The sequence below is a fragment of the Crassostrea angulata genome, chromosome 6 (assembly GCF_025612915.1).
Source record: "Crassostrea angulata isolate pt1a10 chromosome 6, ASM2561291v2, whole genome shotgun sequence".
Classification (NCBI taxonomy): Eukaryota; Metazoa; Mollusca; class Bivalvia; order Ostreida; family Ostreidae; genus Magallana; species Magallana angulata.
The window spans coordinates 53062460-53123407 of NC_069116.1; the positions used below are offsets into that span (position 1 = coordinate 53062460).

At 31.7% G+C, this 60948-nt stretch overlaps 3 protein-coding genes, 1 long non-coding RNA gene and 1 pseudogene across 5 annotated transcripts in view; 3 read left to right on the forward strand and 2 right to left on the reverse strand.

The window, feature by feature from the left end:
• The window catches only part of LOC128190534 (sodium- and chloride-dependent taurine transporter-like), a 20248-nt gene extending 19612 nt beyond the window's left edge, over positions 1 to 636 (forward strand). Inside the window, exon 15 of the mRNA XM_052862612.1 lies at positions 1 to 636. This exon is cut by the window's left edge and continues 1 nt beyond it. Coding sequence (XP_052718572.1) covers positions 1 to 101 — 101 coding nt within the window. The 3' untranslated portion in view covers positions 102 to 636.
• A 6253-nt stretch (positions 637 to 6889) lies between these two features.
• On the forward strand, positions 6890 to 7417 carry LOC128187603 (uncharacterized; annotated as a pseudogene).
• Positions 7418 to 27651: 20234 nt separating this feature from the next.
• Positions 27652 to 29156, reverse strand: LOC128188943 (uncharacterized). The gene is made up of 3 exons (XR_008244200.1): positions 29041 to 29156; positions 28666 to 28768; positions 27652 to 28118 (listed from the first exon to the last, which is right to left on the reverse strand). It is a non-coding gene; the product is annotated as an uncharacterized LOC128188943 (long non-coding RNA).
• Positions 29157 to 36891: 7735 nt separating this feature from the next.
• Positions 36892 to 42665, forward strand: LOC128189799 (sialin-like). Its single transcript, XM_052861558.1, has 9 exons — positions 36892 to 37186; positions 37300 to 37387; positions 38254 to 38349; positions 38479 to 38609; positions 38694 to 38855; positions 39134 to 39266; positions 40561 to 40705; positions 41582 to 41672; positions 41784 to 42665. Exons 1-9 carry the CDS (start codon positions 36950 to 36952, stop codon positions 41982 to 41984), a joined length of 1284 nt encoding a protein of 427 aa, XP_052717518.1. The 5' UTR covers positions 36892 to 36949; the 3' UTR covers positions 41985 to 42665.
• Positions 42666 to 44690: 2025 nt separating this feature from the next.
• Positions 44691 to 56114, reverse strand: LOC128189398 (uncharacterized). 2 transcript variants are annotated; one of them, XM_052860994.1, is made up of 2 exons: positions 55818 to 56114; positions 44691 to 45006 (listed from the first exon to the last, which is right to left on the reverse strand). In XM_052860994.1, exons 1-2 carry the CDS (start codon positions 55938 to 55940, stop codon positions 44767 to 44769), a joined length of 363 nt encoding a protein of 120 aa, XP_052716954.1. In that variant the 5' UTR covers positions 55941 to 56114; the 3' UTR covers positions 44691 to 44766. The 2 variants fall into 2 exon arrangements, 1 of the variants encoding a protein (XP_052716954.1); XR_008244233.1 differs by lacking the exon at positions 44691 to 45006 and adding an exon at positions 50951 to 51936 and having other exon boundaries at positions 55818 to 55955.
• Positions 56115 to 60948: the final 4834 nt, after the last annotated feature.

Genomic DNA, 60948 nt, shown 5'->3' on the forward strand with positions numbered 1-60948 from the left:
GAATTAAGAAAGCGATTGTACCAAAACTAACAAAAGATCAAATTTCTAAGAAGTCGAGGAACAAAGATGGTGCCTTATTGCTACAGCAAATCGAGACTTAACCAATATCGATATAAATCATAGTATACATAATATCTTTTGAGTACTGTGGAATCATCATAATTCTTCTTAGCCAAGTGCTAGTGGATTTGGTGGTTTCCGCTTCAAATTTAAATCAACTGGAATTTGGTATTGGCATCAATGTACTAGAATATATTTCTAAGAATAAAATCATATATGTATCATCACCGATTTCGTAAAAATGATTGCAACACGGAACATTTCAAATTTAGTATTATGATTTTTAATTTCAAGTACAGTTGACAATTTTCAGTGATTTTGTCTTACTAGAAAGGTATTGTTTGATATTAATATAATTAATATATTGACGTATTGATTGAGAAAAAATCCTACTGACCCTTGTTTATGTTGGTAAATTACATGTATAACTGTTTCTTAGAGGTAACGCAATTTAAATAATAACAATTAAAAATGGAACTCCTCTGATATTACCCGAGTTCTTTCTCTCTAATTATAAGTTTCACTTGTTGATAACAGTATACATGTATCAACAATAAATATTGGTTATAATCCTTTTTCAGGTATAGGATTCCTTCAATTTAACGACGTTTCGTGTACACCACTACCTGTAAGTAAAGTGTATAGAAGATAGCTGGCAAAGTCAAAATAAATGTTTTGACTGCTCAAACATATGATACTCAAACACTACATATATTTTTTCAACAATAACTTAGTTTAAACTTTATTTCATTTGAATTGTACATCAATATAGACAATAAATAATACAAACAGGATTCGGAAACAAGTTGTTACAACTTATATTAATCTGTTTCCTTAAGTTGACTTTCAACTATTAAAAACAATAATTGCCCTTGCTGAATGGCAAGTATATTAGGAACAACAAATGAAAAAAAGATGAAATAGGTGGAAAAATTTAACCAAAAAAAATGAAAGGGAAAAATATGATAGAAAATATACAGAGAGAGATATCATAACTTGAATCAACATTAAAAGTGACCGAGTAATAAACAGTCGTACGATGCAAAAACAAAAAACAAAATCGACAATACGGTAATAAGTGGAATTAAGTTACAAATCGTTTAGTAGCAGAAATAAATTGAAGTACATGTCTGAAAATGTTTGTATTATAGGAATAATTTCTATCTGGGTCTCCAAATAACAGAATGTTTAAAGTGACCGGTCTTAATGGGTCAATGGATTTTTTCCTTGCATCAGTGTATAGAGGACATTCTAATAAAAAGTGTATTGTTGTTTCAATTTGTCCACAGGCACAATTAGGATTATCTATTATATGTTTTTCAGATAAATGCGAATTAAGTATACTACAATTGAGTCTAAGTCGTGTGTGTAAGATCTGTTCTGTGCGCTTACCAAATAGAAAGTGTCATGGGGTTTTACAACAGTTTGAGTTAAGCACACGTTTCAAATTGGAGACTGAAGGATTTTCTTTGACACTTATCGGAAGATCGTTCCAAAGCTTTGTAGTGGACGGTAGAAAAGATTGTGAATAGTGGTTTGTATTAGACTTTCGTTGAGTAATGCAGTGCGATCTTCTTGTGGGATAATGATGTGTTTCACTGATTCTTAAGGGGATTAGAGAAGATAGATAATCTGGAGCACTTCTATGGACCATGGTGTGGAATTTGATTAGTTTATGTTTTTGTCTACGATTGTGTAGAGTGTCCCATCCAACCTCTCGATACAGATCATTTAAACTTACGAGTTTTGTCGCACCTGAGACTATGCGAGCTGCCTCAATATTGATTTTTTCGAGTTTATCGGCTAAATCGTTTGAGATATTGTCCCAGACTACATCTGCGTATTCAATGACTGGCCTTACAAATGAAAAGTAAAGTTTTTCTAAGGATTTTCTATCTAATAATCATTTGAGTCGTCGTAGAATGTGTAACCTAGACGATGCCTTCGCCACGACAATATTAACGTGATATGACCATTGACCATTGTCAAAAAAATGTAATCCTAAGTGTTTATGATATGACACTTCACTTATCTTTTGTCCATGTAGAGTTCGGTTTCGTTTGGTACTAATTGTTAAGCTTTCAGTTTTCTGAGGATTAAAGGTAACTAACCATTGATTAGACCATTTGTAAATTTTGTCAAGGTTGCTATTTAGCGTCTTACTTGCGATGACCGGGTTATCGACAATAATGTATAAGGTGGTGTCATCTGCAAATAATTTGATAGTGGATCTTATGTCAAACACTATATCATTTATATATACAAGAAATAACAATGGACCCAATATTGAGCCCTGGGGTACACCAGCCTTTACATCGCACCAACCCGATGCTGATGAGTTTATTACAACTCTTTATTTACGACTCTGGAGATAATTTTCGAACCACAGATAAAGTTTACCTCCTATCCCGGCTTGTTGAAGTTTATAAAGCAAACCCTTATGCCAAACCCTGTCGAACGCTTTGCTTATATCACAAAACACTGCACGCACCTCCCTTCCCGAGTCTAAGGCTCTACCTATATCGTTAGATATGTCTAATAATTGATTGACTGTTGAGTCACCGGAGATAAAACCTGACTGATTGTTGCACAAGAATTTTGTTTCTACAAAGTAACTATAAATATGGTTGTGAACGCATCTTTCCATGACTTTCCCAGTAATACACAATAATGAAATCGGTCTGTAATTGTTAATATCATTACGTTTACCCTTTTTGTGAACAGGTGTTACGTTAGCTTGTTTCCATTCCGTAGGAAAATGTGAATTTTGAAGTGATTTGTTGAATAATTTGCGTAATGGAAAACTTAAAATTGACGCAGCTTCCTTAAGAAGTCGAGGATTTATGAGGTCTGACCCAGTAGCCTTAGACGTATCTAATGAAAGAAGAACATTTTTTACTTCGTCGTCAGAAAGTATTATTTCTGTTTATAAATGGTTAGAAGCGTTGTTATTACTAGTATTTGGAAGAGTCGCTGATGAATCGTCGATATTTGACTGATTTGTAAAAAAGATGTTAAAAGCAGTTGCTTTTTCAAAATTGTTATCGACTACATTGCCATTAACCTCCAAGGGAGGTAAGTCATTGCGAATCTGAGTGTTGGATATTTTATTTACCATATTCCACCACTTTCTTGAGTTGTTACACTCGGATATATTTTTGACAGCAACAATAACTTGATCCATAGAGTCGGATCACGTCTAGATGCCAGATGCAGATCGATTACACAAAACGCAAAACGATGAGAGTGTTCTTACACAACTATTAAAGGGGCATGGTCACGATTTTGGTCAAATTCTATTTTTAGGTTTTTATTTTTTACAATGCTTTAGAAATGCGTTTCTAATGCTCTTGAAAATAAAATTTGAGAGTCATTCGTTGAGTTATCTATCTTTTTATTTATTTTAAGCATATATAAACAGTTCCTAACGTTTAGCACATTCATTTTAGGTTTAAACCTGAAATTTGTACTTTAACGTTCAAAATGTAAACAAACGCTTTGTTCACATAGCGAAGAATTTCAAGCTCTGTAACTCGCTTATACATGTAACTCAACAAATGAATTGACATTCAAATTTCCTATTAAAAATGCCTTTCTGAAGCATTGTAAATATTAAAATTGGAAAAATAATTTTTGACCAAAATCGTGACCATACCCTTTTAAATCATTGTTCTTTTCTTAGCTTTAAAAACACATAAGGAAAAGATAATTAATTTGATATTGATGCAAAATCGGCACATTATTAATTCTATAGAAGTTTGTAAATGATGCCATGAAATTGTATTTATTAAGCTTTAAGTAATTAAAAAATGATTTTCGATTCATCTTCAAAATATTTAATGTATGTATCATCAAATGAATTACTCAAATGCATCCAATAATACTAGTAATTGAAACTTACAAAACATTTAGTTAAATCAATATAACAAAATTTAAATAATTATTAATTAAAATTTACTGTACTTGAGTTAATTATAATAATTATAAGATTTGCAGGTGTTGTAAATGAAATTTGAAAAAAAAAGTAAATGGAATAAAACAAGTTATAACATTGTGATAATTAAAAATTGAACTTGAAATTTATTAGGAAAATATTTCAGATTTGCAGGTGTTGATCTCTATAAGATAAGGTGCAGTGGATATGCACTGTTATTTGTGGCTCTATCAATTGAAACAGATGTCCTTGCATTTGAATTGCAGCCATTACATGTACATGCTTAGATAATGATAACACAATTATGACAGAGTTCTGCAAGTTAGTGTTCTTAAACAATCTTAAACATGCATACATAAACATAAATACACACTTTATGCCTTTTCCTAAGTATGGGGCAAAGAAAAATATTTGTTTGGAACATTTGATTTAGAATAATTCAGAATCACCAAAATCCGTCATGGCTCGAACATGAAGTGAATACACCGTGTGCACGAATTCATATCATTATTAACACAGACAGATGGGGGGAGGGGGGGGTGGTCCTCCCACTTTTTCTCGCAGCAAACAATTTTATTCTTAATTTATTCAAATATAAAAAAAGATTTATCATGGAGTCCCCCACCCCGCCAACTTTTTGGACCATTTAAAAAATTGAAGTGAAAATAAGGAAAAAAAGAGTGAAATTGAAGTTAAAGGTACTACGCTACCCTCCCCCCTTCCTCCTCCCCAAATGATTTAGGGAATTTTTTCAAGATTTTTAAAAAGTCAGCCCACCCCTCCCCCACACTTTACAAAAAGGTGCTACCTGCCTGTGATGAGCATGCAGTTCATTTCATTGTCCAAGATCATGACCCAAACAAAATGACATTATACTTCGGTATGAATAAGATAAATTTCAATTAAAAGATAATTTAATTTCATTGTTCAACAATTAAAAATCAAAATTCTTAAGAAAACTGCATTGGCAACAAATTAAACATTAGATGCACCTAAAAATTTCACGTACGATTTGTCCAGCTATAACCCATTATTTAGTGAAGGAATACTCCTAATATTTTTATCCTTTTTAAAGGGACTTAGACACGATTTAAGACCAAAAATTTTATTTTTATTTTTTACGTATAAAATGGTTAACTTGTGCATTTTAAATGATTGACCAAAATATTGAATGTAAAAGTCAAGTTACAAGCGAGATACAGAGGAAGGAATTGGTTGTTATGTAAACAAAGCTCGAGTCTTATAGTTGTTTACAAAAATGTAATGGAGAGAGTTACCATTTCTTAGACAAAATGACATGTAAAAAACAATTTAAACTAATTCAATATCCACATAAATACTATTATCAACAAAAGAAAGATACATTTGATTGAAATTTACACCAATACAACACATATGTAAAAATGACAATATTCGAGCTCTGTTTACAAAACAAAGAATTATGAACTTCGTATCTTGCTTATAACTTGATATTTGACTTTCAAATTTTGACATAGCATTATAAACTTCTATATTTATCAGTATAAACATTGAAATGGAAAAATAAAATTTGAAAGTTTATGTCAAATTGTGTCCAAGTCCCTTTAAAGTTACATGTTTCCCCATATCTTTATATAAAGCTCTCTTCTACAGGAGGTTACTATTAGAACCATTTTAACAAGAGCTTGGACTTTGGGTAGTTGTGTCAAACAGCAATGTGACGTAGGCCTGTCTATTTCATTGCTGGGCTCTCAACCATTGCTCTTTGAAATCAACAAGATTTGTCTGGATTTTGAGCTAAGACTACCCAATCGGTGCATATTTCGCTTGAAACCGCGTCATTTTTAACTTGTTTTGACGCAAGAAATATATAGATACGTCCAACCGAAAGTACAAGGTCTTGTTTAAATGGTTCTATTAATAGTTGTCCATGACCTTCCGGCCTCCTTAAGTACAAACTACGAAGTACATTTACAACGAAATGCCTAGTGTTTTTGGATCATCGATAAAGTGAAGAATTTGAATTTTGAATAAACATAAATAAAAGAACTGAAATAAAAGGAGTCCTTGAGCTACATTGCTTGCCTTAACACCAAAATCAAAGCTTTGATCAATGCATTTAAATAAATTCAAGCTTAAGTACAAAAATATTTGGACAATTTAGTAAAGCATTTCTTAACATTTTTAGTCACAGCTTTGTTTCAACAACTTCAAATCAAAACTTTAACAAGTTGCTTTAATAAAATTCCTCATCATGGCTTTGCAGTTCTTAAAAATATAATCATTTAATAATCCCCCCCCCCCGAATTTGAACAAACTTAAATTTAAATTTACTGCGTTAACTCTTTTTACTAGCTCTGTAATTCTGACAAAGTTCATTAAAGCAGACAAAGAAGTGAAGCATCATGTCATCATGCAAAACGAAATCGATAAACTAATCACGTTTTAAAGATAAAGGTCAAAGTCATTAATATCTAAATAGAAATGTAATTTTCCTAAACATTTTTTTTTCAACTCTAAAAAATTAAATTAACGTGAAAAAGAATTATTATGATTAATTTATACGGAAACATATATTACATAATTATTTATGAGAACAATCGTAATCTTTGTGTGACCTTCACGCGACAATTAGGACAGTCTGTCAGCTGATCAGAACATTAACTGCAGAAAGTGTGCCCACACTGGAAAGCAATGCTCCTGTTTCTGTCGAAACATATTGGACAACATCTATCATCTCCGACGAATAATGCCAAGTTGATATAAATGATAAACATTGAATAGTGTTGGTGTTTGTATTCTTGAACCCATAAACGGACATTACATGTAATATTTGAACAGCAAATGCAGAAGTTGAAAGAATTATCTTTCTTTATAGGCAACAGTCCATATTCTGAATTTTATAAGGACAAAACCATGTTTCTATTTGCTCACCCAGAAGCTGTTATTGGTAAACCAGAGGTCTACAAATTCTTACAAAGTCAATCCAATTACATGTATGTGGCGGTTGACTAGGCTCATTGCATTTTGGACTGGGGACTCGAGTTTCGACCCATCTTCCGTGACATTAAACAATTAAGTGCTGCGAGGCCAGATGCTAGATTTTTAGCCTTCTCAGCAACTGTGTCAATTAATGGAATAGGTGACATCACAATATTCCTTGGAATGGAAAACCCACAAATCGTTAAAACATCACCAAGAAGCAATATATCTTAGATTGTTCTTCCGAGACCAGGTAGAAAAGTTTCTACACATGCCTTATATGATTATGCATTTGAAAATATATTTGGTGACCTCAAAAAAAGAAAAGAGAATTATCCTGTCACTCTAATACACTGTGTTGGTATCAGCAGGGTTAGGTATGGATATCAGGTAGAGTATATGCAAACCATATTTAAACCTTCTTACTCACTCATGCTATTTTCGTCACATTATGACTTCTAGAACAGTCCTGTCAAGAAATACCCATTGCAATTATAGTTTATTAAATTTAGTATGGAGCTATTGATATCACCAGACTGTAATATTTATCAATTTAAATCATTGCTTATTAAATCAATACTACACAGGTCGCACAACGGATACTTGGTGACGACATGTTTGTAGGAAACAGAGATGTTGAGAATGCCATGGTAGTGATGTTTCATTCATCAGTTTACAGATAAGACAAGGTGATGTCAAATGTAATAAGCTAGCATCTTCAATCAAAAAGTGAACTGTTTTATGCCAATTGACAATAATGATTAATTTTAATTTACATTGTAGACAAAGGACATTTTATAAAGAAATATTTTAAAGCGACCGGATGAATCACCTCTCCGCGGTGTGATTTCTACCATTGCTCTGGGTATGGGGACAGACCTTACACATGTGACAACAGATGTCCATGCAGGATCACCACAAAACATTGAAGGTCATTAAATGTATAACCAGTACTGTTGCATTATATAAAAGCTTCTCCGAGGCAGAGTCACATCCACATTATAATTCTTTCAGAAATGCAATCGATGTATGTTATTAATTCTTAAGAAGTAACAAATTCAATACATATCAAAATATCTTTTCTTCAAGCAGCATTTTATGTAAAAAAAAAAAAAAAAAAAACCTTCAGTTAAATTGATAACTTTGTGTTATTGTAATGCATTTTGACAGTATATATTGGAAGGGCTGGCAGAAGTGGCATTGAGGCAGAGGGTGTCCCTTACTTAAACAATTCTGACATACAATGAAGTGGAAGGGGAAAAATTTTGGATGCATAGACTGAAGTCATTCCGCCCTGACGGCATGAACAAATTAAGTGACTTCACCAAAATGTACATCAACTAAGTACCGATTTGTTTTCGTAGCAATATCACCATCATCATCCTTTTGGGTCCATGTGCAAACTATCATTCATGTTAATTATTCAACTTATTAGCTCGTTCCTTAATCGATTTCTTTTTGGGTTTTTTTTAAAAAAAATTTTAAATTGTTTTTGGTTATTTTGTTATTTTTAATTGTTTTTTATCCATTTATTTTCTTTATTTAACTCCCATTAGTTTTTACACTCTTATGTATATTTATGTGGTCTTTTACAGAGTGTATCTTCCCTACAAACCTTAATTACGAATTATCTTACTAGTACAACTTAATTAACAGCAACCCCCAATTAGCAAATTAATTCGTTCGCGTTATCTTTCAGCACTTCTTCACAGACCTTCCGCTGCGTCGGACGGGGTTTTTCTTTCTTGGGCTTGAAATCTTTAATACAAAGATGTAGCTGCCACGTTTCGATCAGGTTTTTATACATTATGTAGTTTTTATATATTATTTAGTTTTTAGTTTAGTTCTAGTTTTGTAGATGTTTTTCTTCTTTCATATGTAGTTTTTATTTTGTTGTCCTGAAGAAGGGACGGGTTGTCCCGAAAATTTGACAATATTTTACTTTATTGTTCGTGTCGTTGGTTATTTTTAGTGCTTTTTTATATCTCAACTTATAACCGTGTATCTTTTATCCGACACTATAGATAACGAGTGTTGTTGGTTTGTTAGTGCTTCTTATATATATATATATATATATATATATATATATATATATATATATATATATATATATATATATATATATATATATATATATATAAACTCGTTGTAATTTTTAATAAGTGATTTCCGCACTAGGATTGCCCACAAAATACTAAAGTTAGGTGTACCTCAATTCTTTTTGTGTATCATTATATCTCTGTACAATTTTATGAAGTGAAGTAAATTACTTTCTGATTGCAAGTTTTTTAATATTAACATGCATCCTAAACATACCAGTGGCTTGCAGAGCTTTAATACCCTATTACAATGTCATTTTTGGGAGTTGATTTTAATCAACTCTCCTATGCAGTTACTCAGACAAACCGAAAGTGAAACAGTGTTTGGACCTTAGCACAAATCATTGCTGCTGACATGACTTAGTTCTTGAAAAACAATTGATAAATTCGATGTAATGTATGCTAGAGCATTGTTTTTCAAGGAAACTTATTTACAAATACCTTAAAAATGGTCAGATTTTAAATGGTACGAACAAATTAAATATTTTTGTAGTCGTATGTATTCCTACGCCAGAGTTCAATATAATCTCGTTCAAATTGACGCTCAGCTGTCTCCGTAAATCCTTGTAGGAGATTTACGGTGTCAGCCGAGCGTTTGGTTGAACGAGACCAGAGTTTAATATTGCTTGGATCCATATAATTTTCGAGAAATATATCTATTACTGATACATAGTTTGATTGAATTCATTTTATCTTTAAATATTATTGAACATGATTCATATGGGGGTTTCTCGACATTCTTTTCGAAAAAGTCCGAAAATTCATATTATAAAAATGTGCATAATTCAAATTAGAAATTGCATGTTATTACATGTAATTGTCATGCAAAATAACATATCATTGATTTTAAAATAAATAAACATTGACAAAATCAACTCCCGTCAGTTCATCAGTACCTTGATTCTTCATTACATGTGCGTAGGGTCAGACAATTTTAACGACGCCATAGAGGTAATGATAGGATACAGAATCAGCAAATGGTTCCATAAATGTTGAAAGTACAGGTCTCACACCTCGTTTATGCACAGTAAGTGTAAAAATTACATAATCAACTTAATTTGATACCTTGCCGATTATTTGTGCACAAATCATTAATATATCGATCTTTGTGGGTTTTTAAAAGGGTATTTTTGTGTTTCAACCGATTTGGTTTAAACCCCCGAAGAACAATAATAAGTACGAGTACCCACCGTGGGCTCAAGGATTCGGACTGATGCTGGTCCTGGTGTCCATGTGCTGTATACCTTTCTACGTGGTGGGCAACCTTTATCACTCAAAGGTCCAATCAAAGAGGTCGGTATCATTAATTTGGTGTATTGATGTATTGATGATAAATTTTGGTGCTTTGAAACGAATACAAGATTACTCTAGGACGCTTGAAAACGGGTGACAAACTTTCTTTGCAAAATGTGTCAAAAAAAAGAACCCACCGTATGAATAAGAAAGATGAATTTGTCGATGATACTTCATATATTTAACATTCTTTAGCTTTATTTTTTAGGTAACACGATGAAAAAATTATGTAATAACCTGTTACTGCAAATGAAAGAAAATAGTTTCATTTCTCATACTTTTCTGAAAGTCAAATTTGAAAAAAAACTGCTATTGGAATATAAATCTCCTGGTGTGTTTTGCTTCAACTCGATAGCAAGAACATTTTGTTTTGTACAAATTTTTCTAAAGCTACAAACATGGAAACAATTTTAAATCAATTATGATATCATAATGGATTTAGAACTTAACATACATCTTAAAACTATTCACTAGATTTTGACTGTTAATTTGAACTTAGGTTCTTTTATGTTTTAGAGAATCAAGAAAGCGATTCTACCAAAACTAACAAAAGATCAAATTCCTAAGCAGTCGAGGGACAAAGGCTGTGCCTTATTGCTACAGCAAACCGAGACTTAACCAAAATCGATACTTATCATAGTATACAATAATATATTTTCAGCATTAACATCATTCTAAAACAAATAGCAACAAATCAGAAACCATTTTCATATCCCATGTAAGTTTTCTTTATATTTAGCTATTTTAATATCTTTTCCAATCTATTGTTTTTTTCTGTTTATTAATCTTCGTTTCTTCACAAATAAAGATACATCTAATAATCTGAAAGGTAACTCTTTTGAGTACTGTGGAATTATCATAAATCTTCTTAGCCCAGTGCTAGTGGATTTGGTGGTTTCCGCTTCAAATTTAAATCAACTGGAATTTGGTATTGGTATCAATGTACTAGAATATATTTCTAAGAATAAAATCATATATGTATCATCACCGATTTTTAAAAAAAATGATTGCAACAGGGAACATTTCAAATTTAGTATTATGATTTTTAATTTCAAGTACGGTTGACAATTTTCAGTGATTTTGTCTTACTAGAAAGGTATTGTTTGAGTTGATGTGAACATAATATATTGAAGTATTGATTGAGAAAAAAGCCTACTGACCCCTGTTTATGTTGGTAAACTACATGTATAACTGTTTCTTAGAGGTAACGCAATTTGAATAATAACTATTAAAAATGGAACTCCTCTGATATTACCTGAGTTCTTTCTATCTAATTATAAGTTTCACTTGTTGATCACAGTATACATGTATCAACAATATATATTGGTTATAATACTTTTTGAGGTATAGGATTCCTTCAATTTAACGACGTTTCGTGTACACCACTACCTGTAAGTAAAGTGGATCGAAGATAGCTGGCAAAGTCAAAATAAATGTTTTGACTGCTCAAACATATGATACTCAAACATAACATAAATTTTTTCAGCATATTATTTACAATGCTTTAGAAATGCGTTTCTAATGATCTTAAAAATAAAATTTAATAGTCATTCGTTAAGTTTTTAGCAAGATACAGGGCTCACAATTTTTTGTCATGTAAACAAGGCTCGGGCCCTGTTTTTGTTTACATAGGTTCAATATACCAGTTAAAATCTTTTTCCAACTTATTTTTCTATCTTTTTATTTATTTTAAGCATATATAAACAGTTCCTAACGTTTAGCACGTTCATTTTAGGTTTAAACCTGAATGTTTTACTTCAACGTTCAAACTTTAAACAAACGCTTTGTTTACATAGAGAAAAATTTCAAGCTCTGTAATTCGCTTAAAACTCAACAAATGAAATGACATTCAAATTTAGGTTGCCTATTCAAAATGCCTTTCTGAAGCATTGTAAATATAAAAATTGGAAATTTTTTTTGACCAAAATCTTGACCATGCACCTTTAAGAAGATAAAGTGAGATAGCTGTTATACATGTAGCAGAGCATTGAAAGTGATAAAACTCAGTAATAAGCTAAGACAAATTCAACTCGAATATACAGTAAAGAGTGTCGAAATTGTTGCTAAATAACTTTTTCAAACGTTAATTTTCGATAAGTGATTGATGCATGCCTAATTGTAATTTTTAAATGAATTGTGCACTGGCGTCGGAAGCAAATTGAAAGTGAGGGGGCTAGACTAATCCTCAGAAATATTGAGAGAAAAAAACAACAAATTCCCAAAATCATGGAAATCTTAAATCGGGGGGGGGGGGGGGGGGGGGGGAGTTTACCTATACTTCAAAATAAAATTTTTTACCTACCAAATTTTTTTCCCCAAATCATGAAATTCCTAATCCGTGGGGGGAGGGGGGGGGGGCTAGTAAAGTATGCCTCTGAATCCAACTTCTCAATCTTTCAATGTAAATTTTGAAACAATATTCTTTCCTGCGAGAAAAAGTGGGGGGGGGGGGGGGAGCTGAACCCTCTATCATGCTTTATGCCTAATGGTTAGGTATAACTTTGCAATAAAAGTTGGGGGGGGGGGGGGGCTCAGCCCCCCTAGCCCCCCCCCCCCCCCCGGTTCCGACGCCTATGTTGTGATAGGAAACCTCATTGGTTGAACTTTAATTTATTTGTCTGACCTATTCCTTTGAATGCAATGTGAAAATATTTCGAAAATAATGAACAAATATGTTTTCCTGTAAATGTCATTATCGGCATCTGAACCGTTCTGTGTTAAAATTATTAATTATGTTGCAAATTTAACATCTAGACGTTTACACAGACCTTACGCCCATATCTACGAATCATGTGCAAGAACAATGTTTTACAAACGTTATAAATTCAACACTAAACGTAAATTAACGCGTAGAAGTAGCTTACGAGTGAAATTTTTCTAAAAGTATAGTGGCAACCAATGCTACGCATGCGCAATACGTACATTCATCTTCGTATTAGAGTTGTGAGTCGTCTGCTGTGACCGAAGATATTAAAAAACAAAAACTCAACTTAGTTCTCTTTTCTGTCCAGTCAATACTGCAAAGTGATTCTTACCTGGTGGATTACTACATTTTTGCCAGTTAAGGGAAGGCATTACCGTGGGGTTCCCCCTCTCCCAATGCCTGTAGAATTCGAATCCAATGGATGTGGAGATTTATGAGATTGTTAAAGGAGTTCTTATCTTATTAGTTGCATCTGAACTAAAACATTACGAATGCGACATATTATTAATGGCACATTGATTATTTGATAATTTAATCTTTGCGTTTTACATGTTTTTGAAATACTTTTACTTTTGAAAATCCATTACATAGGCAATTCCTCTATATAGGCAGTGTATCAAAATATCAAAATAAGACCAAAGTAATATTTGTCGCTATCATGTTTCATAGATTTTAATTTAATTCAAACCAATTAAAACCTTAACTAGAATTACGTGTTCATTTTTGTAGGGCCGTTGATGTATTTGCATTTGCTGCCATGAACTTGTATTTATTAAGCTTTAAGTAATTAAAAAATGATTTTCGATTCATCCTCAAAATAATAATTAATGTATCATCAAAAGAAGAAATACTCAAATACATCCAATAATAATTGAAACTTACAAAACATTTTGGTAAATCAATATTACAAAATTTAAATAATTATGAATTAAAACTACACTTGAGTTTATTATAATAATTATAGAATTTGCAGGTGTTGTAAATGAAATTTGAAAAAAAGTAAATGGAATGAAACAAGTTATAACATTGTAATAATTAAAAATTGAACTTGAAATTTATTATGAAAATATTTAAGATTTGCAGGTGTTGATCTCTATAAGATAAGGTGCAGTGGATATGCACTGTTAAAAAAACATTTGTGGCTCTATCAATTGAAACAGATGTCCTTGCATTTGGATTGCAGCCATTACATGTACATGCTTAGATATTGATAACACAGTTATGACAGATTTCTACAAATTAGTGTTTTCAAGCAATCTTAAACATACATAAACCTAGGTACACACTTTATGCCTGTTCCAAAGTATGGAGCAAAGCAAATTGTTTGTTTTGAACATTTGATTTAGAATCATTAAATAATTCAAAATCATCAAAATCCGTCAAGGGTCAACGCTTGCACATGAAGTGAATACACCGTGTGCATGAATTCATATCATTATGAACACAGACGGATGGGGGGGGGGGTGGTCCTCCCACTTTTTCTCGCAGCCAACAAGTTTCTTCTTAATTAATTCACATATTTAAAAAAAATGTCCCCCACCCCTACCAATTTTTTGGGACCATTTCAAGAATTGAAGTAAAAATAAAGAAATAAACAGTGAATTTGAAGTTAAAGGTACTACGCTACCCCCCCCCCCCCCCTTCCTTCTCTCCGAATAATTTTGGGAAGTTGTTCAATATTTTTGGAATGAGTCAGCCCCCCCCCCTGCTCCCACACTTTACAAACATGTGCTACGTGCCTGTGATGAGCGTGCAGTTCATTTCACTGTCCAATATCATGACCCAAAGAAAATAACAATATACTTCGTCATGAATGAGTTTAATTTCAACTAAACGATAATTTAATATCATTGTTCAACAATTAAAACAGATTAAACATTAGAAACACCTTAAAATGTCAAGTGCGATTTGGCCAGTTATAGCCCATTATTTAGTAAAAGAAAACTCCTAATATTTTTAACTTTTAAAGGTAAATGTTTCCTTATATCTTTATATAAAGCTCTCCTTCTAAAGGAGGTTCTTTTTATTAATAGTTGTCCACGACCATCTAGCCTTGTTAATTACAAACTACGAAGTACTTATACAAGGAAATGCCTAGTGTTTTAGGGTCATCGATTAAGTGAAGAATATGAATTTTGAATAAATATAAATACAAGAACTGAAATAAAAGGGGGTTCATGGGCTGCATTGCCCGCCTCAACACCAATGTCAAAGCTTTGATCAATGTATCTAATAAAGTCAAGTACAAATATATTTGGACAATTCAGTAGAGAATTTCTTTACATTGAACAACCCTTTTTACGAGTTGATGTATATCAACTCAGTATAGTCACTGCTAAGGGGTTTCCATTCACTGGGTTAGATCACATTTTCGTATTGATTGTCAAACTAATACATCAATGATCAAAATGCAATCATATGAATCATAAAAGAATTACTTCTTTTATCGGAGGTAAAATTTGTTATCAACGTTTTTTAATCAACAGAAAATCATGATTTTCTTTTTGTTAATTGATATCAATCCGCACAAGAATATAGGTTCAAGGAAAATCTTCTGACACATTTAATATACTATGGATACTAGTACATCATTGTCGCAATCATTAAATTGTATAAAACATACCAAGTATGTATCTTCATAACTAAGAACATTTTAACTGACTGATAAAAATGTCGCTATAATTATATTTGACGTATGTGCATGTATATGAAACTTCAGTGATACCCGCGCTGTAATCGCATTTATGCAGATGAGCTCAGCTGAGTGTTGGACGTTTAACGTTTTCCTACGCAAGAGTTGAAATTCAAGAACATAAATGCGTTTCATTACTTACACTTTATCAAACGTGGAATGATTTTAGTATGACAAAACAAAGAGTTGAAGCACAAAAGTTGAAAATAACGGGGGGGGGGGGGGGGGCGGGGGTCCATGTGATCTTTCGTCGAGGTGAAGGTCAGTGTGGCCCTGCAACATGCACATCAGGAAAACTGCGCGCCTGTTTAAATACGTCATAGATTAAAAATAGATTAGCGTGGTAGTTACTGTGTGACGATATATAGTTTTGAGCAGCGTTGAATAAGAAATAATATCATAAACATGATGTTTTTTTTTACAAATCGGTTTGATAAACAGAGACAAACTATTTTTCCCAGTCTATAGAATGGCAGCTTGTATTTTATAGTTAATGGTGTGCATTATAAAAACAACGAGAACGAAATCTACACGCCCCGTTTATTATTTGGTCAAACTATGCAGCGACCTAAGAAAAATCACGGACTGGACGCAATATAATCATGTAGACGATTTTGGTGTTTCTTTTAGCTAACGTACTGATGTATATTAACAGTCATTTTGGGAATTTTATTTACTTTTTACAATTAATTTATTAATTTGTTTAAAAAAAGATGTTAATATAAACAATAAAATGCTTCTTTGACCATTCATGTGGGTTATGAAGGTAGCGATTATTGCAGAAAAATTTACATATTTCTGCTATGTCCCAACCTTCATTTAAGTATTGAATCCTTATTTTTTGAAAGATATAGTCTCATAACTGCAACGGTGTGTGCATACAAATTGATCGAGTAACGCGCGTTAGCGCGTTATGAAAATTTGTTTGCACACACCGTTGCAGTTATGAGACTATATCTTTCAAAATATAAGGATTTAATGCTTATATTTACATTTTTTTACCTTCTTGCCTTGTACGCAAATGCGAATTATACCTCAAAATTACTGTACTATCCTATGGGTAAGTTTAAATTGATGGAAGAGCCACTGTAACAGCCAAAAGCGCAAACTTTGATTTTCGCTTGTGACGTTGTATTTATCAGCGTTCAACGTTTGTGCCGTCACAATTAAAACTCGTGATTTAACCTTTTAGTACCCTGTCTGTGTTATGGTGCTATATCTGCAGTAGCTTTACATGCAATATATACGTGGAATGTAAATATATCCCCCATGAATCACCAAAGAAAGCATTTTATTGTTTAAATATAACACAGGCACCTGACGTTTTTAAAAACTTTTTTCTCCAAATGAAAAAAAAAAGAATTTTAAAGAGAAAAGTTTAAAACGTCACGTGCATGTGATTTATAAAACCTAATCTTGTGTCCATATAGTTTTGTAAAAATGGTTTGATAAAAATGGAACAAGGCTCTGAAAGGAAGCATAATAACTTGATGAATGACAGAAAAGAGACCATCATTTGATCATATTGACGGTTTGCTCTCAGTGAAGTAGATACAGATAAATCACAGGCACAGACGTTATGTACATTTCTTTCATAATAAAAAATGTATACCCTCTACCTAATTATAAGGTCCCGGTATAGAGGGTAGATATAATATTATTTAATTAATATGTTTTACGGTGCGACCGTTGGGGCGAGCGCAGCAGGTGATCAAAAATGAATTATGAAAAATCAAGAAAAATAAAAGTAGTGACGTAAAGTAAATGAATTTGAATGCCAAAAAAAAAAAAATATACCTATTTTTCCAGTAAATTTCCTTTTTCATAATTCATAAGATTTTTTATTTATTTATTATACCAATCTGATTAAAATCAGATCTTTGTAACGCTCCGAAATTCTGATAGTCGCTGAACAAAGTATAGCGACATCAGAATTTGATGGAGCGGATCAAAGATCTGATTTTAATTTAGATTGTTTATATACTGGTCGCACGCCAGTATAGAATTTATCTCAGATAAAATGTTGTTGAATAATAAAGATTTTAACATAATGTACATTGCAGTTTATTTCCTCTTTTCTTGCAGCAGACATTTTTCTTAAACTTCCAAATAAAAATTGACTTATCACAGATTCCCCCCTCCCCCGTTTAAAAAAAATCAAATAAACGTATAAAAACAATTTGTTGATCACATAAGGAAAATGGATCCCCCCGGGAGCATGTAATACCGTAAATAGTAGAGAAAATAAAGACACTTTTGAGCAGGCATACAACGCACTCCCCATTCCTCACCCCGATTAGAATTTTCCTGATTTTGAGAATTTTATTTTTCTTTTTGCATGTGAAGATTTTTTGAATGATGTTGCCACGCTCCATTTCAAAAAATTTCCTGGAAATTACCGTAAATATAGTGAATACTAAATGTGAGCATTCATCCAAATGAGAGCAAGTTAATGCTGTTTCCTATCTCTGAAGAAATGTCCCGATTCGTTAGCTCTGCAAGATTTTGAGAAGATTTTGGTATTTATATTTCATCAGATTTACAATAACTACTTAGAGTAGTTCCCCTTATTGTGACGTCAAAGTTCACGTCGGTCAAGTGTAGTCTGTCTCTTTGAAAACACACTAGAAAAAAACTAAGCGAAAAATACTGTTTTGTTCACTTAAAAAGCATGATGTTCTGGAAATTACATTATCTGTTTCTCAAAAGTTTTACTTTGATTCTCGCGAGATGGTATCCAGTCTAGTGAGATCGGCCGACATTGAGGAATTGCATTGTGGGTCGAAATTTACTGACGCCGAAAAATTCTGTCGGATCAATGTGTAAGAAATCCATTGTGACGTCACTCGAAAGGACGATAACTCCGTTAGTCTTTAAAGTAATGGAAATTGGCGTTGTGTTATTTACAGTGCATGTACATAGTATTTTATCTTGTTCTCGTGAGAGTGTGAAATGGGAAACCATAATTACAGGGAACTACTGGGACGATTTAAACAATGCATTACTGGTCCGATTTACTGACGCCAAAAAAATCCGTTGAATGAATATGCAAATAGTTCGAATTTTCTATTCACACACGCCTTGCCGGTAGAGCTCGCTTCGCGCCGGCGAGCTGCGCTCGCTCTGAGAAAGATATATAGTTAAATGTGGCCGATTGAATGTACTTAACATTATTTGTGTTGATCGTCATAACAATACAAACCACCTGTTTAAAGCTGCATTGACTATTTTTTTGGCTATTACAGTATCAAATAATTTTCCATACAAACCAATCTTATTTTTGTGTAGCCAGAACTCACAGTTACACTTGATGTCAAAGTCGTAATACAATCATCCCCGCCACGACTTCAGGGGCGAATTTTAAATTGAGGCAAAATAACGCGATACCCTTTATATGACGTGTTTTGAAGAAGAAAAAAACATAATTTTTTTTTCATTGAAATATGGCTTAATTGACCGGGAAAACTATCGCAATGTCTGCTATTATACACATACTTAGCATAACCATCGTTTTAAAGTGTACAAAAAATTTGATAAAAAATTGGACCATGCAGCTTTAAAAAAGGTTTGTTCTGCTTTCCTGTTTTTGTATGCGTAATTTGCAGACATAAACAATAAGTAAAACTCATATTTATTGCCTTTTTATGTTATGACAACTGTTTTAGTCAGTTTTTGGCAAAAACATACCAGTTCAGTTTATGTTTACATTTTGACCCTCAAATGTACAAGATGGCTGAACATAATAACAAAAATATTATCAACAGAAGACAGCAACATTTGACGGAAATTCATACCAACAAAACACATATGTGAACAATAACAAGACTCGAGTTTTGTTTACAAAACAAAGAAATAAAAACTCTGTATCGTGCCTCTAACTCAATATATGACTTTTAATTTTGGCCAGACATTAAAAATACCCAAATTAACCTTTCTGAACATAAAGAAAAATGAAAAATGAAATTTAAAATGTTCAGTCTAAGTCAATATAAAGAATTTTAGATATGCTCCTCTATATTATTACTTATTTAAAAATGATCTTTCACGATTAATGCTTTTGTTTATCTTTGTTATGTTATGGCCTAGTATGATAAGATACCTATATACTTTATTAATAATTTATTTTTAGTTCTGCTTATTGCAATTGAGAGCAGAAAAGGGCAATAAATGTCTGATTTCTGAAGCATCAACTCGTGTAAGTACTTTCAGTACTTTGATTAGTCACAGCTTTGTTTCAACAACTTAGAATCAAAACTTTAACAAGTTGCTTTGCAGTTCTTGAAAATACAATCTTTTAATAATCCCCACTCCCCCCCCCCCCCCCCCCCCCTTAGATCATGATTTGGACAAACATAAATCTAAATTTTCTACGTTAACTCTTTTCACAAGCTCTGTAATTCTGACAAAGTTTATTAAGCAAACAAAGAAGTAAAGCAACATGTCATAAAACGTTATCGATAAACTAATCACGTTTTCAGGATAAAGGCCAACGTCATTAATATCTAAATAGAAATGTAATTTTCCTGATCAAATTTGTTTTCAACTCTAAATAATTTAATTAAAAAAAGAATTATTATGATTGATTTATACGGAAACTTATTTTATATAATTATTTATGAGAACAATCGTAATCTTCGTGTGACCTTCACGCGACAATTAGGACAGTCTGTCAGCTGATCAGAACATTGACTGCAGAAAGTGTGCCCACACTGGAAAGCAATGCTCTTGGTTCTGTCGAAACATATTGGACAACATCTATCATCTCCGACGATTGATGCCTCGTCTTCATGATCAGATGTAAGAAATAAAAATCCATAAAGGTGTGAGTTAGAATATACCAAATGTGCAATTTGGAACTACATGGAAGAATAATTGAGATATATGCATAATTTGAACGTAATTTTTGGGGTAAATTCAATAGGATTTGGACAACAGGCATGCATAGCCTGAGTGTATCCTCTCCTGATAAAATAGGTCAGATTACATAAATTTCATAATTATACAGTATAGTATACATTTATAACTATAATCATGTATTTTGATAATAGCATAAGTATTTTATTTGTGAATTGTAGAGCTACAAGAATAAATGAGTATCTACTTCATTATATTCTAATCTAGCTAAAATATTGACTGAGGTTGAGGGCACCATTGATTATATTAGTCCCCGATGGACAATTGCAACATATTGCCCGACGCGAAGCGAAGCAATATTTTCGTCCCAAGGGGGCTAATATAATCAAAGTTGCCCGAAAACACAGTCAACATTTGTTCTGTTATATGAAGAAACAAACCAAAATTTAAGAAATTAACTGAAAACAGATCGCCGTAATTTTCCTAGCTCAACAAAGAATTCACGAATTCAATTTTGTGCAAAGTTCATTTCCAAAATATTCTGAGCATCAAACGGTCACTGGTGATATTCTGCCGACCGTAAGAATTAACATACAGATGTTCTACCTGGTTTTACTTCACAGTAATTTGCAAATCCTTATATCCGTTATAATAGCAAACCGTCGCATCGTGCGTCCGTTGTTTACTTGGCCTACTAAAGTTAACTGTCTATTATGACGTCACCTTGTTTTGGAGTCGCAAAGAATTATTTACGTCATCGTTTACGAAGAAACAAATCAGAGGCGATGATTTGAAATAGAGGGAATGTTCTCTAGATATTATTCCTAGCTGGTCAATATCAAAAAAGATTGACCGGTCAATATTTTTTTGGACGAGCTAATGTTACAATTATTGTCTCATACTTTTCTAAAAGTGAAATTTGAAAAAAAAACAAACTATTTGAATATAGATCTCCTGGTGTCTTTTGCTTCAACTCGATAGCAAGAACTTTTTTGTACGTATTTTTCTTAAGCTACAAACAAGGGAACAATTTTAAATCAATTATGATATCATTATGGATGTAGTACTGAACATACATCTTAAAACTATTTACTACATTTTGACTGTTAACTTGAACTTAGGTTCTTTTATGTTTTAGAGAATCAAGAAAGCGAGTGTACCAAAACTAACCAAAGATAAAATTTTTAAGAAGTCGAGGGACAAAGATGGTGCCTTATAGCTACAGCAAACCGAGACTTACAAAAATCGATATTTATCATAGTATACAATAATATATTTTCAGCATTACCATCATTCTAAAACAAATAGCAACAAATCGGAAACCATTTTCATATCCCATATAAATTTTCTTGATATTTAGCTATTTTAATATCCTTTCCAATGTATTGTTTTTTCTGTTTATTAATCTTCGTCTCTTCACAAATAAAGATGCATCTATAATCCAGAAAATTTATGAAAGGTAACTCTTTTGAGTACTGTTGAATCATGATAACTCTTCTTAGCCAAGTACTAGTGGATTTGGTGGTTTCCGCTTCAAATTTAAATCAACTGGAATTTGGTATTGGTATTAATGTTCTAGAATATATTTCTAAGAATTAAATCATATATGTATCATAACCGATTTTGTAAAAATGATTGCAACAGGGAACATTTTAAATTTAGTATTATGATTTTTAGCTCACCTGAGCTGAAAGCTCAAGTGAGCTTTTCTGATCACCTTTTGTCCGTCGTCCGTCTGTCCGTCTGTCTGTCTGTCTGTCCGTCCGTCCGTCTGTCCGTCCGTCTGTAAACTTTACATTTTGAACTTCTTTTCTTAAACCGCTTATCCAATTTCAACCAAATTTGGCACAAAGCATCCTTATGGGAGGGCGAATATAAATTGCAGAAATAAAAGTCCGACCTATATTCAAAGCGGAGAAAACCTTGAAACTGTAGAAAAAGGGGGTGCATTTTTAAAAATCTTCTTCTCAAGAACTACTGATTCCAATTCAACGTAGTTTAGCATAAATTATCCTTATGGGAAGGAAAATATAAATTGCAAAAATTAAGGTCTAATTCTGTTTCAAATCTGAGTTATTACGAAAATAATAATAAAGGAAAGGCGTGTTTCAATCGGGTTCAGCATCCGGTAAAATGGGTAGACAAGACTTGGCCTGGGCAAAACAAAAGATTGGCAGTTATTAATCTGCCAATCTCATTAAAATTTCAGGATATTTGATGGACCTATTTGCTGTAAATATTACTGCAAAATAATGCGTATTTGGAATTGACGATTGCCGATCTGCCCCGGCTTTTATTTTGCCACGGTCCGGGATTGCATACCCATTTTACCAAGACTCGTATTCCATACTTCTAAAACGAGGTTCTTTGTTTAAAGCAGCCATGACATTATACGAAAAAGGGTCGATCTGACTATGATGAATTTGCTTGTTGAGCAACAGTTCGCGAATGAAGGGAAATGTTTGAAACATGCAAAATATATTGGTGCCGATTTTGTGAAGTAAATTGAGGCTAAATATTTCAATGCGCTGACAGTTTTCACACATGACGTTGGTGTTAGCTTGTTCTGATTTTCGTTTCGTTTTCATTATTTATGCTTTGTAACCTGGGAGCTATCGTCTGTATTTCGTGATTTTTACGTATCAAATCAAACAGAGACTTCGGTAAATCAAACAGTTAACTGTTTACCTGCACAAATTAAGCAAAATCTGATGTATCAAAAAAGTACTGAAATACAATTCATTCTATCGGTAATTCGGCATTATCTTTTGCGTAATGGTAGATTAATGCAATAGGTTTTGTTGAAATGCTCGGCATTTTCTCGAGTTTATTCAGTTTAAATAGAGTTTGATATCGCTGTCGGAAATATGTAGGTATATACAAGTATATAACATTTTTGAATAAGTTTTCTCGTTATGTCACAAATGAGATAATTTTATTACTATGCCCTGAAAATTGCTGAATCACACCGGAAACAGTTATATTGCCCTCCCGGAAACAGTTATATTTCACAGGAAATAGTTATATTGCCCCCCCCGAAACTGTAATATCACCATCGCGTGCAAGAATTCTGCATATTAATTACGTCGGGTTCGAAATTCAACGAGTCAGTTGCTAAGCAAACGTAAACAGATCCGCGAATTTTAAACATGTCAGGCCAACGTCTGCGGTTTGTTCATCTAAATTCAGATGTACTCGATAGTTTAATTGATGAAAAAAATTCGGCAAATACGACAAAAGAGAAAAACTCAAGCATTAGTGTTTTAAAAAAATTTCCTCTGCCTTGTGAATTAAATAATATGTTGATAACCCGAGTTTGATTTGTTTAAAAATGTTATATAACATATATCACATGTCTTCTCGGGCGACAATACCAGAATATTTGTCCCTCGGTGACAGGAAAGCCCTGGAGTGTTATGTCGCCCTCTGCCTTCGGCATCGGGCGACATAACACTCCAGGGCTTTCCTGTCACCTCGGGTCAAATATTCTGGTATGTCGCCCTCGAAGCCATGTAATATATGTATAATATATATATGATTCATTTCGAAAAAATAAATTGTGTTCTTTATTTGTTATAGTGCATGTTTCTTGTGTTTAATTGTTTACAATTTCTATTTACTAACCATATTTGAGTGTTAAGCTTCGAATTATAAGCAAGATACAGAGATTTGCTCACAATTCTATGTTTGTACACAGATCTTAAAAAAATAAAGATTAATAAAGTAAAAAAATTGTCAATATTTATTGAGAAAATTTTCAAAGTCTGTTCTTCCAGAAACCAACTTTAACAACTTATTGTATTGTAAACTTAACCTTTTTTCGTCATTATTACTCCTACTGTACATGTGATCCTTGACTGTGTTTGTGTACATTTGTATAAACTGATTTTGAACCTCAAATACCAGTGAACTGGTCTTGAGTGAATAAAAGAATTGAAAATCTTAGGCCATTCTTTTTTTCCATTTTAAATGCTGAATAGGAAATACCAAGAATACATTATCGAAAGTATACATGTATCAACAATATATATTGGTTATAATCCTTTTTCAGGTATAGGATTCCTTCAATTTAACGACGTTTCGTGTACACCACTACCTGTAAGTAAAGTGAATAGAAGAAAGCTGGCAAAGTCAAAATAAATGTTTTGACTGCTCAAACATATATGCGTTTCTAATGATCTTGAAAATAAAATTTGAGAGTCATTCCTTGAGTTATCTATCTTTTTATTTATTTTAAGCATATATCAACAGTTCCTAACGTTTAGCACATTCATTTTAGGTTTAAACCTGAAATTTGTACTTCAACGTTCAAAATGTAAACAAACGCTTTGTTTACATAGCGAAGAATTTCAAGCTTTGTAACTCGCTTATACATGTAACTCAACAAATGAATTGACATTCAAATTTCCTATTAAAAATGCCTTTCTGAAGCATTGTAAATATTAAAATTGGAAAAATAATTTTTGACCAAAATCGTGACCATACCCCTTTAAATCATTGTTCTTTTCTTAGCTTTAAAAAACACATAAGGAAAAGATAATTAATTTGGTATCAAAATCGGCACATTTTTAATTCTATAGAAGTTTGTAAATGATGTCATGAACTTGTATTTATTAAGCTTTAAGTAATTAAAAATTGATTTTCGATTCATCTTCAAAATAGTTAATATATGTATCATCAAATGAAATACTCAGATGCAAAACATTTAGTTAAATCAATAAAACAAAATTTTAAGCTGCTTGGTCCGGTTTTTTTTGTAATTACATTATCAAAATTTTTTCCATACAAATCATTTATCTTAGAAAGTTATGGACTTTCTCCTATTTACACCAGCAGAATCAGTATCCTTTCAAAGTTAGATATATTCAAAGTAAATAAAAATAATTTCTCTTTGGGCAAACGAAAAAACAAACCAAAATGCATCACGGAAATGTTTAGAAAAGGAAACCGCTTGGTTTCGTCCCCCGAATGATTGGGGTTATTCAACCCGCATGCTATGCATCGATTGTAAAGAAAGCAGACTTTGGAAATATTAGCGAACAAAACGTACACATGTTTATTTGTCATTTGTCTGATCATTTCGACCTTTATTTAAAGCGATGTCAAAGTCGTAATACAACTATACCCGTCTCGTCGTCAGGGGTGAAATTTAACATGAGGCGAAATAACGCGGTACCTTTTAATGTCGTTTGTTTTGTTAGCAAATTTTGTACGTATTTTTCTTCATTGAAATTTGGTATAATTGATGGGTAAAACCACTGAAATGTCTATTATTATACATATACTAAGCATAGCCATCGTTTAAAAGCGTGCATAAAATTTGATATAAAATCGGACAAAGCAGCTTTAAATAATTATGAATCAAAATTTACTGTACTTGAGTTAATTATAATAATTATAAAATTTGCAGGTGTTGTAAATGAAATTTGAAAAAAAAGTAAATTGAATAAACAAGTTATAACATTGTGATAATTAAAAATTGAACTTGAAATTTATTAGGAAAATATTTCAGATTTGCAGGTGTTGATCTCTATAAGATAAGGTGCAGTGGATATGCACTTTAAAAAAAAAAAAACATTTGTGGCTCTATCAATTGAAACAGATGTCCTTGCATTTGAATTGCAGCCATTACATGTACATGCTTAGATAATGATAACACAATTATGACAGAGTTCTGCAAATTAGTGTTCTTAAGCAATCTTAAACATGCATACATAAACATAAATACACACTTTATGCCTTTTCCTAAGTATGGGGCAAAGAAAAATATTTGTTTGTTGGATCATTTGATTTAGAATAATTCAGAATCATCAAAATCCGTCATGGCTCGAACATGAAGTGAATACACCGTGTGCACGAATTCATATCATTATGAACACAGACAGATGGGGGGGGGGGGGGGGGGGAGAGGGGGTGGTCCTTCCACTTTTTCTCGCAGCAAACAATTTTCTTCCTAATTAATTCACATATAAAATATGAATTATCATGAAGTCCTCCACCACCAACGTTTTGGGACCATTTGAAAAATTGAAGTGAAAATAAGGAAATAAAAAGTGAAATTGAAGTTAAATGTACTACGCTATCCCCCCCCCTTCCTCCTCCCGAATGATTTTTTTTGAGAAGTTGTTCCAGATTATTTGAATGAGTCAGCCCCCGCCCTCACACTTTACAAAAAGGAGCTACGTGCCTGTAATGAGCGTGCAGTTCATTTCACTGACCAAGATCATGACCCAAACAAAATAACATTATACTTCGGTATGAATGAGTTTAATTTCAACTTAAAGATAATTTAATTTCATTGTTCAACAATAAAAAATCACAATTCTTAAGAAAACTGCATAGGCAACAAATAAAATAAACATTAGATGCACCTTAAAATTTCAAGTGCGATTTGTTCAGCTATAACCCATTATTTAGTAAAGGAAAACTTCTAATATTTTTAGCTTTTCAAAGTTAAATGTTTCCCTAAATCTTTATATAAAGCTCTCCTTCTAAAGGAGGTTACTATTAGAACCATTTTTACAAGAGCTTGGACTTTGGGTAGTCGTGTCAAACAGCAATATGACGTAGGCCTGTCTATTTCATTGCTGGCCACTTAACCATTGCTCTTTGAAATCGACAAGATTTGTCTGGATTTTGAGGTAAGACTACGCAATCGGTGCATATTTCGCTTGAAAACGCGTCATTTTTAACTTGTTTTGACGCAAGAAATACATAGCTACGTCCAACCGGAAGTCCAAGGTCTTGTTAAAATGGTTCTATTAATAGTTGTCCGTGACCATCCAGCCTTCTTAGGTGCAAACTACGAACTACTTTTACAACGAAATGCATCTATATAAAGTCTAGTACCAAATTATTTGGACAATTCAGTAGATAATTTCTTAACATTGAGCCCTTTTTTAGTCACAGCTTTGTTTCAACAACTTAGAATCAAAACTTTAACAAGTTGCTTTAATAAGATTACTCATCGTGGCTTTGTAGTTCTTGAAAATATAATCTTTAAATAATCTCTCTCTCTCTCTCTCTCTCTCTCCCCCCCCCCCCCCCCCCCCCCGATCATGATTTGAACAAACATGAATCTGAATTTTCTACGTTAACTCTTTCCACAAGCATTGTAATTCTGACAAAAGTTCATTAAAGCAGACAAAGAAGTAAAGCATCATGTCATAAAAACGTAATCAATAAACTAATCACGTTTTAAAGATAAAGGTCAAAGTCATTAATATCGAAATAGAAATGTAATTTTCCTGATCAATTTTTTTCAACTTTAAAAAATTGAATTAACGTGAAAAAGAATTATCATGATTAATTTATACGGAAACATATATTACATAATTATTTATGAGAACAATCGTAATCTTTGTGTGACTTTCACGCGACAATTAGGACAGTCTGTCAGCTGATCAGAACATTGACTGCAGAAAGTGTGCCCACACTGGAAAGCAATGCTCCTGTTTCTGTCGTAACATATTGGACAACATCTATCATCTCCGACGAATAATGCCTCGTCTTCATGATCAGCTAAAAGATATAAACATTTATAAAGGTGTGAGTTAGAATATACCAACTGTGCAATTTGGAACTACATGGAAAAATAATTGAGAAATGTGCATAATTTAAACATAATTTATTGGGTAAATTCAATAGCATTGGACAACAGGCATGCATAGCCTGAGTATATCCTCTCCTGATAAAATAGGCCAGATTACATAAATTTTATAAGTATACAGTATAGTAATACATTTATAACTGTAACCATGTATTTCAATAATAACATAAGTTTGTACATCTACAATAATAAATGACTATCTACTTCATTATATTCTAATCTAGCTATGCATAATTATAAATTGATAGTAGTTTGAGTATTATTAGTGAATAGAATATATAAATACATGACTTATGCTTCAATACCATAAGACTTTATAAACATCGAAGAAGTAAATAAAAGTAAAAAAGTAACGAAAGATATACAATCTATAGTTTATCAGATTTCCCCTGCCTTCATAGAATTTACGAATAAAAAAACAACCCAAATATGTTCAGATTTCACATTCAGCTTCCTTACAGTGTGTCTTTCTCTGGAACGGTTGACGAATTGAAAATATTCCAAACAGAAAACCCAGAATCAAAACTATTATGTGAGTTATAATGGTTGCGAATTCCATATCCTGAGAAATATAAGAAAAAAAACCATACATGTACTTTTCCTTTTTTCAAGTATACATGATGCAAGATAAACAAACAAGCAAAATATCTATATAAGAATCAGATAAGAATCAAAATCTCTTTTATATTGTACGAGAGAAACTATACTCAACATCATTTTAAAACCAAAATAAGGCGATGCAATCCTAATTGCTGTATATCGACGAACTTGAACATTCGAAATAAGTTATGGATAATAAATCGATTGCATGACTTCTTAATCATTTCATTCTACCTTTACTGCCAATACCAACGCTGTTCATGATACAGGTACAACTTTTTCCAGACAATTCATTCCACAATTGTCGAAATACAAGGCGAAAAGCTACTTTCACTTTAATCAAAATAAATAAGCCAGTAAGATTTATAAATATATATTAGATATTAATGTAACATGGTTAATCAACATTTTGTTATATACTTAATTTGCTTTATGAAAATTTTATATCAACTATATATCCGTATTGAAATTTTATATAAATCATTATTAAACCATCTTATTTTTACATACGACATAATTAGGTCATGAAGAATAGAGTATATATGTGTATATGAATAGCGACCTTGTTTCGTTTAATCTTAAAAATAAATAACCAAAGTCCAGACAACAGCAGAGAGAGAGAGAGAGAGAGAGAGAGAGAGAGAGAGAGAGAGAGAGAGAGAGAGAGAGAGAGAGAGAGAGAGAGAGAGAGAGAGAGAGAGAGAGGGCATTTTACAGTAGAATGTAATTATCTTGTGTGCTATGATACAATATACTGATTTCTGTTAGTGAAAAAAAACCCCATCATTTTGCAGTCAAAATTATTATTACCATTTATTGGGCCCATATTTACAGAATTTACATTTTACGGCGATAGAAATAAACATGTTTTCCTATTCATTGAGGTGTCGCTAATAATCGAAGGGATGCTCAAATTAAATTGTGAAGCAGTAAGAATATTGGAGGAGCTCGAGGGAACTCATGCCTTCCTGATTGTGGACCATAAACATTTAGGAAATTATAACATAACAGAGAGAGAGAGAGAGAGAGAGAGAGAGAGAGAGAGAGAGAGAGAGAGAGAGAGAGAGAGAGAGATTTTCTAAATAAAACAATGTAACTACATGGCATCATTTTTAGCTAGGCAAAAAAGATAGCTGTATATGATTAAAGTAAAAGTAACACCATGTTTATTTTGATATCAGAGACTTGAGAGGGGGGGGGGGGGGTGGGTTATAAATATTTCATATCCGACTTGATTTAAATATTTAAAAAAAAAAAACACATCAAAAATAACGAATATAAAATTATTTCTTTTTTCTTACATGCAATTTTTTTAAATACTTTATATTTCATTTGGATTTAAAAGTCTAAAGACCACAAATACCCCTATAAAGGTAGTTACATAATATCTTGCACAAGGTTTCAGACAGAAAATTTACTAAGTCGAATATTGCGACGTTCACACTTTTAGATCTACTGAAAGTATATATAATTTACACTGATATTGCCTCGTTGATCTTCCTGTTTAGTAAAACTTCAAAGACATTTGAAGTCCTGGCTAGTTTTCTTTTCTATTGTGAAAAGAAAATCAGTATGATGAGCTAAATGGTGATTTTGGAAGTTGATTTTAATCAACTCTCCTATGCAGTTACTTTGGAAAACCGAAAGTGAAACAGTGTTTGGACCTAAGCACAAATCATCACCGCTGACAAGTCTTAGTTCTTGAATATAATAGAAAAATTCGATGTAATGTATGCTGAAGCATTGTTTTTCAAGGAAACTTATCTATAAACACTTTGAAAATAGTCAGATTTTATATAATACGAACAATTTAGATATTTTTGTAGTCTCATGTATTCCTACGCCAGAGTTTAATATAGTCTCGTTCAACCAAACGCTTGGCTCTCCGTAAATCTCCGACAAACAGAGAGGCTCTCTTGCTTGCCGGAGATTAACGGAGACAGCTGAGCGTCTGGTTGAACGAGACTGGAGTTCAATATCAATAGTGCTTGGATCCATACCATTTTTAGAATTGTTTCGATTACTGATACATAGTTTAAAATCTATCTTTAAATATAACACAACATATCGGGTTTATCTAAATCCTTGTCTGAAAAGTTTAGTTAAAATTCATATTATAAAAAGTGCGTAATTTAAATACAGACTAGAAACTAATTGCCACGCAAGATAAGTTGATTTTAAAATTGCCCCACCCCCATGTACTAGTATTGGCAGTATTGATTAAATAAAATGCATTGTAAAAAAAATAAAATTAAAAAAAAAGATAAACATTTAGTCACTATAACATTGATATTGAAATCGATATAAATATTTTCAACTTTTAATTGAATAAGTTATTATATTTGAATGCTAATTGCAATCTGATGTTAATGCATGTCTATGCGCGGATCGTGGGGGGGGGGGGGGGGGGGGGGGTCAACGGAAAAATAGCTTATGATGATAAATGAGATTAACCAACATTTCAGCATAACAAAAGCGTTTTAACAATAATCTTATTCGAAGCCTGACAAAGTATTTTGAATAAAATCGCGCTAAAATGTTGAAGATAAATAAAAAGAACTAAAACAGTTGACACAATAACCTATCTATCCTTTACAAAAAATTATAAATGATTATCGGATATATATCGGAAATATATATCAAATTGTGTACATGACATTATTTTAAAATTAATTCAGAAATAGATCTAATTATTGATACTCAATGCTTTTTGATGTTCCATAAAGGGCTATGAAAGTCACAATCTTTGCAGGAAATTAAAATTGCGTGTTGATTGTTTCCGTTTGTTTTTTTTTTGCCTCTTGTTTTTTTTTTTACAATGCTAAATATACCGTTATGCTCGCACAAAAATCCAATAAAAAGAAAGAGAGAAAAAGGCATTTTTCATTTGAATAAGTGCCAAAATATTTCGTGACTTACATGTAATTAAGATATTTCTGCTCATTTAATTAAGTATTTAAAACAGGTATTTTTACAATATAAGTTATCCCAAGATCTAAATTTTCATATTGACTAGACGTGTATTAATTGCAATTGATAAGACAAGCTGATTATACCAATTTAAAAAAAAATGCTTGTCAAACATAATTTTCAATTAGAGATGATGTTTAATATACAATCCATTCGTCAACCTTATTTCCTCCCACAGGATATAACTTACATTTGTTTAATATGCATTCCGACAGAAAGATACTCGGGAATCAATCTTTAATCAAATAAACCCCCGGTGATGTTGTTTTTGTTGCAACCTAAACTTTTTGTAAGAGCTGTCTAACGTTATCGATTACTTAGGATAAATAAATGATCAATAAATTTTGAATAATCATCAACATCTATTTTTACAACAATGTGAGTAAATTTGTTTTTTAACATGTTTCAATTATTCTGAAATTAGTGCTATCAAGCTATTTCCTCTCGATGAAAAAATTAGCTGTGTCAAGTCATCATAAATCATATCATTTTACCTCAGACAAATATTTTTGTCAAATCATCATTATTATTTTTATTTGGGGAATTTGAAACTGACTTTACCATAATTAATTTGTGCAGTTCGTGATTTTGCTAAAAATTTCGACGATCGTACTATACTCTGTCGCGAGTTTTTGCTTCCAACACTTTTTGCTTGATATTTCAATAATAGTAAATACCTTTGTGCTCAAACTACGTTCATCCACTAATATAAAAAATGTCCAGATTATCTGTTTTGAAACGCCCCCTCTACCGCTTCATGTTTCAATACACATCCCAAAATTGAAAGTCTACGGAGGTTTTGCATTGCAACAGCCATTAATAAGCCCGGATGATAACGTTAAAAATTGTGCGATGTATTCCGAGTGTATTCCGAATGGAGAAAAGATGTAAACATTCCCCATTATAAATCTCCGTAAGGAATCTGTTTTCGTTCCTGTGAATTTTTCTGAGTGGAAAGGGATAATTGATCAATGAAAATATCTTGGATATATTCCCTTTTAACGATTTCAACTGTATTTCTTTAACATGTATGTGTAATTTTATTAAAAATCATCAAAAAGCGATGGAAGCAATAACTTGGGACAGACTATAATCAATAAACTGGTTAGATCTGGATCGTTTATATTTCAGTTTAGTCAGTTTCTTTTTATCTGTGAAATAAAATCAGCTTCCAAAAAACAAGGTGGAATAAAACGTATTGAATGTAAATATATGTGGATAAAGAAGATGGGTGGATAAGGCGTGTAAAATGCCCATACGCGATCGGACAGGCTACTGAAAAATTAAAGTATCAATAAATCTGATGGTTTTTTTTTAAATCATTTAAAACAATATATATTTAACCTATCATTGATTTTTAACCTAAAGGTATGTTCAATACTTGGAATATGTTGACTCAAACAGGCGTATACGTATCAAAACCTGCAAATACTGTCATTTTTTAGAACTTCAAGGCATATTCTTTTATGGGTCTGTGCTCCATATTTTTCTCATAGTCTAATTAAGGTCTATTGGAAAACAAACTGATTTCAATCAGCAAAAACGTGGAGAGATTACCCACTATACATTAAAAATATCATTCTGTATCCCACCAACTGAACGTTTTGAAAAAATAATACAAGTCCGGTAGTTCGTGACCTTAGTCACACATAAAATTTAAAAAGCCCACTTTGTTGTGTCTGAAATGGCTCAGTGGTTAGAGTACCTGGCATAAGCTAACCTTATATATTTAGGGTTTTTATGTTACGGGTTCGATACCTCCAAATTTCCGACAATATTTTTTTTTCTTATTTATAGTGAAATATATCAAAAACTGACAATAGTTAGAAATTTTGCTTTTGCAAAGTTGTATTATAATATATTTGAATAGATTTAATTGGGGGAAAATAAATTAAAAATTGTATTTCACTACTTAACCGAATGGGCATTTGCGCCATCTTATTCCCCCATCTTCTTTCATCATTTGAGAAATAAGTGACAAGATATCAATCATGAAAATAAAAGATGGACATAAAGATATGACTTTTAAGGATAATTTTTAACTCTGATAAAAATCAGTACTTAAAAGTCTATTAAACTGATATTTACAATATATACTTTTCTTTTGAATCAAAGTCATCCTTGTTCGTAAAAGCTCAAAAACTGAAGATATATACCATGATAGCAATCAGAAACAACTCTCATATCAGAGAAATAACTACATAGTTAATCCCTGATGTATGCTTTACGAAACATTCACAAAATAACAAATAATAGAAAGGTCTTCAAGAAAGGTCACTTATGAGTGGCCAAGCTCGTAAGACAGAGGAAGTTGTTGACAGGAAAACAAGCAGAGCGTTTAAAGACATTAGCCTTAATTGCAAAGAGTGATCATAGCCTGCTATCAATATTCCTCGGGAATCGGCAGATAAATCTTTTATATAAACAAAGCAAAATGACACAATAACAAACAAGTTATTTCCCCGTGTAACTGTAAAAAAAAAAAAAAGAACACATTAATTTTATGTTACATTTAAAAAATGATTGATTAAACATTTTTATTATATTATTTACTGCATCTCATAAGTTTCAAATACGTTTATGAGTATCTGGAAGGTGAAATGAGATAATATTTTTATGCTAAATATAGCAACCCCCCTTCCGATCTATTTTCCTTGAAAGGAAATTTAAGGTCACCAATGTCAATTCTAAATTTGTATTCATATTTTCATCGGTATTGACTTAAACATGCAAATCAGTTATGTTTATGTAAAAAAAATCCTCGTGATATCCTTTTTAGGTAAATACATTAGTCGATAGGTGGTTATATAACTTGGTTTTATAACCTGTAGACAGCGCCATTCATTATAATACAAGCACTATCAAGAGTAACAGCTTATTTACGTCAAGTGCAGTTAAGCTACTTAGACAGAGAGATTAATTTTTTTTTAGTTTCTTTCTCCAGTTTTTAACAAAACTTTTGCGATGCAAATGACCTTTGCTGCGAAGGGTAATTATTTTATTTCAACTTTTCTAAAGTTGGAATGTAATTTTTTGTATAATTATGTCTTTTATCGTTTGTCAAGAAATTGTTAAAAATAAATCATTTTGAATAATGCTATTTTACAATATAATGACATAAATAACTTATAACTCTTTTGTGGAACTTTAAGCAGGGGATTTTTTGGATCGGTATATCTCCAAATTCTGCAAATGTGGAGAGAAAAAGAATTTAGGAGAGGTGAAACAAGAAGAGGAGTATATGGAGAGCGTGCTACAGAAACTAGTGTCTTGGAGGTGGCGAGTAGCTTACATAGCGCTCTTTGGAATGGTCACCCAAATAATGCACAGGAACTGTATCAGTTTTGCTTTAGTGTGCATGTGCAAAGGACAAATTGATAACACAAGTCTTCCACACTCTCACAGTGATAAGGAGGAGATCAATTCAGATGCAGTAAGTGATGATTGACATTTCAGGCATAATATATTAATTTTTTCAAAAAAAAACGAGATGAGGATAAGATTAGAGGGTTTAAAAAACGTGTAAAGTTATGAAATTTATTCTACCACAGAAATTAAGCCTACAGGTTTTAACTTTGATGGATTATAAAGAAAATATTTCGATTCTTTGATAGAAACCTATCATATTATGAATTTCATCAAAATGATCTTAAAATTGCGACAAGAGGAATCTGAGGTTTTAAAAAAAATTCTCATGTATCATTCTCGTACGTGAATTGCTTTTTCTTTCAATTCTTTGCCATTTTCCTCTTTTTGACATTAATAATCAGTAATAACAATAGAAGTATTTAATTATAAAAATACCATAACTGTGATACATTTTATTTTCCAAAAAAAAAACCTCTACATGTTCAATTTTTAATCAATTTTTGTAATACATTTTCGCCCGAAAAGATTTTAAATTTATCGTGTAGGTCAAACATTTTATGATGGTATGAGACACTTCGATATTTCAGTGTCAATAGTTCCACATTTTCAAAATATAATCATCGTTTAAACAAGTTTGAAAAAAATAATTTTGACCATAAAAAGCTGTCTATCAAATTCAGTTTACTCACTCAAACCATGGAAGGGAACATAAGGTCAATCAGTATGTACAGTTCAAAAGTCAGAGGTACATTTTATATAAATAGATAAGTAGTAAATAAATAGTAAATAAGCATAACTATACTATATAAATTATAAAATGAAAATAGAGAAAAGTAGAATTATGGAGGACCGGCTATTTTATAAAACTGTATAATTTGAAAATGAAATAACATTTTTTTTTTCAAATTGTAACATTAGTACAAGACTCAAAGAACTTAATAGTATTTGGCGCTGAACTGTATGTATTCTCAAGATATTTATGTCAAAACGTCGATAACTTTTTACTTTCAAGAATATAATGAAATTCGTCAGTAATTTGACCTGAATTACACAATTTACACACTCTCTGGTTTAAAGGAACATTGTACCATCTCCCAGTCTCCATTGGGAGATGGTGGTTTGAGGTTTTAAAATTCATATAAATCTTTCTGAACTTATGTGGCAATATATAAATGTAATTTCCATGACTAAAAATTTTCTTAAAAACCTTGTATATTTACCCTTTTTACGACTAATAAATTTCACTCGACCATTTTTGGATATATTGGTCTTGTAACCTTAATTTGCTTGACAATTGCATTATTCCACTTTACATTTACAGCATCTTGTTCTAAAACTTCTGCCAATTTCGAACTCATTACTAACAGATCTAAAGCTGACGTTTAATTTAATAATTATAATTAACCAATATCGCTACGCTCTACGCTGTTAGGAAAATAACATATAAATATAATGTTATTAGCAGTGCCTCACATTTAGAAGTGTTCAATGTCTTTTGAAACTTGAATAAATCAATTTTGCAATTTGACAGAGCAAATAAAAAATATCGTCATTAAAAGAACACGTTTCTAGTTCATTTCTTATCACGGAAATGGTAATACATTGCACGTTTTCTGTATAAAATTCTAACACATAATTATTTCTGATTAGGCGGTATATATGTTTTTATATATATATTTTATATTAACGGAAAACAACGAGTCAGTCCAGGAACCATATAATTACAAATAAAAACCACAAATGCTTTTGCCGTATTTTACGATAATTACATAAATGTAAAGACCGTACATCCTGTTCCTTACAGATGTCTGACAATATCTGCTGGGACCGTACCACTCAGAGCCTAGTGCTGTCATCCTATTTCTACGGACAACTTATAGCCCCCTTTATATCCGGATTGGTGACCCAGCGCTTTGGGGTCAAACGCCCAATGGCGCTTTACATGCTGTTATCCTCGATTTTACTGATGGCGACCCCTGAATTGGCGCGAAGGAGCTCCAGTCTGACCATTGCTGTTCGGGCTGTACAGGGATTCCTAGGGGTATGAAGAAAAAGGAATCATGGTTACATTGAACAGTTAAACACATTGAGAACAATTTGGAAATAATTTTAAAAAAGTAGTTCGTCTTATCACGTGTTTTACTTGTTTTACAGTCGGGATGCCTACCAATGTACTCACAGCTGTGGGATGAGTGGGCCCCGACCCCAGAACGGGGTGAACTCCTCGCCTTCACACTCTCAGGTAAACCGACAGGTTTATTGAAGATAAAGCTAAATTTGATTATAACGAACACAGATATGGCAAATTTACGACTGTATTTTATATCCTTAAGATCCTGATATGGAAAACTGTAGTATATATAACGAACACTGGTATAAATAAATCGGGGATATACTACTATGATGTTTAGATATTTGTTTCTTCCAAAATTCGGTCACAGGTAACGAAATCGACCGAGGGTCGACTAGACTGTCAGGCGATTTTTATAAATCTACTGTCGGACGGCTGCCGTATAAGGGTTACTTTAAACATCTAACGTCTCTCCATTGGGGATGTCATACATGTATAAATAATTTTTTTTATTTCGGTTTAGCATGTCCATGAAAAGCTATGAGTCTGTTTTTAATTAGCATACAAAATAAAGTTGATTTTTCAAGATCAAAAGAGGTAAACTATCTAGATTCTGACATCAAGATCAAAAGAGGTAAACTATCTAGATTCTGACATAAACAAAGAGAGCAAAATTTATTAATGGAGACTCGTGCATTTGATGCATTCTGCTTGACGTGTCAACAATTTGAAGGAACCTTGTTCCAAAGTTTGCATTGGAAATTCTCCAAAATGACAAAATGTTCATACATTGTCAAACGTCTCATTGTCACAATTATAATTGTCTTTGGACGAAATAAAAAATGAAGAAAAAAGGGGCTCGTGTTAAGAGACGTTATCACATTATATCAATTAGCATCCGACTAGGGTGAATAAATAACAGATTAATCAAGTGTCCAAAATCAAGATGGCGTTTAAGTGTATTTAAAAGAAGAATAAATTCTCGTATACGTTTAGTATATATTTTACTAAATTATTTTACTTATGTACTACATTAGGACTTGACTTGGGAATACTTGTTGCCTTCGCCAGTTCCGGATATCTGTGCACAATTCCAGTGGACAAGGGATGGCCGTTTATTTTCTACACTTACGGTACCCATTTCACTTTGTTTTGGAGAGTATATAAAGTATGTATAGTTGATAATGGAATAATAGTACTAAAATGTTACATAAATTGATAAAAAAAAAGATTTGATAGAAGCCGTCATATTCACTGTGTAGGTGGCTTGACGTTGATATGGGTGGCGACGTGGCTCTTGTTTGTGACGGATTCACCGAAGACGCACCCCTTTATTAGTCACAAGGAGAGAAAATTCATACGCGGTAATAGACACGACCATGTCAGTGATAAGGTTAGTGAAGCCCTTCAGTTACCACAGATTAATGGGTTTTTTTGCCACCTTTTCATACTAAAAGAATTGCTTTGTGTTCTACAGTCAGAGAATGATCCAGTAAAGACGCCGTGGCTTTTGATTCTGAGGTCGGGACCAGTGTGGGCGATGATGGCTGCCATGGTTTCTGTTGCTTCCGGAATGTCTCTAGTGTTTTCATACCTACCAAAATACATGGATAATGTGCATCATCTTAACACAAGAGAGGTACATTTTAGCAACAAAGAAGAACTTTAACAAAATATTGTCATTTTAAGATAATTTCTTAATCTTACAATTACAATTTCCGTTTGATTCCGTATTGTGTGTGGGAGCATAAACTATTTGAGATGAAAAACAATCTACATGTATATGATAAGACAACATATATATATATATTAAAAACAATATAAATAGAGTGAAATATATTTTACAATAAGGTATTAAAAGATTATGAATTATACATGTATATAATGATAAATTATTGAATTTATCTTTTGAAACAGAATGGACTTTTGTCATCTCTTCCCTTTCTCGGCCGTGGTCTTTCAATCATCTTTATTGGTATCTTAACAGACAAAATCCTACAGCGGAAGTGGATATCTGTTACCAAAATGAGGAAGATAAATCAGTGTTGTTGTAAGAACTTGGCATATATACCTTATCGTAATCATGAAGATTAATTTTTGTGACATATACATATATACTATATATTTCAACACTAAAATAAGGGTTTCGTCGTGTTTATATATTAATTGTATGTTATTATAAGTAAATAAGGTATCTCACTACATAACGACTTACACTTTTTAATACACTACGCCACAAGATGGCGATTTTAATTTCCTGTTTAATTGTTTGTATTAATAAATTTAGTTGTATATTATCATGGCGCATAGCATCACCGCTAGCCAAGGGTTTCCGATACACTACGCTTTGATAAGTTGCAAATCTGTAACTCCCGGCCTCGGGGCCACCAACATGTAAAAATCTCAGCGTCGGTGGCCCAAAGCCCGATCTGAAAAAAATTATCAGACAGATGATATGGAAGTTTTAGTTTCATACGTGTTAAAAAGTTGCAATTTACGTTGCAAAAAATTACGCTAGTTTTGGACTATCTATCATAATCAAGCATTTTTTTTTACTGTTTTGAGAAACTATAGGCAGCAAGGGACAGTTTCGGATAAAGTACCGATTTTTGTAAAATTTGGAGTTGCTGTACTTGAAGGCTTATAAGTGTTTCTAAAATTCATGAAATGATTTTTAATGATTATCATTAGTTAGAGGGGTGTCTCTTGTTGAAATTGATATGCAATATGTAGGCCCCATATGTTAGGTACGTGAGAATCAGAAGTAAAATGCGAAACCTGCGGCTATGACTTGTGTTGACTTTACACAGTGAAATTGCAAGTTACAGACGGGAGGTAAAATAACACGAAAAGCAGGTGGATGGGACATTGTAAACTATACACCTGTAAGTTTCTGACATGTGATAGTGCAACATGCGCGTGGTACGGAAGGTCAACCCTCTGCAGGGAATTAGCTTGGGGGGGGGGTCTAAAAAGCTGAAAAATCATGAAAATTAGCAAAATATGAAAGGGTCAAAATCTCCTAAAAACCAGTATGTAGAGAATTTTACAGGTTTTGACTAGTAATTTTCTTCAGAAATTGGTGATTGGCCTTATAAAGAGTGAATGAAAGGTATTTGTGCTGAATGGGAACTGAGGAAATTCTAGTTACAAAGTTCCGAAGACATGCATCCGTTGGCTACAATGAATTGTATAAAAAAAACTGTCCCGTGCCTCATAAGTTAGGGTACTGAGCCACCTTAAATGATTTTGTTTACTGATCTAGTAATTTGCACTCTAAAAGTGACATTTATACGTATCGACAGTTCTATAATAATGTAATTGTGTCTCTGCTATTATTTTAGCTTCTTTCACGGCGGCCCTGTCCATTTACTTTGTCCAGTATGTACACCGAGCTGATCTGGCAATACTGCTCATAACTTTGTCTACGGCATCACTAGGAGGAACCATGTCAGGAGCATACACCAATTCTTTGGAACTGGCTCCAAGGTGAAATTAAAACATTCCAATTAAACAACAAATTACCTTATATTCGTTTATTTACTAATTACAATTTAAATGGATGCATCTATTTAACAAATACATTTAGTTTACTTAAAGAGACACTAAAGATCGTTTTGCGCATATGCCATAAAATGAAAATTTTCCTGTAACTTAAAAGTTTGAATTTTGCAAAAAAAAAACGCTTTGTGAAATCTTAAAATTTTTAATTTATCGCTAAAATAATTTAAGACTGCCCATACAGGAAATATCTTTAGCTTAGCGCTTTGTTCAACAGTGCATGAACATTGATTGTAAACATTTCAGCATGGCTTTCAACACGCAAAAAAAGACCACGAGTTTCGACAAATGTTATCACCAAAGTGTAGTAAACTTCAAACGCTAATTAATTTAGTTTTTTAAGACATTTTCTTAATTGCCAACATACCACTCACGTATTTTTTCTTGTACCCAAGAAATATATCCGTTATTGCCAGTTATTAGGTCCTCGTGGAGTTTGGTGCAAATACAAATTATACATTAATACTGTAAATTTGAAAGAAACACCTACCCAGTATATTCATAAATTGGAGAATTACATATTGTATGCTTCGTTTTTTTTTCTGCCTTGCAAACTACATGGACATATTAAGATGATACTGTAAAAAATGCACAAGCTTTAGATTCATACTGATAACTTCCTCACTGATAAAAACGTAAGGTTGTCCCAGTAAGAAATTCGTTTTGTACTATCGTCAATTTTTAGATCTCTGAATGAATATAGAAAATGCTTGACACGGGTTTTCATTTAAACAAAAAGTAGCTTATGATAGACTCTACATCTGTAGATGTCAGTCCATATCTATCTTCACTGTTTTCTTTCAGGTACGCGTCGTCTTTATCAGGGCTTGCATTCACTTTGAATGGAGTGGGACAGATCACAGCCCCTATAGCGGGATCTCTTATCATACAAGAGGTATTTATAAAAAGAAAGACAATTCAGATTATAACGTACTAGTACATGTATGTAGATACATTAATGTGTTTACCAGGCTTCAATAATTATTATAATGTTATTCTTTTTAAGGGAACAACTGCCAGTTGGGGGAACATGTTTATGTCCTTGAGTGCTGTATACATATGTGGGGGAGTAGTGTATGTACTATTAGGAAGCAGTGACGAACTCCCTTGGTATTCACAAGCCAAACAAAGTGAAAAAGTACCAGAAATATCTAACATATCACAAATTGTCATCAAAATGAGTGAAAAATCAGAATATGGTCATTGAAATGGTAGGCGTTAACATTGATATCATAGTTTTGTTTTATCTTCAGTTTATATCAACACATATCCAAAATGATACATGATACAAATGATAAATATATACATGTTCATGACCACTGAATCCTTTCATAAAACTCATTGAGTTTTTGAATGAAGTATTGTGGTCAAAATGTGATTATCTTTGAACAATTTATTGCAGGGAGAAATACTAATTCATCAAATGTCGAGTTGAATGTGCCACAATTTTCTCAAAAATTGTGTCGTATATAAACAAAGTCATGGGATTATATTGACAAACGTTTTTGTTGCATTTGTCAAATGAACAGTTTTACAAATCTCCATATATGCAATTTCACATAACTAAGTGTAGATTGTATTTCACACTTTTCTTGAAATGTGTAGATTGTATAAAACACTTTTGTATGTATAATTTATTGAACACTTTTGTTGAAGTGTGTAGAATGTATATAACACTTTTGTATATATATTGTATATCCCACTTTTTTGAAGTGTGTAGATAATATATAACACATTTGTTGATTTGTGTCCCAGTCGAGTGATGATAACTAATTATTTAAGAGAAAAACAATAATTGCAGAAATAATTTTTAAAAGATGTTAATAAAGTAATGTGAGTGATTATCTAATAGTCTGGTAATTCTTTAAGTGATAAAGAATAAAGTATTTTCAAGTGATAATTCATTTGGATTAGTAATTTTTAAACCTATAGTTTTTATTTCTGAGTCGTATTAGAGTTTAAATTTCGGTTGAACGTGTTTCATTCATCTTCGATAAGATTTTCAAATAGTAAAAAATATATCAATGAGAATTATAATCAAACACTTTTAGCTATGATGTATCACAAGGCTCATTCGTTTTATCGTAAAATGTATCATTGACTATTTCAAAAAGGCCACCATTTCATTGCACTAGGTTGGCTTCTCAACACAGTGTTGTTTGCAAGTTTATAATTAATACAGTAAAACGGTTTCTTTTTTTAACTACATGTAGTAAAGCTCAAGATATTGAATTTTCAATTCATTCTATTCATTTATCGTATCAAAAAATTATCATAACACAAGCCCTGGTACAATGTATCATAACAAATTTACACTTGGCTACTGACAAATCAAATTTGGACAACAACGTAAAATGTAAAAATAAATTTTGAAAAATTGTCTGACAATTTTTGATAGATATGTACCGTACATGTATGAAAAAAATTACAATAACAATCTGTCAGCCATCTCAAAAATCCATTAAGCGAAATACAAATTCAAAGCCGAGCAACAGGGACCTCTAAAAGATAGAGGTCGGATCAGGTGCCATTTAGGAGTGAGTATCCTCTGCTGACCGATCACACCCGCCGTGTGCTCTTTGTCGTAATCGGGGAAAAAAAAGGAAAACTCCGTAAACAATTAGGTGATTAATTATGGTCGAACAATTAGTATGAAAAACGTCCGTCAGCATGCGACCCAGTGGAAGATTGTATTTACTGAAAAGGTCGTTGTATCGACCGTAGAATTTACGAAAAGATGACTTCAAACGAGACGATTGATAGTCCTGTTTTATCAACTTGTTTGTCAGTAGTGTATATAACTAAAAGTGTTTAAAATATCTGGTTAATTTAAACAAAATATCTAGATATATTTTTTTTAAAGATCGATGCAGATACTAAACTTATGTTTCTAAGTTTGCTATCTTTCCTGTGAGATATTAATTTGCATTGATTTTTCAATGGGGTTGAGTGTGTTCAAACTGAAAGAATACGTGATGATTGTGTGAAATTCTAACAGTTATCGTCTCAGATATCGGAACGAAAGTGTATAGAAAAAAGGTGAGAATGCTATCATTACTGCCTGGGTTGTCTGGAAAGTTGTAACATTACTCTGTGTAAAATATTTTTTGTTGATAGTATACTGAGTATAACATGACAGCGTATGTGTTTTGATACTATATTTTTTTCTAATTGTTTTGTTTTTTTATATAAAAGCTTTCGTTATACATTGTCTTCTTTACTGCTCGTCGTTATATTTCTTGGAAACATTGATTTTTCTCTTGACCGAATTATTAACCAACGAGAGTTAGCATGGGCCATCTCAAAAACCAAAAAATAATGAAACGTTTTGTTTTCTCTTTGATGACGTCATCAAAATCTATATACATTCAAAGGTACACGTATACTTCAGAGCGGCTGCACTTTGTCGACTGTTGATTTGGTCTAGCTTTTTCGCTTTTTAAAAATTTGAATTGTTTTGGAACTAATGGTTTCCCCTTTTACTTTTTAATGTATCGAGTTCGTGAAGTAACCAAATGCCGCATCTTTCATATAATTTTCCAGGCCTTGATAAATAACCTGCCGTAGGGTGGGAAAATTTCCCTGCCTTTTACACATTTCTGCATGCGCTCAGGAAAGAAGAAAAGTTGGCGTGGATACTGTACATGAATATCTATCATGAAAATCAGATGAGAACTGAAAATTGGAAATATGCTACGGTCAGAAGGACTGAATGAATCGTTTAAGAAATATTCGCAAAACTGTAATATATACATGCATCAGCGCAATCTGTCATAACTTGTACACGACAATACAATGCAAATTTTCCAAATTGAAATACATAAAACAATTTAATGTTATGGAAATTGATAGGCATTGCCTATATTTTGAATAGAAGTGTCAAAAATTACAATAACCAAACAACCCGTTTGTTTTGAGCAACTGTTTATTCCAAACAAAAGCATTATGCAATTGTATATATAATTGCATGACAAGTACATGTATTGAGTTTACTTGTCGGTATAACAAGAAATAATGTTCATAAAGCACCGTAAAGGTGTTCGCTTCATGATTTGATCAGATCTTTTCCTTGCGAACTGTAGATGCTTTAATGGAAATGAGACCCTGTGGATAGGTGTTCGTTGAATTTCGTCCCCTAATAGTACAAACTCTCTGTTTTCCAGTTCACTGTCCTCAATCGGTTCAGCTAAAAGAATAGGTAGTTCCCTTATATTTTCACTGGACATAACCTGCATTAAAAAGATACGTCTAAAATAAAACATTTTCCTAAATATGCAATCAAATATTAAAGAAATTCAATTAATCCGTATTTAAATGAATCTAAATTAAAGATTAATAGAATCATTTATTATTACGAGGCCGTGAATCTTGGACCCAAGGTGGAATTTCACTATCCCACACGAGTATGTAATGAATGGTTATTTTTTTCGCATTATTTTACATAAAAAACGATGTTTGACAACTTTCTCTTTTGACATTTGAAAGTGTACCTTCGGTTTAACCCGACGCGCGCAACAAAGAATAATACACAGTGTAAGACAGAAAAATCTCACACTGCTGTCTCACACTGGACAAACCAATCTCACATTATGCGAGAAAAAAGATTTTCAATGCTGTTTTTAACCTCTTTTTAACCTACATGTATTAAATGCATATTTTCCGTCCTGTAAAAGTATTGCATTCGGCTGTCTATTCTTTTGATAGCGATTTAGGCAGCTTTCGCTTGATCAAGTTCATTGCTAAATGTCATGCGTATAAATAAGGATAGGTACTTAAAAACGCTAATTTAAATCGCCAACATGATGAAAAATTAATTTTTGCTAAATATCGTAAATGCTAAATGTAATAGGTTAAAGATTTACTGTATTATGTATATCGTAAGCAAATTAAATAATTCCTCATTTTATATTCATTTCCTGAAAACAAAATAATCTTAATTTTGATTAACTTCAATAATAAAGGTAGAGTTAAGGTATTTTTTTTACATTGTTTTACTATGTTTAACAGTTGAGCTACCATACAATTACCTTCATAAATCCTGTTGTTTTATTCATCGTAAAAAATGCTTTTACATTTTCAATATCAGAGCAATTACATATCAAATACAACAACTTTATAGTTTTGTTATGTTTATGATAATATTTGTTTTGCTTCTTGATAACTGTAATGTAAAAATATATTTATTATCAAACAGTCATTATGATATAACAATATGTGTGCAATTAAAAACTTACTTTCTAAACTAAACACGGAAAGATACAAGTATGAAAATTGTTGTTACATGTACCTTTTCCATTTGAATACAGTTATATAAAGGGTATATCTTTTTTGCATTAAAAAAGAATTTAAAAAAAACTTTTAAACACAATAGACTTATAACATATTATTTGAATTTGAATTTCACGATCTGTTAAAGTAAGTTCATTCATTGTTAAAAGAGACTAAGAGAACTGGATGGTCGTGAATATTTTAGGATTCTATTGGCAATCCTAAGAAAAGAATTCTGTATAAAGATATACATTGTAAGAAAATACTCATATGTAAAAGCTAACATTTATCGATTTTTTTTCTTGACTAAGTATCAGTTTGGTCAAATTCTATTTTTTCCATTGTTTACAATGTTTTACAATTTCTAATGATCAACAAGAATTTGAGTGTCAGTCGTAGGGTTATAATCAGGATACAGAGCTCACATTTTCCCTCTATATATAAGGCTCGTGACATGTTTTTGTTGACCTTGTTTCAATATTCTGGTAAAATTTCTTTTTTAAACTGAATTTTCCATCTGCTTATTCTATTTAAACACACAAACACAAACCTAGTGTTTGTCAAATTCATTTAAGGTCTACACCTGAACATTTAAAGTGTAAACAAAACTTGACCTAGGCTTTGTTTACATATCACAGCTTTATGAGCTCCATGCTGGGACGTACTATTTATCGAAATAAACAAAAAAATCAAGTGTAATTTTATAAAAAAAAGTCTCTTTCTCAAACTAATCAACAAACAGCGAAGCTGTAAGTCATGAGTTTGAATCCTGCTTGGGGATTTTAAAATCTTTACTTTTTCACATTTTTAATTTTTTTTTAAATAGTGTGAATATTGAAAATTCTGAACCACTGAAAGTCTTTTAATTATGATGTACTTAAATCTACATTGATATCGACATCAATATATCAAATATCAAATCAATTTTAGATATGTGGATAATATTGTAGTGTTATGCCAAAGATCGGCAAAATCATTGTTTTAAGGTGTGTTTACTTATAAAGGTGAACATCAGTGAGGGTTAAATTTATAGCTACAAATTTGCCAATACTCAATTACTTACTTTCTGTCATCTACTGTACTTCACTTAACAAAAATATACAGACAGATCGAAATACAGAGGCATTTGTAGTTCTATCTAAGCAAGTACGTCAAAGTTTCCGACTACAAAATTTTTTGAATAAGAAAAAAGATTCTTCTTAATTCTTCTTAAACACATTACATGGTTAAATACCAAATCCTCCGGATTTCGTTTTAAATTACAGGAAAATATAAAATAATTCAAAAGGTCTGAAAATTTTGAATAACATACTTTGTGATGCACTGTAATTTAATCATGCCCAATCCTTATCTCAAAGTAAGAAGGAAAAAGATGAATGAGATATTGTACCTTCTTACCTTTTCAAAGAGTAGTCACAAATTAAAAAAAACCTCGATGCTTGAAATCATGTTTAAATGAATCTCTACATATATGTAAGGCCTTTTTCTGATCATAGAAAATAAACAAATGTATTTTAAGATGTTTTAAAGATTATGATTGTAATTAGGATCAGAGGCTTTTGTATATTGTCTCGAAATCATTGTCTTTTAATAATATAAACTAGAGTGGTCGTTTGGCCATATGTCTTACAATTGCTACTACTTAATGTGAGGTGTGAAGTATCTCCCTCATTATATCTGCTCAATTTTGAATAACAGGTTAAAAAAACGGGACAGAGGGCTAGGCTTGCTGAACCTTCTTCACGATTTCGACCAGAGCCCAAATATAGCTTATCCTTCGAGACATTTATGTTTATTTCACAATATAATATCAATTTTACGCATCAAACGAGCTATTTTCAACAAATTTCGCTGGATATCTGCAGTTGAAACTATCATGCCAACGTGAACCTCAACCAAGCAAAAAGATGACGTCACAATACAAATGAAACGTTGCGTAAAAGCCTGCATACTCGTTCTGTACTCGGCCTCGTTAATTACGGTTATTACAATATTGCAAACAAATGTGAAGGAGTATATTAAGGTTCTCCGATCCTCAGCCTCAAATTCTTTTTTCATCCTAATATGTTTTATTTATCCTTCAAACTTTATAAATGAAATAAAAATAAAATCCATGCATTTTACGAAGTTATTGCAAATTTGGCCATGATGAATGTAATGGAATAAATAAAAATTAAAAAAAAAATTTTGTATCGGTACAAAGGTGGCTCGAACGCCTTTACCTCTAGGTGGAGAGTCTCCATGAAACCAATCAGCCAAGTAAGTCGTTTTATGACTGTTTGTTATACATGTATTAACACTTCAAGATTAATAAAAGTTGTTTATATATAAAAGGCAATTTATGGTACGTATAAAACAATCCGGATATTTTAGAGTTATCGAACATGACTGAGGGTCGGAGATTGTTAAGAACCTCGTATTGCATGTCTTTGAACACTATATATATTTAGTTATTTTTATATATCTTATAATTACTTTCAAATATAAAAGAATTTTTTTAAAGCGTGAATTAAAATTTCAGGACAAAAGTATTTGAAGTGAAATTCATTTAGTTAATAAGCTAGAAATCTAGAGGGTCTTGCTATTGCTAACAAATAAATTATATAAATACCATCTGGATAAATAGAATACCTGTACAGATTGATAGAGCGTTTGACATGCATTTTCACAACCTTCTCTTCTGAAGGCATTTTTCTGTAGAGGTTAAAGTTGATTCTCTGATGTCAGTACTTGGCATGACTAAAAGAGTACACGATGCTATCAAAGTTTTGAGAACTTTATAAAATTCGGTTTACCTATAACTGCATAATATGTCGGGAAAACGTACACACATATACAGACATATATTTATTTCTTGCAAATTGTATACTTACTTGTTACCATATGCTTAGTCATAGATACAGAATCAATGCATATGCGATGCATTTGACTTTATAATACTAGTACTAGATTCCTAGGCGATTCAGTATGTTTTCTGGCTGATATTGATCTCAGGCTTATACATGGCGGGTTATGATATATAGTGTACATTATTCTCAAAATATCTGCTAGAATGACATTTACTTTTCCCATCTGATAACAAGTCACAATGTATGAACATTTTCCCTAAATAATAATCTATTTTGTCAATATATGCACTACTTTAATACACATACTTATGCATGCCTTATAAATATTCTATTTTTGAAAAAGAAAATTAACCCTGATAAAACTTTATGCATGGTTTAAGTGTTTTCGTGACATACCTCCTCCTAATGGCGCGTTGCATAAGTATAATGTACTAAAAAGGTAAATGATACACATATATCAGCTTTCTACTTATCTCTGAGTACAAAGAACTCCCAGCTAAGAGTACACCTCCACTTATTTTTTTTAATCAGAAAATGCAAGTATCTCACATACAACTGAATATTTTTGCTTTTAATAATTTGGAGCAGAAAAATGTTGGTTCCTTTTTAAAGAATTACAAATTAACAATCATTTGTTAAAGGGGTATTTTCCCATTCAAATAATGTGTATCCATCTTCAAATATTTTAAAGTTTGATTAGAAAGAAATGCAGGGGACTCATTTTATTTCTAACAAACAATATTGTTCAAATAATAACTACATTTTTTTACTATCTATACGTTTTCAATTGTAATGAATATGTTTCTTTTTTAACCATTGATTGTTTATCGTAAATTTCAATACATTTAAATGTCTTATTTACATTTCTTTCTTTCGAAAATACCCAGGGATAATGAGTCTGAAATTTGATAAGACATGATTTTATTTTTATGCCAGTTTTATAAACTTTAAAATATGAATAATGTGTACATGTAATGGCTTTGACACAGCTATATTAAATACATGTACTATTGGAATGAAGTACAAACCCATCTCGATTAGTGTGTCTGTTTGTATTCAAAATTTTCAAAACATCCTTGGAATCATCTTGAAGAACAATTTTTCCACGGTTTCGGTTATTCGCCTAACTGCCATTCATTTTATATATTTTATGCCTCTTACCTGCTAATATTTTAAACCTGTTTGAAAGCTTTGTAACATTTTTATTAAGCAATGTGTTTGGAATAAATTCAATCATTAAACCAAACAGAAGTTTACATTTCCCAAACATTGTCCAAGAGTGTCGGTAATGCTATGGACGATAAACAGGTATGTCCATCTTATATAAAACTACCTTTATTTGACGTGAAAGGTGTTCAATACGAGGGGAATTCAAATTGCTTAAATAAAGGTCACAAAGCTTTTAACAGAAGGATGGTTGAAACATTGGAAAATGAATGTGGTCTGAAAAAAAACCTCTCTTACTATCAAGAACTACAGTAACTGCTCAAGACTTGTCAGTTTATACCATGTAGTTTCTTGATTTACTATACGTATAAATTCATATTTGTTAAGATATGGGGGTTTCAAATGGATAAATTGTATTACATGTATGTATAATACAATCTGAAAACACTTAAAAGTAGAATACAGTTTTAACGCATTTAAAAATTGAATGCTTCCATTTACAAATTTGCCCATACCCTTGCTTTGGAATAGAATTGACGGTATTAATGTTTGGTAGTTGTGTAGTTAGGCACTTACACAAATTAAAAATATTATAAGAAACAAACATAAAAGGTACTTTAAATACAAAACCATGTGATTCTTAATTGGGTTGAACTTGGTCAACGTAGGGATAAAAAGTACATTTTTTTCTCTAACCCTGGAATAAGTGAGTATAATAAAGCATTGACTACTTCTTTGTACGTTATGTTGCATGGTTTATTTCAACCAAAAATAAGTTTAATTTTTACGTGACAATTAAGCATTGAATCATTATTTTTTGAAAGATATAGTCTCATAACTGCAGCGGTGTGTGCATACAAATTGACTAACGCACGCTAGCCCGTCATGAAAATTTGTATGCACACATCGCTGCAGTTATGAGACTATATCTTTCAAAAAATAATGATTTAATGCTTATATTTACATTTTTTAATTTTTTTTACCTTGTCTGCAAATGTGATTTATATATCAAAATTTCTGTTTTATCCTAAGGGTAAGTTCAAATTAATGGAAGAGCCACTGTAACAGCCACAAGCGTGAACTTTGATTCCCGCTTGTGACGTTGCATTTTACAGTGTTCAACGTTTGTGACGTCATAATAAAACTAGTCATTCTAACCTTTGAGTACCATGTGTGTGTTACGGTCTTATAACTGCAGTGTCTTTTCACACACTTTACATGCAAAAAATATTTGTAATGTATATATTGAAAGATAAACTGAGCATAAACCAAAATAAAATGGAAAATATGGATAACAACAAAGATTAATGGTTATATAAAACCTGCGAAGAGTACTTAAGAACGATAGGCCCAAGTCTGCACGTTCAACACTTTATATCTAATTACGGAGTTATTTATGAAAATTCTAGCATTATTTAAACAGTATATTGATGTTACTGATGTCAACCATAACATATGTCAACGTCAACACTGTATCAGGTAAAAAATAATCATATACCTGCAAAAGTCACAGTTTGTATAATAATCAAAGCTTTATGCAAAACAAACTCAAATTTAATTCCTGCAAATATATACACACAGTTAAGTAGTTTTGGGTTAAAACATTACAATCCTTGATTGTATATTTCAGTATATATTTATGCTTAAGCATATAATAGTTTTTTAACGTTCTGTATATATTTTCATATAAAGAAATCATAAAAATACAGCGAAGATTCATCCATAGCAGGCTACAGGTGACCAGTAGCAACGTCTTTGGCGTTTTTCGGGTGACTCAGAGTCGGCATCGTCTTTTGAATTTTTTTGGTAACTTTTGATGAGTCTCAGCAACAGTAAATTTTTAGCTGCAGACGGTAGTTTCTCCTTGATTGGTACCTATAATAAAAAAAACAAAATACACAAAAATCACTCTAATGCTTAATAGAATTGTTTATGAGAACCAGTCATCGGAAATGGATTAATGTAATAGTTGATCTCTATAATAAAACTCCGAATGCAAGAAAATTGGAAAAAAAAGTTGATATTAATATTTATGTTTAGTTCGAGGCATCCGTTTAACAATAAGGATATGTATTGTCGTTGTATTTATCATCACAGCTTCGTAAAGATTATTTTTATTATTATATTTTTTTTCGTTGAACGATTACACATGTACTTTCCTTAAAACACATAGTTGAATATCTGTTAACATATTCCTTTATGACATTTATCAATGTTTACATCCTGATTACGTGGTAGCAGAGTAACAAACACATTTTTCAGAACATATATGACAAAACAAACATTAAACTTTAAAACAACAAACTAGACTAAACACAACGTGTATTTGAGAATGAAATATTGATGTTTCTTTCCCTATTTGTTTTAAAATTCAAAATTAAATACACTTCTAATATTTTCAATAAAGTAAGTACTAATTTTTGTTGATATTTTAATACAAATATGAAGATATATTTAAGAAATGTGATTAACTGTAATTCTTTTTATATAAGTTTACTGTACATGTCTATGATACACTATAAAGAAATAATTTATATCTTTGTCACATACTGCCTACATTAGCTGCTGAATGTTGTAAACAGAACAGTATTCTATGTTATTTGAAATTTGATATTTATGTCATTGACACTTTTTACAAAAGTAGCTTTAAAAATATGAGAAAAAGATTATATAAAAAGCAATAATTACATTAAAAGAGTATTATTTCTTGAACGAGTCATCTGGTGATATAAATTAAATTTTTACCTTTAGATAATAAAATGTGTGATGATATTTTAATTTCATGTCTTGTTTAGGAATTAATAGTGTGATTTTTTTAGAGTAATATTAAACGATTTCAGTAAATGAAAACAAGTGATTAAAACAGAACAGAATTCAAATTATAGCAATGGGAAATATATATATATATACAAAAATTGAACAGTGATATAAAAATATATGGAGTAAAATTAAAGAGATAGTATCTTACCGAAGAAATCCTTCACGATGGGTTCTACGTAATAAGTTCTAGGGTACGTGTCGATTGTGACGTAGTGTGTGAGGATGACGAATACTTCTATGAGAACAGCACAAGGAACAGACACAGAAAACACACGAAAACAGAACACGAACCTGCTCCTGTCCATCACAAGACATACAGGTATACATGGACATTGAACACATTTGACAAACTTCAATTTTACTTATTCCATGCTATCATAATTATGTTAAACCGCAACCTTATTTAGTGTCTAATATCTCGGTTGTAATGCTTGAATTTGGTTTTAATTAAGTAATGTAGGCTCATTTGTTTTTTTAGTAAATTCATTTTAACTAAAATTTGCATTTATCTGACCGTTTATCTATTCTTATTTGGTTTAACTAAAAGCATTTGTTTGACAATCCATACTATAGTTAGCTATCGTTTAGAAATAAAGTGATTTTCATGAATAAAAGATCAAACAATCTAAAATCTCGTGGAAGAGGAAATCTTCCATTGACTGCTGATTTTCGTTTCCATTATGTCACAATAAATGAGGACAAAATGGCTTTGGAATTCCCACTGTCATCCCAAATCGATGGTTAGAAAAACAGTGATGGTCATATTCCAAAGGTTTGAAAGTTTATCTTTATTTGAAGCACAAAAATTGAATGGCGGTGTAAATCCAATACCCAAATAATTTCATCCAGAAAATCTATCTACCAGCGATAGAATATTACATGTAGATTAAAATTAAAAAAAAGGACTTTGCTTGTGCTGAAGATATGACCATTCATTGCGAGTAATGAAAATCCCTTTCGTTTTATCAATTTCTTACTCAAATTTTACTATTCACAAAAGATGTTTATGTGTTTAAATTAAAAGGTTTTGAACGATTTTAAAACATACTTAATTATTCATGATGTTAAGTGCAGATTTATCTCTAAGGATTCATGTTTTCATACTTTTAAAATCGAGTATAAAATTAATTCCATGCACAGTGTATGTATATTAGATAGTCTAATGATGTCTCGTTTATCTTTTATGCATCTGATATGATACATTTACACGAAAATGTTCTGCCATTAAATGACTTTGAACAGGTTTCCTCGTACATCAGTAGAACATTATCTTCATTTTTATCAAACGGTATAATTTCTTGCAACTGGAAAATTAAGTTACAGGTTGTTATAAATGAAAATAAACCCGTTTTTATTCCAATGAAACAAATTACGAACACTGGTATTCTACCATGTTCAAGGATAATCCGGTAAATTATATAGTGCATTCAGAAAAATGTGGGTTACAAGATACGTAAAACGAATAATTCCTGATTGTGTATTTCAACTCAAAACCATTTAGATAGGAACGTGAACACCTATTTCATACAAATTCATCTACATGCAACCAGACACGTAAATAGTTCATTTATACAACGAGAGCTAAATTCGTTCCGAAAAGGTGTTTGTCGTCGGGAAATGGAAAACATTATGAATTATAAATATTGCTTTAGGTACGAATATTTCCACATTTGAGCAAGGACAATATAAACTTTCTATAAAACATGTATACTTTATCTGTAAAGCTTCTGTAATCAATAAAAGTGTATTGAAAGTCATGTTGGTTTTATTTTTTCAGATACAGAATACGTCAGAAAGAGCGGTAGTTGTTTTGTTTTACTTTATTACAAGCATTTATGATATATTGTTGATCGTTCATCTTATTAATCGGACAAAGACCACGTATTATCTGTATAATAAGACTCAAGTCTTTCTGCTCTATCGCAGAATATGATTCGTTCAAATATATGTGCATCAATAAGTAATAGTTTTGTTTTGATTACAAATTATTTTGGGATAGAACACTGTTAAAAGTGTTTATACGTAACAGTTTTTTTATACTTAAAATGTTATCTGTCACTATGTTTTTTCTCCAAAGATAGAAATACTTTCATTGAATTGGTATTATAGTCACGTTGTTAGTTTGAATTCGTCATGAATATTGATAATGAATATCATACAATATTAGTGAAGGAAAACATGACAGAGTTGCTGTTAAATTCCAATAAATAATTCTGATTTCCAACATCAAAATCATGAAAGAGGTTTGTAGTAATTTATGACTATTTTGGGGGGAATTGTAGCATCCAACAACCACAATGTGATTATGAACAGTGATGCGTCACTGTGTAGATACCATCTACCTATATCATAACTCTTGATATAGATATGAAAGAAATTGTAAGAAAATAATTTTAAAATGGTCTTTGCTGGTTGTGTATATTTCTAAATAACTACCGTTTGAAATGAAATCAAATAAAAACGGCCTTTATATAGAGGATTTGAACTTTTCATTACGTATTTCTGAACCTTTAAAGCAACATTCTGTCTGGGGGGGGGGGGGGCAGATTTGGCTGAAGTAGGATTTAGTTCACAAAAGCAATGATAGCATTTTGAAATGGTAAATAGTTTGTGAGTTGTGCTTCCATCACAACTAAATTTTTATTGTCTCAAATTCATCACAGTTTCTATTCATCATACGCTAATTAAAACTGACATTTGGTAAAACATTATTCGTGTCCATCAAATTGGAATCACTTTTTTGACGTGAAAACATAAAAACATAACACAAATTGATATGCAGTTGAAGATGACTAATCTATAAGTTTTCTTTATATATCCCAAAACAAGGTTGAACATTTACGAATACTACAGGACTTAACAAATTCATAACAAACACTGATATTGTCGTCATAGTGATACATCACAAAAAATAAACAAACCGTGAAAAGACTTACTTCTGTTTCCGGTAGATAGCTGTCCTCTGTGTCGTCATCTAAAGCTAGATATCTAGTCCAACAAACATCACAGACAGCCAGGCAAAGTAAAACTTTCCACAAAATAGATACCGTCTTAACCATTGTCGTTAATGTCTTAACTTGCACACAAATGACGTTTCTTTCTTGCCAGCCACCTGGATTTTTCTTTCGACTGGAGAATCAAGCTTCCATCCGGTATGATATAGGTACGTTTAAGGCGTGAGTGTTGCAAGGGTCGGTGGTCTTTAGAACGCGATTGGATACAGATTTAAAACGTCATAGCAATGTCATCCGCTCCTTCTCGACAGCCCGTCGATAGTATTTCTGTCAAATACTATTCTCTTATTTCAAATTTGTTTTTTTTATATAATTCATAGTGTATTTCCTCTTTTTTCATGGAAATGAAATTAATTATGCATAGATTTTCACATTTTAGTTTTATTATTTACAATAGTACATTAATATTGTATTGCCTGAACGTTCTAAAAATTTTGTTGGCATAAGGGTGGTGTGGATGGTAAATTAGTATGACTTTTGTATTGATGAAACCTGGCTCTGCCTTAATGATTGCAGTTATGTTAATCCTTTGCGAACCTTACAAACGATAGGTTTTAGCACATTTTTGTATCATCTGCTGTTTTTTTGTGTGTGTTTGTTTTGTTATTATCATTTTTTTCATTCTCCAATGAATCCTCGGGTTGGGGTCTTTCAGTCATGGTGGCCTTTAACGACACCTTTTGCAAAATTATTTGTCATTTATTCATGGATTTTTTTTTTCATTATTTACTTAATTTTTTTCATTTTAAAACAATACAAGTGTGGTTTATCAAATAAACGAACTTTAATGGAATCTTTTGATTAATTTTCTTTGCAATTAAACTTGGACTCATTTGATTATGAATATCTACAAAGGATTTTTTGGTAAAATTAAATTGAGCAAAAACTCAAAGCGGGGCATGTGATTGAACTCGTATATGGTGGATTTTCTTAATCTGTTAAAAAAAAATATGTTATGATTTTCTTATGTTTTAAGGGGGATTGGTGTTGTGAATATGTAAACAGACAAAATAACTGCACACATACCTATGATTCAACCCACACATTTTATTATCATTCAAGTTTTGGTTACTGCAGTTGGATGATAAAAAAATATATGAATAATTGATTTAGCGCACACATTAGAATATCATCAGTATCAGAAATAACGTATAATATACAAGAGAAAACCATATGCTTCATACACAATAGCATATCTTACAGAACCACTTAGGATTTTAACTGTTACATGACAAGCTTCCTAAAACTTTTCCGTCATCCGCCAACTTCTTTTGATTAATTGAATTTTTGCCTACGTTTAAACTAATTTATTTATTGATGTACGGGATGTCACTATTAATGGGTGGGTTCATTGATAACATTATCACGTTGTTTTTTCACTAAAGTCTTACTACTCCAAAGCTCATACAAATTCTCAGTTTTCTTAGAATGATCAATTTCTCACATTTTGTTGAGAATGAGATGATAAGTGACTTCTTATTTCGAGTAACAAACTTTGACGATATAGGTTGTGAACAGTATTGGTAGAATATGACGCATTGTCTCACTGTAGAGGTGTCGATGTATTTTTTTACGGCCTTTAGTTTGTGTTGCATTTAGGATTTGAACCAATTTATATATATTTATAATATATAAATATATTTACACTCGAAATTTTCTAAGATTATCAAATATTTTTTTTTACATAAATGGACGAAATATAATTGTAGTATTTCATTGACTTTCTAGTAAAGAAATGCCATTCTTCCTATTTTCCAGATTTCGTAGATAATCGGTTGATCTAACCATAACTATAGTCCGTAAACACAGGGTATCAAATAGAAATCCCTTGATGTCAAAAAACCAATCCCAACAATGGAAGGGGGAAACACGAGATGTCACTGTTAGTCACAAATTTTTCCTATGTCTCAACTAAACAGAAACCAAGATATCAGTTTCATGTATAGAGTAATTATTATGAAAGATTCAACCCCCCATTTAAGCTGTACTTTTCTATTTCTTTATATAGATTTATTTTTTTTTAGATTTGATGTAAATTCTTACATCACTTGCATTAAAATAATCTTGATATTGACACTATTTACAATTTCATTCATTTAAAAGACAATGCAATCGGATTATGAAAAATTCTTCATTCTTTTATTGGTCTAAAACAATGCAAAAAGAGATAACTATGCATATAAAGAGTTTCGGTTCTACCCACTGTCATCTAATTCTAATAAATCCGCAAAAATATACACCGTTTCAGATATTGTAACGTCCAAGGGGGCTCTGCTGCCTGTGATCCTTTGCGGGCCGCCATCGGGATTTGCTGTTTATTTCTAAATTATCAAACTCATCGATCTTAATTGGAAAAATCAAATAAATAATCAAAAATTGATTTTTCAAAGGGTCATTACATTATCACCCAAAAATCCCAAGTAATAAGCTGCCCGCTTAAATACACTATTCTATTAATGAAAAATCAACACGTTTTAGGAGTGGTGATATAGAAACGAATAACATATTGTGGTTATTTTATTTTTTAGATTCCCTTAAAAAAGTATAAAGGAGATGTTCCAATAGTAATAGGGCATGGATGTATCAACAATGACTAAAAAACAGCCTATTGGTTTCTCCTGTTATTTTCTGATACTTCTTTACCTATGGATATTTTGTTAAAATGCTGAGTAGTGAATACACTGTGTTGTAGTTCTATATGTTTTACCATATGAAAAACAAAGACAATTTGAATTATGGATTCAGAAGACATGAGTCTACAAAGATAGTGAATGATACAGTCTTTCCAGGAAGATTACACATACCAAAAAGTTGCCGATATGCAAGGTACTGCACCCCTGTTAGTAGTTGTAGCAATTGGAGAGTTCCGTATAATATAATATTATATGAATATTTTGTATAATTAATTACTAACACAAAAATACATTTATTAGTTTTATCTATGCAATTTCACAAGCTAGCAATTGTTAAAAAGTTGAATTTGATATTTACTGAACATTACCTGTATAATCATCAAATTCTATTGTTTAGTGTATATGCCTAGCATGTTCTACTAGCAATTTATATTTGTTTGAATATGTTTAGAAGAACTTAAAGTATCAATAACATGAATATCAACTGTAACAATTCTAGAAAATAACGACAATTTGTAAAGGAAGTTAATCAAATGTTGTCGCTTTGATTTAACGCAATAGAGAGTTTTTAAAGATCAATTACTCTCCTTGTGTCAGCTGACCGAGCTTTTGTTTTCGCTTAAAATGTCAATGTGATATGTACGAATGTCAATTTGCTAGGAAACATTAATATCTCACATTAGTTATGTAAAAATATCCGCTTGACACCCTACAGGTTTTAACCGTGAATTTCAAACCAAATATATCCAGAATTTAAGATTGTGATTGTTGTTATCAGTGCAGATGAATAACGATCTTGTTCCGAAAACTATTTCTATAAATCACACTTTTTTGAAACCACATACTGAGTATATAACAAATATTTGTTAGTTGTAACCACATAAATTGCAGTTCTAGACAAACATAAAAATTAATGATACAACAATGCTATTAGGAGTAGTGACTAGCATGCTCAGTGAGGTACATTCGATATGAATACTTGATGGAAATACTATCATGAGTTGAAACCAGTCATTATCAAACTGATCGTATATAATCAATTCGGAGGCAATGCAGAACGTAATTATCATAGGAAAAGTAAAATAATGAAAATTCTGGAAGTTTAGGATGACCTTCGATAGTAGTACTTTAAAAGATTCTGTTTTTTTTTTCATTTTGTAATACTGTGTTAGATAATTTTGCTAGTGCAAAGGTTATATTTGTAGTATCGATCCATAAAAGGTGCAGTTTCCCAAAGAAATCAAATATTCGATTTCTTCAATGCAATTACAACAATTTTTCTTATTGGCGTATATAGGTTTTTTTATAAGAGAAATTCGAAGAAAAAAGCTTTTTCATTATAGGTGGGCTAATACTAAAACGAATACTGGTTTGTAATAGAGAGGATTGTTTCCCAAGTAGACTGCTAACATGCATATATTTGTCTACTTGCATGCAATTTCTTGTTGGGTTTACCAAAAAAGCCTTATTATCATATAGCTGTAGCCGTAGAAAATCCTTCCTTTTGTAACGTATATATGAGTATGCAATAAATTAAATCGACAATAGCTCAATTAATCATTAATGTTTTTGTTTGTCTTTTACTGAGTTCATTAATCCACTGAAACACTTAATACTGCTTCTGCGTCTTCCAGTTGCTATATTCAGCTGCTGATTTGTTTTGTAGCAAACCATTTTTATATGTGAGCAATTAACATTCATAAAAAGAAAAGAAATATTTGCAATTTGCACTGGTTGGTAGTGTTTATTATCTACATAAATCTGTTTGATGATAATAACTGAACTATATTTGAACTCATGTCTCTTTGATCTAGGAAGTGTATTTCAAAAATGTCTGACGTTTTTATTAAATATACAAATGTGATGAAAAGACCAATATCTTTCTTAAAACAAATTGGTTTCAGATTGATTTGAACATACGTTTTAAGAATCATCTACAGATAGTATGACTTTATAACATAGCAATTAATTCTAGTGCTTATTATATTTATAGCTTGTGGATTGAATAATAGTTCATGTTCTTCAAATTTGACTTTCCATATCAAATATAGATTACTTAACTATTTCTACAAATAGCAAGAGCACTAATAGATCTGTAAAGCAATGTGGATGTATCCATAATTAATGAAAGCCACTGAAGAAGAACTCTCACTTTTAAAAATGATTTGTTTTTTCCTATGCTAATCTAATGCAAGACTTGTTAAAATTTATGGCTCTCCCGGGAAGAAATTTCATCACTTGATTAAAGCAATTTCGGTACTTTGTATTCTGCTAGCCATTAATTCCGCCAATATTGACTTTATAGTTCATCTTGCTAGATTAACTTTTTAACGATCCCATTAGAACCACCCCAATCAGTGTAAAGTATTTATTAGGTTTGACTACATCCAAATAAAAAAATCAGAAATTTCACCTACAAC

Excerpts from the sequence above, each read along its gene's own strand:
- LOC128189398 (XM_052860994.1), bottom strand. The coding sequence starts at position 55,940 with ATGGTTAAGACGGTATCTATTTTGTGGAAAGTTTTACTTTGCCTGGCT. Across the intron at positions 45,007-55,817 it reads GCTATCTACCGGAAACAGAA|GTTATGTCCAGTGAAAATAT; the intron begins GTAAGTCTTTTC and ends TTTTTAATGCAG.
- LOC128189799 (XM_052861558.1), top strand. The coding sequence starts at position 36,950 with ATGTCTGACAATATCTGCTGGGACCGTACCACTCAGAGCCTAGTGCTG. Across the intron at positions 38,350-38,478 it reads GTTTATTTTCTACACTTACG|GTGGCTTGACGTTGATATGG; the intron begins GTACCCATTTCA and ends TTCACTGTGTAG. Across the intron at positions 38,856-39,133 it reads ATCATCTTAACACAAGAGAG|AATGGACTTTTGTCATCTCT; the intron begins GTACATTTTAGC and ends CTTTTGAAACAG.